The 72,089-nt window shown below is 41.1% G+C and overlaps 1 protein-coding gene across 1 annotated transcript; it reads left to right on the top strand.

Moving 5' to 3' along the window:
• Positions 1–45,596: 45,596 nt before the first annotated feature.
• LOC126259970 (DDRGK domain-containing protein 1) lies at positions 45,597–70,625 on the top strand. Its single transcript, XM_049957097.1, has 6 exons — positions 45,597–45,833; positions 45,906–46,007; positions 52,196–52,332; positions 63,650–63,913; positions 65,383–65,488; positions 70,415–70,625. The coding sequence occupies exons 1-6, from the start codon at positions 45,740–45,742 to the stop codon at positions 70,591–70,593; spliced, it is 882 nt and encodes a 293-aa protein (XP_049813054.1). The 5' UTR covers positions 45,597–45,739; the 3' UTR covers positions 70,594–70,625.
• Positions 70,626–72,089: the final 1,464 nt, after the last annotated feature.

Genomic DNA, 72,089 nt, shown 5'->3' with positions numbered 1-72,089 from the left:
CACAGCTGTGAGGGTGTTCTGTCGCCTAAAGTCTCGTCGTAAATTATATTGAGGATAGTATCGGCCGGCGGACGAGAGAGGCGTTCGATAAGTAATGCGCGAGCAGAGGCATATTTGTTGCTCTTAGGAGGGTTCAGCAATAAGTCACTGATGAGATCAGGGTGGTCGTGCAGGTGGTTCACTAAACACACGAAACGGGTGCTGTCGTCCGCAATACCGTGTATGTCCAACATGTTGTCCACCAAGGTAAACCACGTCACTGGGTTGTCCGGTTGTAACGGCGGCAGCTTCGGAAAACGGCCGGGGGCTGCAGGAGGGGCACGAAACGCACGGGGATCCTGCACGGTGTTCACTGGTGCAAAATGTGCCTCAGTGGCAGGCGATGTGTTGCGTTGAACGTCCGTTAGCTGTGTTGGCGAGACGTGGTATCCGGTCCATGTAGGCACGGAATCTGTGCGGCCACATGAAAAGCACGGCGCGGCAGGCGCGGGCGGGTCAACTGCCGGCGCGGCCGGAATCTCGAGCAGAGGCGCGAGATCGCGATTGAGCGCCGAGTGACGGGGCGGAACCACGGCAGGTGCGTCGCCCGAGATGTGCGCGGGGCGGCAGGACGGGTAGGCGTATAAATGGTCCGGCGCGGTTGGCGCGAGTGTGCCGTTAAACGGCAGCCATGCATGTGGACCCAGAAACTGGCCAGCCGCGTGGTCCATGCTGTGCGGTAGAAACTCGGGGTTTCCGGGGTCCTGTGCTGAAGGAGCATTCTGTTGAGCGTAGAATGCCGTAGAAGGTGTCTGCGACGATGTGTACAGCGCCCGGTGTGGTATGCCGGCAGAGGTTAGAGTCGTCCGGCCAGGCGAGGCAAACACGGGAGATACGAACATTCCCGGTGTATTAGTGGCACACGGGGTGAAGCGTTGCGCTTCACAGTCGAATGTCCATTCTGCGGTCGCGGCGTCGTGCACTGCCGTAAAAACTGGAGGCTGCGACATTGTCTATTGGCGCGAAACCGGTGATACACAGCGAGCGACTGCAACGTATTTTCGCGACTCGGGGTCACCAATGTGGGTATTATGGTTATAGTGACGGTCACCGCACCAAAAATCCCAACTTATTACGGTAAGGCACTTTTATTACGGTTTGTATAATTACATGAGCACCAGAAAAACAACGCACAATTTCCAGACACGTGTATCACTCCTCAAGACGCAGCCGAGACTGCCAAAGAAGCTCGAGTCCCCAAAGACCTCTTACTCTGCGCTTCGCCAGTGAAGTTACTGGCAGTCGACTGTCGCCACATATTATTAGGCTAGTCATCTTGATCACTAGATTAAATGTCTTACATTTTAGGAATCTCTCATGTCACTTACACAATATTGTATGTACTTACAAGCAGCTAAAGGCTACATGTAATAACAACTATTTCTGGATAATAATTTGTATATCATTTGTATCAGTTAATGAAATTTTGAATGGCCAACGAGTGCCAACACTTCTCCAGCTAAGAATATACAAGATTGCTGCTGATGATTTATATGTTACACTTATTTAATATTTTAATTTTACTCTTTGCCCTTTGAATGCTGCAACATTTTGTAAAACTGTCATGTAAAGCTTCCTAGAAGCCACATAAATGAGTAACATAAAAATTTTTTCTTCATCTACTAATTACGTAAAATTGAGTACATATCTATGTAAAACTGACAATGAAACGCTCATGTGTGCTTAACTTACATATGCTATGGGACAGAAACTCAGATTATATTTGATAACTATGGATTGTGTCAATAACGTAATTTTCACAAAATGTTATAAGACTAAATGCATCCTTCAACCTCTGACCCAGTTATCACCAATTAATGAGACTTTCCTATATCCTGCCCACCTTCATGGTCATGGAGCACTCTATTTGGATTTTTTGCACTGATTCTGCGTTGATGCACAAATAATGGATTCTACAAGAATGTGGTGTTGACATATCAAGCTGTCCACCACACTGACCAACGGAGATATTGTTATGAACCTACTGCTTGGTGTACCTAATGTTCTACCAAAAGGGCAATATACAATATTAATACTGCATTTAGGTGTCTTGGCTACACTGATTAATACTTCAGAAAAGAGAACTTCAGATTGTCGCACCTGGTGTTGTGCTTCTGTAAAAAGATGCAGACTTTTCAATGTAGCTATGTGCTATGGCTTTCTACAGATCGGAGCGTGGAATATCAGTTCCCTTAATTGGGCAGGTAGGTTAGAAAATTTAAAAAGGGGAATGGATAGGATGAAGTTAGATATAGTGGGAATTAGTGAAGTTCGGTGGCAGGAGGATCAAGACTTTTGGTCAGATGAATACAGTGTTATAAATACAAAATCAAATAGGGGTAATGCAGAAGTAGGTTTAATAATGAATAAAAAATAGGAGTGCGGGTAAGCTACTACAAACAGCATAGTGAACGCATTATTGTGGCCAAGATAGACATGAAGCCCACACCTACAACAGTAATACAAGTTTATATGCTGAGTAGATCCACACATGACGAAGAAATTGATGAAATGTCTGATGAGATAAAAGAAATTATTCAGGTAGTGAAGGGAGACAAAAATTTAATAGTCATGGGTGACTGGAATTCAATAGTAGGAAAAGGGAGAGAAGGAAATATAGTAGGTGAATATGGATTGGGGCTAAGAAATGAAGGAGGAAGCCGCCTGGTAGAATTTTGCGCAGAGCATAACTTAATCATAGCTGACACTTGGTACAAGAATCATGAAAGAAGGTTGTATACATGGAAGAACCCTGGAGATACTAAAAGGTATCAGATAGATTATATAATGGTAAGACAGAGATTTAGGAACCAGGTTTTAAATTGTAAGACATTTCCAGGGGCAGATGTGGACTCTGACCACAATCTATTGGTTATGAACTGTAGATTAAAACTGAACAAACTGCAAAACGGTGGGAATTTAAGGAGATGGGACCTGGATAAACTGACAGAACTAGAGGTTGTACAGAGTTTCAGAGACAGCATAAGGGAACAATTGACAGGAATGGGGGGAAATAAATACAGTAGAAGAAGAATGGGTAGCTTTGAGGAATGAAATAGTGAAGGCAGCAGAGGATCAAATAGCTAAAAAGACGAGGGCTAGTAGAAACCCTCGGGTAACAGAAGAAATATTGAATTTAATTGATGAAAGGAGAAAATATAAAAATGCAGTAAATGAAGCAGGTAAAAAGGAATACAGACGTCTCAAAAAGGATATCGACAGGAAGTGCAAAACGGCTAAGCAGGGGTGGCTAGAGGACAAATGTAAGGATATAGAGGCTTATCTCACCAGGGGTAAGATAGATACTGCCTACAGGAAAATTAAAGAGACCTTTGGAGAAAAGAGAACCACTTGCATGAATATCAAGAGCTCAAATGGAAACCCAGTTCTAAGCAAAGAAGGGAAAGCAGAAAGGTGGAAGGAGTATATAGAGGGTCTATACAAGGGCGATGTACTTGAGGACAATATTATGGGAATGGAAGAGGATGTAGATGAAGATGAAATGGGAGATATGATACTGCGTGAAGAGTTTGACAGGGCACTGAAAGACCTGAGTCAAAACAAGGCCCCTGGAGTAGACAAAATTCCATTGGAACTACTGAGAGCCTTAGGAGAGCTGTCCTGACAAAACTCTACCATTTGGTGAGCAAGATGTATGAGACAGGCGAAATACCCTCTGACTTCAAGAAGAATATAATAATTCCAATCCCAAAGAAAGCAGGTGTTGACAGATGTGAAAAGTACCGAACTATCAGTTTAATAAGTCACAGATGCGAAATGCTAACTCGAATTCTTTACAGACAAATGGAAAAACTGATAGAAGCCGAGCTCGGGGAAGATCAGTTTGGATTCTGTAGAAATGTTGGAACACGTGAGGCAATACTGTCCCTACGACTTACCTTAGAATAAAGATTAAGGAAAGGCATACCTACGTTTCTAGCATTTGTAGACTTAGAGAAAGCTTTTGACAATTTTGATTGGAATTCTCTCTTTTAAATTCTGAAGGTGGCAGGGGTAAAATACAGGGAGCGAAAAGCTATTTACAATTTGTATAGAAACCAGGTGGAAGTTATAAGAGTCGAGGGACACGACAGAGAATCAGTGGTTGGGAAGGGAGTGAGACGGGGTTGTAGTCTATCCCCGCTGTTATTCAATCAGTATATTGAGTAAGCAGTAAAGGAAACAAAAGAAAAGTTCGGAGTAGGTATTAAAATCCATGTAGAAGAAATAAAAACTTTGAGGTTCGCCGATGATACTGTAATTCTGTCAGAGACAGCAAAGGACTTGGAAGAGCAGTTGAACAGAATGGACAGTGTCTTGAATGGAGGATATAAGATGAACATCAACAAAAGCAAAACGAGGATAATGGAATGTAGTCGAATTAAGTCGGGTGATGCTGAGGGAATTAGATTAGGAAATGAGACACTTAAAGTAGTAAAGGAGTTTTGCTATTTAGAGGATATAAAATGTAGACTGGCAATGGCAAGGAAAACGTTTCTGGAGAAGAAAAATTTGTTAACATCGAGTACAGATTTAAATGTCAGTAAATCATTTCTGAAAGTATTTGTATGGAGTGTAGCCATGTATGGAAGTGAAACGTGGATGATAAATAATTTAGACAAGAAGAGAATAGAAGCTTTCGAAATGTGGTGCTACAGAAGAATGCTGAAGATTAGATGGGTAGATCACATAACTAATGAGGCGGTACAAATAGAATTGCGGAGAAGAGGAGGTTGTGGCACAACTTGACAAGAAGAAGGGTTCGGTTGGTAGGACATATTCTGAGACATCGAGGGAGCACCAGTTTAGTATTGGAGGGCAGCGTGGAGGGTAAAAATCGTAGAGGGAGACCAAGAGATGAATACACTAAGCAGACTCAGAAGGATGTAGGCTGCAGTAGGTACTGGGAGATGAAGAAGCTTGCGCAGGATAGAGTAACATGGAGAGCTGCATCAAACCAGTCTCAGGACTGAAGACCACTACAACAACATTTGCAACCCACTGTGCTACAACCATGATGCTATTCTTTCCATTCCTCACCTTCTTCTTATAAAAGGTACTAAAGAGTTATACTAAACAATAATTTGAATTGACAGTGATTGTCCACTTTATATGATTCTTAATATTTATAACTACCTTTGTATGTTCAGTACTTATATAATTTGTCAATGATTTCATATATACTCTGTAATTATGTAAAACAAATGTATATTAATTACCAAAACTCATTTTGTTGACTTAGTAAACTAAATATTTCATATCAATTTGCAATAGAAAAATTTGTTGCTCATGGTAAGTCCAATTGACTCACTATTGATTCCAAATTCACCACTCTGCTGGAGCAAATGTAATCTTGATGTATTGCTCACTTGCTAGAACGACAATTCACAGGCGCTGCCTGAGACATAAAATATCTTTGACCCTGTCAAAAGAGAGCTGCAATAGAGTCGCAGGTCAGAGCTGTCTCTGCCACAGTTGCAGTCGCTCGCTGCTACAGGGTAGTTGTAGTCTGTCGCTGGTACAGTACTGTTTATAGTTAGTAGTTCTTAAAGTCACAGTACAGAACAAATTCTAAAATTTTATTATATGGAACTGAATAATATTTGTGTTCAGCCACAGAGCTAAATGATACCATGGAATGAGATGATGATGAACAGATGAATAATTGTTAATATAATGAAAAAACAAGTCTAATTAAGTCAACCATCTATTGTAAGGTAAATTTTATTATTTTTATCGGCATGCACATAGTTAAGTCATTTGTCTGAGATGTTAATGTTAATGTTAATGTTAATATATTCAATTTTCCCGTGTAATGGATTGTAGATCTTTATCAATAATGAAAAAAGGTTTAAGAAAATAATTGTTTTTACCAGTCAACTATAAAAGTATATTTTCCCCTTGAGTTATTGCATCTGATGCAGTCATTTATCTAAATTAAAATATTCCAGAATTTTTGTCACATCATAGTAATGTGCTCTTTAGTAATCAGATGACCAGATGTGTAGCTGTGTCACTAAGTAAAGTCAGTTTTTTTTAGTAATTCATATCTCAGACAAATATTATCCAGTATTAGTAGACAGTCCAGCATTGCACAAAGCTTTACCATTTACGAGCAGATATATAGACAGTGTTATCCGGTGACACCGTCATGAGGTGAGAATTTTTCATTTTGTTTCTCATGGTCAGATTCAGATTGATTTCACAGGGCCATAGCGTAGCGCTGCTTACATCAAAATTTATCAGCTTTTCATGAGTTAAGATTTATCAGTTTTCATACATCAGAATTTAATTATTTTTATTTTCTGTTCAGCAAGGTTACACATCATTATTTTATATTTTTTTATTTATACAGGAAGGTTACAACCTTTTATCACCGCCCTGAATGTGTCTTGCTCTAATGTTGGATAAGTGTGATTGGGAATGTTGTTCCTCTGGAAGTAATCTTTTATTGTCCTGTAATCCGGAGGTGAAGACGCCTGAAATTTTACCGATGAACTCTTACATGAGGCGTTGAGGCCACCTTTTAACATCAGCACAATCTCTTTGATTATTTTCGTAGTACCATTTTGAATTGTGGCAATGATGGAGGGTATCTTTTTCCTCTACTGTTTAGGCTGGGTGCCCAGTGTGGAGGGTTGATGCTTATTCGCCACAGTTTCATTTGCTTTTGGGGATGGAACTGGGGCAACGCTGTTGGAGGTGGGGATGTTGGTGGCTACAGTGTCCTCACTAGCTCTATGTCATCTCCGGTAGTGGAACACACCGAAACGAGCTGGCTTGGGGCCGAACGCTCAAAACGAAAACAGCACGACGCCAGCGGCCTCCGCGCCGCCAGTAGACCGGCAGCAGCTGCGTCACAGAGGGACCATGCCTGTCTTACCACACAAGGAAGTTCTGCTGCGTTGCGTACACACAACGCACAGGATGACTTTTACTTCGCTACGGCAAGTGTAGCGCACTCGAACAGCGACAGGCAGCACAGCGTCCGACCACCACGAGTCCTCCCACTCGAATGCCGTTTCTGTTTTGGATAGAATGAATGCATAATTTTGTAATCTGCAAACTTATTCTTGATAAAGATTAATTTTCATTGAATTATGAAACAAAATGATATCCAGTTCTATAAAACAAAAAAAAAACAACTATGAAACTCATTGAGACTGCACCAATAATGGAAGTAAATCTCGAAAATTTTAATTTCGAATATTCTTGTGACAGTTCACAGAAACTTGGGGAAATGACACATATTTCCCTTGTTTAGTTGTAATTTGATCAACTTAAGTTTACACCAGAATCCGTAAACAAATCACAAACACCGGTAAAAATTTTAGAGCATTTTTTAAAACCACCAATTTTGTGAATGCAATTTTAAATTGCATTAAACTATACAAATCTGTTATCTTGAGCATTGAAACTAAAGCGAGTAACTCTTCACGTACGGAAAAGCCGTCCTTTATCACGCGAGAAAGATTAATAATTGACGAAGATCTGTTCTACTAGTACTCTCTTCCACACACTCAGAAATAGTACATATAATTTGGAATTAAATTGTTGTTTCTTTTTCATGTTATGTATAATATCATGAATTAACAGTATTACGTGACAAAGCAGCTGTATTAAAATGTACGGCTATTGCCATTTCTATTGCAGATTATTTTACGAGTAAGTCGTCGCTGGCGCATTTCTGAACTTTATCTAATTTTAACCGTACACTATAGGATGCTGTGAAATTCTATTTTTTAAACTCGACGGTTCAAGCAACACTTGTACCTCTTTTCTTTATCGACAAAAGAGCATAGTTCATCGTGAGTGTAGCGCCTGTAATTTTTGACATATTAAACATTGAGATTTTTCCTCTGAATTGTGTACAAAAAGTAATTGTAGAAAAGTACTGGCACTGTCATAAGTGATCCAAAGTCTCCAATATGTTTGAAATGGGGTATGCGTCCGTTATTGTCTTATTTTTGAGGTATCGGTAGTCACAACAGAACCTGTATTTCTTAGTTCCATCCATAGATTTTTTAGGCACAATGACAATGCCCGATCCCCTGCAACTATTACTATGCTCTATAACACTGTCCGCAAGCTGTTGATCCATGCAATCCTCCACAGTCGGCTGCAAATACCTCAGTATTCTGTATGGTTTACGGTAAACAGATGCTTCATTCCCTGTTGGTATGCTTTGTTGAAGTAATGGAGTTGCTGTTAACGCCCCTCGCGAAAAAAACAAATCCTTAAATTCCCACAACAATTTTTCCATATGCCCTTTTTCTCCTCCTTTCAAATGCTTAACTTTGTTACGCAATGCAGTTCTATCGGCAGTTAGTGGCTGATCGCCACCCATACCTCTCGAACACCAGTCATCGTCATCTGGTACATTCAAATTCCCTACTAAAACTCCTTTTCCCAAATTCACGTCTACAGCGCTAAAATTATCCAAGTTCACCGGGACTAATAGCCCGTCGTTCCCCTCTTGGACGCGTACAATACTGCGTTTCACAAAACAGCCTAATGGATCCAAAAATTCATTATCCTCCAATGGTTTAAGAACACATACCATACCCACAGGTACATCTGACTCTACACTTACCCAAAGCGACTTCCCCGTGCCACACTCATGCGAATTAAGTTCAATATGGTTCAAATGGCTCCGAGCACTATGGGACTTAACATCTTAGGTCATCAGTCCCCTAGAAATTAGAACTACTTAAATCTAACTAACCTAAGGACATCACACACATCCATGCCCGAGGCAGGATTCGAACCTGCGACCGTAGCGGTCGCGCGGTTCCAGACTGAAGCGCCTAGAACCGCTCGGCTACCAACGGCCGGCTGTGAATTAAGCCTTAACGCTAATGTACGCGCTTCAATTGGTTTGTTCATTCTTTGAACGCCCCTCGCGACAGCTCTGCATCGACAACTGTTTCCCCTAGCTGAAATAACATTCCACCAAGTTCCACAGTTCATTGTCCGAGGTCAGTTTTGGCCTGATGTTGAAGTAAGAAATCTACTCCCAGGATCATGTCGTAGCCCTCTCTCACCCATGGTACTACCTCGATGCATGCATTAAATCGAACTTTCCCTGTTCGAAAGTCAACTGTCACTGACCCCAAAGGTGTGACCTCCTTATCCCTCACTCCACGCAACCTGTAACGTGGTGGGTCTAACTTCCTTCGTCCCATAAAACTCTTAGTAGCCACTGACACTTGCGTCCCTATGTCCAACAAAATCTTAAACATTTTGGTTCCTATGGATCCTACCTCTGAACATTCCACCTCTGCATACGTATTTGTAGCATTGAAATTAAATGGATGCTCCGTTAAGTGAGTCTATGGCTCCCTCTGCCGTTTAACAATTGTCCACCTCTATTAACTCTACTTCTCCATCCTCCACGCTGCTGATTTCCACCCCTTCCTCTATTACTCGGTGACTGGGTACATTGCCTCTGCACATGTCCCATACGATCACACTCATAACATTTGATACCTGCTGTAAACACTGTTTGTCTATCACATACCCTCGTTGCCACGTCTACTTCCTCACACTGCATTGCCAGCTGAATGGCCGAATACAAATCTTTCGGAGTCCCTTCACGCACTTCCCGCGCCATATGCGCTGGTAACCCCCTCAAAAATACATCACGTGCCCTTTGCTCAGCGTCCTGCAACAGAACACCATTCGCTTCAACGCTCTGACCCAACACGTAAGTATACTCTTTAATTTCTCTTATTCTGTCCGCAAATTTCTCTGCCGTCTCCCCCTGCCTCTTCGTCATTTTACTCAACCTCTTCCTGAAGTACAGAGAGCTATTCTGTTTCTTGTACCTCTGTAAAAGCCCCTCCTCCAACTGCTTAAACTGCCCTGCCTTCCTTAAGGCCTGAGAACACCTTACATATGTCTTCGCTTCACCTGTTAATCTAATCTTGGCTACATGTAACAGCTGTACACGAGACCAACCGTTCATCACAGCTAAAGTTTCCAAGTCCTCCACAAATGAACGCACATCCTCAGATACCTTGCCAGAAAACGGAATAATCAAATTCGTGGTCGCTGGATCAATCTCCTGCTGCGGCACCCTAGGCTACAGCGACTGATGAGATGTGGTTTCCCGCTCACTCCTAGATGTTAATTCACTTCTCAACTGCGCATTGTATACTGTCAAATGTGCTACCTTTTGCAACAAAATCCCTACTGCTTCTGGTTCCGACACACCTTGCGTCCCTGACCAGTCTCTGCCATTGTGTTGCTTTCACTCCCAGTTAGTCCCACAGAAACAAAACATTTAACTACAAAAATAAACTGACTTCCTGCAGCTCAGTATCTCGCCTTACATTTTATGTGATGATGTAATAGGAGGAGATAAATAAAACATCATACTCAACCCAATACAAAAGTAATTAAATGCCACAAAAAATATTACTGCCCCGAACAGACTAACACTAACTCTGACAATGCAAATAGAGGAAATGTCCAACACTCAAAAAGAAAAATTGTACAAAACTCACCATATTTTGTGACTGGAATGCAGGCGGTGGGCTCGAATGTTGTACTGTAAAGACGACGCCCGCTGTTCTGACACCAAATGTAGGCATCACTGCCAAATGTAGATGTTGGCATGTGGGGGAGGAATGTTGGACATGGATGGAAACTGTCAGGATGCGCCGTATTAAAACTCAGCCGTGATCTACAAGTATTTTATTATTCCCATTCCCAGCTGCAAGGCCGCATTCCCCTCTATCTGTGTCACAGGGTCCCGTGATGCCAGGGACACCACTTTGCTGTCTGCAAAACAGCTTGGCGCAGAAGGTTACCTCAGCGACCCATACAATGAGCTGCGGCAAGCTGGCCATGTACAGCCACGGTGTTTTCACGATGTCAGGATGTGCTGGCAGCCAACTCAGCGGCCTTCGTCACCGTTGCGTCAGCGCCGCTCGCTGGGAGTCGCAGGGCCGCCCGCTGCATGCTCCTTCGCCATCGTGGTTAAGATCATGGCGACAACAAATGCCTGTGATCCAACAGCCAAATCTGCGGCCCTTGCCTCCAGATGCCTCTGGTGTGTGTTGGGAGCCAATGAGACTGCCCGTGGTAGCGAGCCACCGAGTGGCCCGCCCCTGGCTGGCTACGGACCCTGCATTGGCCTCAGAGGGTCGAACCAGCGACCCTCCGTGGACTGGAATGCTGGTGCAAATCTGCTGCTGCATGTAGCCGGTGATGTGACATGCCCTGCTGTCCAGGAGAGCTGACACCCTTGACCCCTCTCATCAAATTTAAATGTCGTGTGGCTAGAGTCTCCTGCTTGGTAGACCGATCGTCTGGTGCAAATCTTTGGAGTTGACGCCACTTCGGCGACTTGCGTATTGATGGGGATGAAATGATGATGATAAGGACAACACAACACCCAGCCCCTGAGCGGAGAAAATCTCCAACCCAGCCGGGAATCGAACTAGAGCCGTTAGGTATAACATTCCGTCACGCTGACCACTTAGCTACCAGGGGCGAACATCCCCCTCATTAGAAACCCAGCACCTATTCATATGCTGCTGTGCACCTCTGTTTTGCTAACGCAACGCTCAGAGTCATGTAGTCCTAACACCTAGGTCTGCCTGTAACTTGCCCCATGCAAACTGCAGTGTTTACTCATTTCATCTGTTCTATGGCCCTGTGGCCTCCTTACTGTCAACAGGCCCGCACCTGGCTGTAGCTTGTGCACTCAGAAATATTGCACCGAATCTAATTTTTCCCTATCGTAAATGGTGGTGCCACTACACCTGGAAGAAAACACTTAATACTAACTTAAAACTAAATCTTCTTAGATAAGTGTATGATTTCTCGATTGATGCTCATGATGATGATGATTGGGGAGCGCTCAAGTGCGTGGTCATCAGTGCCCGTACGAAGTCCCAATTTTTACACAGTCCATTTTTTTGACAGTCCAATCTAGCCTCTTTCACAAATGATGATGATGATGAAATGATGAGGACAACACAAACACCCATCCCCACGCAGATGAAATCCCCAACCTGGCCAGGAATCGAACCTGGGACTTCGTGATCCAGAGGCAGCAACGCTAAGCAGGACCACGAGCTGCAGACGGCTACTCACATTTTATTCATACACTCCTGGAAATTGAAATAAGAACACCGTGAATTCATTGTCCCAGGAAGGGGAAACTTTATTGACACATTCCTGGGGTCAGATACATCACATGATCACACTGACAGAACCACAGGCACATAGACACAGGCAACAGAGCATGCACAATTTCGGCACTAGTACAGTGTATATCCACCTTTCGCAGCAATGCAGGCTGCTATTCTCCCATGGAGACGATCGTAGAGATGCTGGATGTAGTCCTGTGGAACGGCTTGCCATGCCATTTCCACCTGGCGCCTCAGTTGGACCAGCGTTCGTGCTGGACGTGCAGACCGCGTGAGACGACGCTTCATCCAGTCCCAAACATGCTCAATGGGGGACAGATCCGGAGATCTTGCTGGCCAGGGTAGTTGACTTACACCTTCTAGAGCACGTTGGGTGGCACGGGATACATGCGGACGTGCATTGTCCTGTTGGAACAGCAAGTTCCCTTGCCGGTCTAGGAATGGTAGAACGATGGGTTCGATGACGGTTTGGATGTGCCGTGCACTATTCAGTGTCCCCTCGACGATCACCAGTGGTGTACGGCCAGTGTAGGAGATCGCTGCCCACACCATGATGCCGGGTGTTGGCCCTGTGTGCCTCGGTCGTATGCAGTCCTGATTGTAGCGCTCATCTGCACGGCGCCAAACACGCATACGACCATCATTGGCACCAAGGCAGAAGCGACTCTCATCGCTGAAGACGACACGTCTCCATTCGTCCCTCCATTCACGCCTGTCGCGACACCACTGGAGGCGGGCTGCACGATGTTGGGGCGTGAGCGGAAGACGGCCTAACGGTGTGCGGGACCGTAGCCCAGCTTCATGGAGACGGTTGCGAATGGTCCTCGCCGATACCCCAGGAGCAACAGTGTCGCTAATTTGCTGGGAAGTGGCGGTGCAGTCCCCTACGGCACTGCGTAGGATCCTACGGTCTTGGCGTGCATCCGTGCGTCGCTGCGGTCCGGTCCCAGGTCGACGGGCACGTGCACCTTCCGCCGACCACTGGCGACAACATCGATGTACTGTGGAGACCTCACGCCCCACGTGTTGAGCAATTCGGCGGTACGTCCACCCGGCCTCCCGCATGCCCACTATACGCCCTCGCTCAAAGTCCGTCAACTGCACATACGGTTCACGTCCACGCTGTCGCGGCATGCTACCAGTGTTAAAGACTGCGATGGAGCTCCGTATGCCACGGCAAACTGGCCGACACTGACGGCGGCGGTGCACAAATGCTGCGCAGCTAGCGCCATTCGACGGCCAACACCGCGGTTCCTGGTGTGTCCGCTGTGCCGTGCGTGTGATCATTGCTTGTACAGCCCTCTCGCAGTGTCAGGAGCAAGTATGGTGGGTCTGACACACCGGTGTCAATGTGTTCTTTTTTCCATTTCCAGGAGTGTATATTCAACCATGTATTCATACGCTTCACTTTGCAGTCGTGTTATCACAAAGCTTATATCATACGATGTGTGCGTCTCTACTTACCTTATAAATCCGAAAGATAAAGTTCATTAGAAGTATGGTGCGACTTCTTATTCAGTTTGCCACTTATACTGTACGCGCTTATTTACTTCCAGCAAGACGTTTCTCGTCTACCAAGTATGACTAGTGTGTGCACTTTCAGTACTTAAATTTGTAAATATTGTCCATGTATAGATACAATCTAGATAGTAGCGTAGCTTAAGTAAGTATCTAGTAGTTTATATCCCTTTCCTGCGTTATGATCTCTTAGCTGATCTTTGTATGTGTGTATTGTGTAGATAGTCACAGTTGTAGTATAAACTCTCCATTAATTTTCTATGTCTCTGTTTATTCGATAAACTTTACAAATGCTAGTGCGGGCTGTAGCTCATCAGGTTGATTTGTTTTGAGCACTCTAACATTTCCAGCTGTGCCTGTCTGGCGTGCATATGCTTGTGGTTTGTTGCCCAGCTTGCTTCCCAACATGCATGTGCTGCGTTGCTCTGATACCACTTGTGTCGCGGCGAGTTGTGGATTGCATTGCATGTTATCATGCATTTTACAGGTTCATTTATTTGTTTAGAACTGGGCTACGTGCAAGACGAAGCATTGTATTTAGAGTATCGTCGTCTATAGACACATAAAATTAAAATTCTTCCTTGTTACAACCACTCATCTTATCGTTTACACATTTAATATAAAGAAAAAAAAACACAAACAAAAATTTTCCTTAACTAACAACATACATTCTGAAATGTGACTTCTCAGCATCCTAAATGTAATATCATTTTACGTATATACAGCTTAGAGGGTATACTGCCCTTCTTTCAATATATAAAAGTTTTCAAGTCTTTGTTTGGGTAAAGGCCCTTGTCTTAACCTGTGTTTGTGTGTACTAATCTATTTGCTCCTGGGTAGGGAATTTTAGTAATTATTTATGGTCTGTGGTACAATAGTTATCACCTACAGCTAAGTTTTCCAATTTTTGTCGATTTGGGATGTGTTCTATGTAACACCTTTTGTCCTATATAAAATTGTGTTGTACGCTTCAACTTTCTGTCATAACTTCCTTTCCTGTATTTATCCCAGGTTGATTACTGCTTCTCGTATTTTATTCTTCAAGGCATAATTTCTGTATCAATATCTTGGGCAAATGTCTCTCCCACCGGTCTACTTGTTTGCAATTGAACACCAGATCATTTGGTGCAAATCCAGTTGATGTATGGAGAAGGCTGTTAACAACTGTTAAGAAGGGAGTGACATATTCAATCCACTTTGAATGTTTACGAGGTATATAGGTCCTCACAAATCTGTTGAATTCCTTAAACATCCTTTCTATGGGGATGCTTCAGGATGAAATTTGGATGCTAAAATGTGTCTGATTTGGTTGGAATCTACATAGTCTTTCTATTCACATCCAATAAAATATGAGGTATTATCTGTTAACATGTCTGCTCTTGCAAAATAATCCTCTTAGATTCGTCTTATAATTGAAATGGCTGTAGTGTTCTGGACAGCATACAATTTTATGTATTTGGTGAAAATATCATACAGTCCTACTATATACTACATGCCACCCTTACCTCTGGTATAGGAACCAGCCACATCCAAAGATACCTTTTCTAAAGGTTTTTAGCCACAATGGGATGTAGTTCAATCTATTGGAGATGTTAGAATGTTTTGTTTTCTGGCAGACAATTCACTTTCTTACCACCTGTAATGCTCTTCGTCTAAGGTTGGAGAAATAACAATATTTACCTATAATGTCAGCATACTTTGCAGTGGCTTAATGACCCCAAGGATTGTGTGTGTGCAAGATAAAATCATCCACATATTTCTCTGGCAAACACACATGCCATTTTTCTTGTTCAAGACGGTCCCTATGGAACAGAACACCTTTGTGAACAGTGAAAAACCTTTTTAACTGTTCATCACCGTTTTGCGTAAGTTTCGCTCTTACCTTACTCCAGCATGTGTCCTTCCACTGTAACTGCTGCATGTGTTTACACATGTGCACATAGTATGGTCGGAATGTTTTGGCTTCCATCAACATAGCTCTCATTTCACATCCCTGCTCTAAAATATCGTTAAATTCCTCTAAGATTTGTGGTAATCGAGGAAGAACATCAGCTATTATGTTCTGGTTTTCTTTTATGTACACTATTTCAAAATCGAATTCTTGAAGATGCATAGTTCACCTGGCTATTCGTTGGTGTACCAATTTACAAGTAAACAAAAACGATAGGGACTGATGGTTACAGTATACTTTTGTGTGTTTGCCCCAAAGGAAATATCAAAACTTTTTAAAGGACCAAATTACAGCCAAACCCTTCAACTCCATAACTGAATATGAACATTCAGCTTTGGATAAGGTGCAGCTTGCGAAGTTTATTTCTTTAGGAATGAGTTTTATCTCTTCTTCTACCATTTGAAAAAGGCATGCACCAGACCTTGAAAATATGAGTCGGTGCATAAGTAAAAGTCCTTCTTCATGTCTGGATGAGGTAGAATATCAGCATTTAATAAGGCTTGCTTGATGTTCTCGAAATCCGTTTGACATTACTTGTCCCATAACCAAGGTCTGTTTTTGTGGAAAAGATTGAGTAGCGCATCATTGTTCATAAGTTGGTTACGGATGAATTTCCTGAAAAATGAGACTAAGCCTAAGTATGCATTCAACTGCCTCTTGTTTTGAGGAACTGGACAGTTCCTAATAGCATCAAGTTTCTTGGAATCTGGCAGTAAGCCTTCTGAAGAGATCATGTGTCCTAAAAATTTTACCTTTTCTTGTTCAAAATTAGATTTCTTCAGATTTGCTGTTACTCCATGTTCAGGAAAGTGGTTCAATATGTGTACAATTACTCTTAAGTGTTCTACCCAAGTGAGTGTGGTGACTAAAAGGTTGTCAACATATACTGTAACCTTACTCAAAAGTTTGAGTCGAAGCACTTTGTCCAGAGCACAGTTAAATACACCTGCACTTACTGTTCAATTCAAATGGTAATACTTCAGATTCGAAGCTCCTGCCCTCACATTTGTAGGCGGTATACTTCTGACTTTCTTCATGTAGTTTTATTTGCCAACAAGAGTCCCACATATCGATTATAGTAAGAAATTTAGCATCATGGAATTTCATAATCTGTTCCTCTAAATTGTCTGGACATGTTCATACTGGTACAATGATCTTATTAATGTTAAGAGCGTCGAGGACCAAGCGCACTTTGCCATCTGGCTTACTCACAGCCAAAATAGGACTACAATAAGGAGAAAATGATGGTTGTATTGTGCCCCATTCAAGCTTCCTGTTAATCTCTTTTCTTATTGCTTCCCTCTTTGTCCATGGGATAAGGTATGAAGTAGAACAAAAAGTTTCGTGAGGATATGCTTCTATTTTGTACACAAAATCCTTAATGGTAACTGATGTTTTTTCAAATTCAGGTAATAAGCAAGTATCAGTTTCCTAAGTTCCGCTTTTGAGACAAGGACTTTGATTTACTTACCTTCGTGTTTATTGTGTTGACGTTTACCTCTTCTGCTGCCGACTGTTGGATGTGTTGATAAACACGACTATGGAATTTCTAATTGTACCTCAAAGTCATGAGTAACTTCAATTTTACGTCTATCAGTACTTCCCCTGATAAGGTTATTGCAAATAATTGTTTATTTACTGTGATATAACATTGGCCCTTGCCTACATCAGTTTGTACTCGGTATGTCCTAAATGTACTCATACTGATTAAACAGTCAACTATTAATTTCTCTACTATCAAAAAATTGGATCATGCAGAAAACTGTCCTAATTAGACGGGAATTAAAGCTTGTATTTTGACTCCTTTCGATTTCTGACCAGCTGCAGTTTGTACCTTGCAATTTTGCACTGGCAGTGTGGGTGTACGCCCACTTTTCTTCAGTTCTTGAAAGAATCCCTTTGACATCAAATTAGTCGTAGGACCTGTGACAACCACAATGGGTACATCAAGGTCAAATATTTTGGCTGTAATAGTAGCTTGTACTTTGCCCTCTGACAAATTTTCCTATGTATCCTCATTGCTTTGATACTGTAGAGGACAAGGGGTTATTTTTAGGAAATATGGTGCGAAATTGTGATTTAGTGTGTTTCAGGACGCGATGCGCCAGCCTCATGGCAAACGGCGAACGAAGGCCGGCCGGAGCGTTATGCAGAAGACACAGTTTTGCAACGAGCATCGGTATGTGTGTACGTGCGCGGCAGCCATCAGAACACAGCATTAGCAGAGTTACACAGGCGCAGGCGCGGGCCGCGCTCTGGTCATCCTATTACAAGTGGTGTCCATTGGGCAACCTGCGCATCACCTACTCCTGTTACAATTGGTGACATTAGTGGTCTTCTCCCTGGATTTGGAGGAAATTGTGGCTGGTAATCGATGAGGATATGTGGCACCTGAGAAGGAGCAGTCTGTGTCATCCGAGGTGGCTATTCAGCAGCTACTTGAGCGAGTGTCGGAATTAAAGACAGAGCTTGCTCGGTCTAAAGAAGCGAGCAAAGAACGGTTTCCTGTTAAATGCAGTAACTCTTGACACTAATGCTGCGTATTTGGTCACCCCTTTCTCGGGAAAAGCTGGGGAGGATGTCATGATTTTTTTTTTTTTTTTTTTTTTTTGAGAACCTCAGCGCGGCCGCTAAATTGGGAAATTGGGGTGCAGAAACACTTTTGCATGTGGCTAAGTTGAAAGTAACTGGGGATGCTAGAGTGTACGTTACATGCCATGAAGAATTATGGGATGCTCGGACATTTGAAGTATTCAAAAAAGGGTTGCTGGAAAGATATCGGAGGAAAAATACGTCTAGATATTATCGGGAACAATTGACTAGAACGTATGAAAGGAATGGGGAATCAATAGAAGCTCTTGTGGATCGAATTCGAAAAATTAATGTTAATACCTATGAGCTAACGGATTCTGATAGGGTTAATGAAGCCATTCTGCAGGAAGCTGAGCAGACGGCACTAGACGCATTTTTGCGGGGAACGCAACCCGAAACCACCCACAAGAACCGAGCGAGGTGGCGCAGTGGTTAGACACTGGACTCGCATTCGGGAGGACGACGGTTCAATCCCGCGTCCGGCCATCCTGATTTAGGTTTTCCGTGATTTCCCTAAATCGCTCCAGGCAAATGCCGGGATGGTTCCTTTCAAAGGGCACGGCCGACTTCCTTCCCCATCCTTCCCTAATCCGATGAGACCGATGACCTCGCTGTCTGGTCTCCTTCCCCAAACCAACCAACCAACCACCCACAAGATTAGGATGGAATTCCCTAAGACTCTCAATAAGGCAGTTGGAATCGCTGTGGCGTTAGAGGAAGTTGAAGCAGTAACAAAAGCGCGGGACAGGAAAGCAGTGTTTAATGCAGAAATAAAATGTTTCAGATGTGGTCAGATGGGACACATTAGACGGGATTGCAAGGAAGTGCAGTGCAGGAAATGCAAACGTTGGGGTCATATGGAGCGTAATTGCAATGGGTCCTGGCAGAAACATGATAGGAAACCGCAAGGTGGGCCTCACTCCTCAGTTAAACGGGGCAGGGGGAGGTGTGTCCACTGTGCAACACCCCCGGTAAGGATTAGTGCAGAATAAGTGACGGACTTTTTTCTGGCCGGCTCGGTGAGGGGCAGACCTTGCAAGTTTTTACTGGATACCGGGTCTCAGGTATCCGTGGCGAGTAGAAGTGTACTCGGTAAAGTAGAATTAAAACCACCACGCTGGGCGTTAAGTGGCGTGGGTGGGGGACAGGTGATGTCACTCGGATCAGCGGTGTTAAACTTCCGAGTGTAAATGAGGAACTTCCAGGTGAAGGTACAAGTTCTTCCAGTTGTTGGCAGCAGCTATGATGTCATACTCGGATTGGATTTCCTGGTTGCGCATCACGCAAAAGTTAACCTGGAACGGCGTGCAGTAGAACTGGACAGAATACAATTTCACCTAAGCTCCGCGGCCGGGAAACCATTACTGTCGCAAGGAGCCGCCCAGACGTCGGGTGGGCCACCTAAACTGCATACAAGGTCCCTTAGGGTTAACTCACGGTATACTATACCGAAGGATACAGGGAAAATAATCTGGGCAGATGTTGGAGCTAGCGTGCCGGTAAATTCGTTGTGGGTCGTTGAACCTTTGTCTGAGAATGAGCCGCTGGATAAAATGAGGTGTTTTACGCGCCGTAGCGTGTCTTACATGCGGGAGATAGCAGGAAAAAAGATTGTGCCTGTCAGTATTGATAATTTTGGCCTTGAAGAGGTGCAGTTAGCACGGGGTACCGTAATAGCGAATTTGGAGATAATAGGGGAAGTTGAACTGGATAAAAATTTCGCAGCAGATTACACAATGCGAGGAGAGTCTGTCAGCTGGACTGCACTGAGGGGTAAAGTAGCACATTTAGAAGGGCAAGACAGAGAAGTCACGGAGAACCTTTTGACGGAATTTAAAGAGTTATTTAATTCTCATGGTCCACTGCCTGCCACACCGTAAGTTCAGCGTAACATCCCCACAGGGAATGAAGCACCGGTGTATAAACGTCCGTATCGTGTTCCAAAAAGTTTACAGCCTGTCATGGAAGAATTTATTAATCAACAGCTTAGTGATGGGATAATAGAAACCAGTAGTAGTCCCTGGTCCGTTCCTGTTGTAATAGTGGGTAAAAAATCACCTGATGGGGGCAAGGCGTATCGTTTTTGTTGTGATTATCGTTTTCTGAATCAAAAAACTGTATTGGATGCATACCCAATGCCTAATATCACTGAAACTCTGGATAATTTGGGTCAGTGTCGGTACTTCACGACCTCGGATCTTCGAAGCGGGTACCACCAGTTGGAGGTCGCCACGGAAGACCGACCATAGACAGCTTTTTCAACACCTACAGGTAATTTTTAGTATCGGCGAATGCCTTTTGGACTAAAAAATGCTCCGGCAACCTTCCAACGGTTACTAGATAACGTGTTACGAGGGCTGAAACCTAATCAGTGTATGGTATATTTGGACGACATATTCGTTTTCTCAAAGGACGTGTAAGAACATGTGCGCCGTTTGCGCGAAGTTTTCGATCGTCTGAAAGCAGCGTGATTAACTCTTCATATGGAAAAATATCATTTTTTGTCACAAGACGTCCGTTATTTAGGTCGTATTATAGGGCAGGAGGGTGTCCGCACGGATTCAAAACTTGTAGAGGCGGTAATGGATTTTCCGAGACCTACAAAAGTAAAAGAGTTGCAATCTATTTAGGTCTCGCCAATTTTTACAGGAGGTATATTCCAAAATCTGCGGAAATTGCAAGGTCCCTCACGCAGTTGTTGAAGAAGGGAGCAAAATTTCACTAGTCAGCAGAATGCGAAGAGGCTTTTCAAAAGTTCAAAAATTTGTTAACATCTAGTCCGGTTTTGGTTTTTCCAGATTTTAGTAAACAGTTTATATTATCTTGTGACTCTAGCAATTTTGGTTTGGGTATTGTATTAACTCAGGGAATAGATGGGCAGGAACACCCGATAGCATATGCTTCCAGATAGCTAAACAATGCAAAAAAAAAAATTACTCAACAACCGAGAAGGAGTTATTGGCATTAATTTTCGGAATAACCTATTTCCAGTGTTATTTGTATTGACGACGTTTCAAGGTGATTACTGACCATGCAGCACTTAATTGGTTGTTAGGGCTTAAAGACCCAACGAGTAGATTAACGAAGTGGGCTTTGCATCTTAGTGAGTACGATTTTGAAGTGATTAATCGACCGGGTAAATCGCACGGAAACGCGGATGGTCTGCGTCGTAAAGTGTGCGCCATGGAAAGTACAGGAATAAATGAGAACGATTTACCTCGCAGCGACAGTTAGTCGTGGAAGACGGGATATTGTACCGTAAAACTAGGAACGGTCCACGCATAGTCGTACCAGAAAAACTGAGAAGTGAAATTTTAAGGCAAGCACATGATTCCATGTTTTCTGGTCATTCGGGTCGAAGAGCAACGGAAAGGAGGGTAGCACAGAGTTATTGGTGGTCAACTGGTAGGCAAGATGTCGATAGGTACATAAGGAATTGCATTCCGTTTGCTCAACGGGCGGAATTGAGTCATCAGAAAATTGTGTTGCAACGACTACCAGAAGCAGATAGAGCTCTCCCATTACTGGGCGTAGACGTCTTAGGACCATTTGTGCAGACACCAGCGGGTAATCGCTATGTTTTAACAATAATAGATCATTTTTCGCGCTATGTGTCTATGACAGCTATTCAGAACCAGCGAGGCGAAACAGTGGCTCACGCCATGGTACATCAATGGCTATTGAAATTCGAAACACCTGAAACTATAATTACAGATCAAGGATCAAACTTCATGTCCGATTTGATGAAACAGTTATGCAAGTTGTTGCATGTAAAGAAATTGAGGATGAGCGCGTTACACCCGTAGGCTAATGGTCGGACCAAGAGAGTTCATTGTACAATAGCTAAGATGTTAAGTTATTATGTAAATTCTCAACACAACAATTGGGATACCCTATTGGCGTTCGTAACTGCAGCGTATAACTCAAAAAGTGCATGAAAGTACAGGATTGTCTCCGTATGAAGTACTGTTCGGTCGGAAGATGCCATCTCCGTTTGAATTGCTCCAGACTCCACCAGAAACCGATATTTCGGCTGTTAAGGATTTATTCACAAAGTTGAAAACAATCTGGCGGCAGGTGAAAAAAATGAACACTAAAGCGTTAGAGAGACAGGACAAAGTTCACAATAGGAAGGCGGCATTACCCAAATATCATGTAGGACAATGGGTGATGCTGTCTAATCCGCATGTGCCAAAAGGCAAAACGAAAAAATTTGTATCCCATTGACAAAGTCCTTTCCAGGTGATCGAGATGACATCGCCGGTGAATGTAAAATTACAGCTTTCAACTCGCCTTACTATTGTGCATGTGAGCCGAATTAGAGCTTTCAAGGGGAATTTTGAGGAACTTCCTTCATTGTCTGCAGTAACTTCTAGTGGAGAGAAAGATGAATCTAAGAAAAAGAATAAGAAAGGAGTAGATAAACAGGAGAACCAAGTTAATTGTGGAAGCGATCAGACATGCTATTATGCTCTTAGGCCACGCGTAAAAAGGAAGAGCTAATGTGATTTGTTTTTCGTGTTTCTCAGGAGGCGTGACGTTCTGTTAAGAACAGCAGTTCCAGCGTCATGGGTTGCGCGGAAGAGGGAAGAGGGAAGGTGTGCACTATCTCTCAGCATAGTTATTCTGTTTTGCTGTTGCAACTTAGCTGAAGCCTTGAAGATACGTCCTATATCAAGTGGTGTTTTGTTCTCACGACAAGGGGACATAATTATGTCCGGACATCAATGGACCTTAAGGGTGGACTGTAATATTTGGGCGGTTGACGACGAAATCTGTAAATTAGAGGATACATTTAATGCAGTACATTCCATGGTGGCTAATCAGTCAAGGTTTAATGACACACAGGGGGCATAACAGCTACTACAATCAGCTTTTGCACACAATGTGCGGGCACCTAACCCCGGTACTGTTGCCTTCAAAACAACTTTGGCAAGGATTACAGAAAGTTCAATCGGAATTGCCCACATACCTGAAGCTACTGACGACATTAACAGACAAACACTTGTCTCTGTACTACAAAATGGCCACTGTTACCAGTATGCAGACGGGTGCCCTGCTGAGGATTCATATCATAATACCATTAACATGTAAAGATTGTAAATTTGAATGTTACGCCTTGCATACGTATCCAGTGAAGTGGGAAATTTTGCAGAAATTCGTACAATTAACCGTACGGGAAATACTGTTAGTGGCACGTAACAGAGAAGCTCATGTGTTCCTCACTGCACAAGACTTGCTGCGTTGTCGAACAGGTCCAGTTACCATTTGCCCTGCGAAATTGTTAGACACTGTTCCCAAATCTTGTGAGTATTCTCTATTCCGCTCTCAAGAACCAGTCACGGAGTGCCCTAAGGACATTATAGAAGGAACGGTGCAGTTCTTTCAGCAAGTGGGTCGACACTGGGTATTTTCAGTAATGGACAACACAATCGTTATTTGTGTTTGTTACGAGCAGGGTAAGCAAGGGAGTACGCAAAGAATAGAATTGCATGGGCAGGGACTGTTAATTAACGGCACACAGTGTGACATTTCAGGGCTAACTTTCCGCTTACCAGCCGTGATTACTGGAGCTACAATCATGAGCATAACACGCACATTGATCTATGTACCCGACCAACCGGTACAAGTCGTCACGAAAGAAAATCTCACTCTTTTGAATAGCACATTAGACCCGACTTTGCTCCCCTCTTTGGACCGGATGCTAGCAGCTCAGGATGGACGTATAACTATGGAACATCTTTTTCAACGAGTGCATGAGTACCGTAATGAGCATAAGCAATGCTTACTAGTTATTGGATCATCAACCACCGCCACCTGTATTTTTATCTTTGTCATAGGATTAGTGTACTGTCGGCTGAAGAGGAAGGTAGCCCAAATCCCGCCCCTTTCAACCTTTAACCTAAGGGTCCAGACAAAATCACTGAACAGTTGTGAGGCACTGCAGCAGAACACTGAGTAATGTTTATGGACAAAGATTAGACTGAGGATAGAAGTGACTGAACACAGTGTAAATAGTGAATCAATCGCATTTTGTGGTGTTTGTGAAGTGAACTGTAGTTGTTTTGACTTTTTGGTTGAATTTGGGGACGAATACTTTTCGTACGATGGAGGAATTGTAGAGGACAAGGGGTTATTTTTCGGAAATATGATGCGAAATTGTGATTTAGTGTGTTTCAGTGCTCGATGCGTCAGCCTCATGGCAAACGGCGGACGAAGGCCGGCCGACGCGTTATGCAGGTGAGACAGTTGTGCAACGGGCATCGGTACGTGTGTACGTGTGCGGCAGCCATCAGAACGCAGCATTAGCAGAACTACGCAGGCACGGGCCGCTTGCGGCGTGGTTGCATTAGACAACTCATCGAGAACCTTCTAATAAACACGGCGCCGCGTAACCGGCGGAGTCAGCAGCGTCCTGCACTATTTAAAGGCATCAGAGGTGGGCGTCGGCATTCGGTTCGACCGACTGGCGTTCGGTCGTTGTCACGTCGTCGTCATCAGTGACGCTGTCCCCCGAGGACCGGTCGGCGTGGGGCGTTGCCCGCTGCAGCACCGGCGACTCAAGCTGCAGCGTCTGCAGGAGGCGAGCTTGGCTGGTTCTCGTGCTGCTAACCTTCTACCGTCTGCGCAGCCGCTGACTGAGCACGGCGTCGCGTTCCCCGGGCTGCGTGCATCAGCAAGTCTCCACCACGACACGAGCGGTAGGGCTGAGCTACCGGAAAATGTATTGGAAGAACCAACAATAAAGAGGAAGATTGCTAAAAACAGCCACCTTCTTCTACCCAGCCCCGCCCTACAATCCCGACCACGTCACCCGCTCTGGTCATCCTATTACAATACAAATCATTTTTCATCGTATCTGATGAATCAAGTGCCGTTCAAGCTCGTCCCCCCTCTCTCCTCCCATATCACAGAACGGTGACCGGTTCAAGTTTTCCAGCGTCGTCGTGGCATCTGTCTCTGGGTTAGGCATAACTTCTACTTTAGGGACTGTTGGCGTTTGATTACGCCAGTTAGTAGGCCTATCCTATGAGGTCACGACTGAAATTCTCTTTGCCTTTGCGTGTTATTCGGCATATGTGCTTTACTTTGCTCCCCGAATCCCGCTGTCTGTGGATTATTCGGTTGTCTGGTATTGGTTTGTGTTTACCAAGCGATCATCTGATTATTGCTGGTAACTTGTGTTTGTACATACTGTACAGGCTGGCCATTCGCTATTAGCCCGTTGCAGTTGTTTTTGTTAAATTTTTGCCCATTTCTTCTATATCCGCCCTTGAATTTACGGCTTTTGCCTATGCCGCTGTGATTTCCGTTATGGTTACCATAGGTCTGTGTGGGTAAGGTTGCCATCAATGTTGTACTACGAATCCGTTGCTCCTTGTTGGTTCATAAATCTCTGTGGCGCTATTTGTGTATTAACAGGCTTGGGTTGTACTGGTCTCTCTTTGTATATCAAATCTATTGACTCCAGTACAGACAAAAAGTATTCATTGTCGTGTTCCAGAATGGTAATGAGTTTTTCCCTAATCGGGGAATGTAGACAAATCTTTAAAATTTTCAGCACGTCTACTTGAAATACCGAGTTCGTCCAGTATCTGCTTTTAGTCAAATATTTTCCAGAATAGCCCCTTAAGCTTCCATGTTTGCTATTGAATGGAACTAGGTTGAATACTTCACGTCTGAGCATCTCTTGTTAGGCCCAGACCAACGTTTATCCAGAGAGGCTCTCTCTAACTGTTCATAGTATGGCAACGTTCCGCCTATGTCCGTAGCCCATAGCAGAAGGTCGCCCTGTGTGTATCCAACAACAAATCTAATTTTCTGAGCTTCGGTCCAGGTACGAGGTAAAACATTTCGACATGCTCGATAAAGACCAAGGGTTTTTTTTTTTCCTTCAGAGCTAAATACCGCCAATTGTCGATGCCTAAGTAATCCTTCGCCTGAAAGTAATGTTGACAAACATGCCACGCTCTCAGTGACAGGCGTGTTCATGTTTGCTTGTGGCATAGCGCATGGCAACTGTGCTTGCTTGACAGGTATAGCTGCCGGCAAGTGTTGTTGCATTCTGCAACCTTTGCTATTTTCTTTCAACGGGCTAGCCACGTATTGTGGGTAACCAGTGAAAGTATCTAACTTCTCTAAAAGCATGGGTTTGTTTTCTGTCGAATGTTTTGGAATATCAATAGTTTTACCAATGTTGCCTCATAACCTTTCCTCTGCTTCCTTTAAACTTGAATCTATTTTAGCTAGAAATTGACTTTCTTTCTCTTTTAGAGCTTCTTCTACTGTATCTACATAAATATTGCACTCTGACACTACGTTTTCACCAAGGGTGCTACCCTTATCCAGCATTCCAGCTTCAGCTTTTTCAGTTATTTCCTTTACATCTGCACATATCTCTGTTTTTGGAAAGTTTTGACTCTAAACTCAACTGGTCCGCTGTTAGACCTAACTTCTATACCTCAGTAGGTTACGTTTTTGCGCACGTCTTGCAGCTCGCTGACTGCGTCTGTCACTTTTTTTTTTCCTCGCGTTCCCTTGGGATTGCGTCTCCTGAAATTGAGAATATGTTTCACTAAGGTTTTGTAGCTCACCTGCAAGTTGTTCCTGTTTATCAAAAATGGTTCAAATGGCTCTGAGCACTATGGGACTCAACTGCTGAGGTCATAAGTCCCCTAGAACTTAGACCTACTTAAACCTAACTAACCTAAGGACAACACACACATCCATGCCCGAGGCAGGATTCGAACCTGCGACCGTAGCGGTCGCGCGGTTCCAGAGTGTAGCGCCAGAACCGCTCGGCCACCAGCGGCCGGCTCCTGTTTATCGTCTATGGATGATACTCTTTCCCATAACGTACTTTTATATGGGATATGTCGGTAATTATTTCTTATTTTAGTTGTTTACCTAGCTCTGTCAGTTTCTCAGATAGTTCGTCAGATAATTCAATGGGCATAGTTTTGCTCACCTCACTGAACTGTTGACTAACGCCAGTTTTGAAATCGTTAAGTACCTGATTTTGCTGTGTAAATTGTTGTTCTATATTTTCCTGATGTTTTGTGAACTACTGTGTCACACCCTTAGGCCTAAGTTGTGTTACACTTTCCTGAAATTCCTGTTGTTTTGGAAACTGTTGTGTTATTCGTTGCACGAGTTGTGTCAAATTATGTGTCTCGCTAGCATTTACATTGTTTTTATGAATTGTGTCCTTTTCTTGCGTTCGCGACGTCGTGAGCAGCCAATCAAAGAAATTTTCGCTGTCGTGCCCTTCAGTTTCATTATTTGAAAAAAATTTTCCCCATGAGAACCGAGAAATTGTTTCATAGAGCTTCATTAAAGTGAAATCATGATTAGTTATATTACCAGTGTCATCATTTATAGACATTGGGACGCCAACCTCGTTATTTAGGTTGCCATCGGCCAGTTAACGAGTTGGTGCGTTACCTTCAACTGTTGCCAAGCTCAGATTTCCGACATCTTGACATATTGCATTTTGTAATGAATTCTTAGCAATGGCCATTTCCTTTCACTCCATTGTGAATAGTTTTCAACAAAATTATGAATAAAATATTTCAAAACTGAAATTTTGTTTGTATCGATACTTTTCAATTAAGGCAGGTTTAGCTGCGTATTCACTAATGAACCTGATTATCATTTGACACAGTCTTATTGAATTTAAGTGACTTACCTTGCACTTTAATGATGACTTTTTACAAATTTTCGTCTTTTATGTAGAAATGCACTTTCTGTGAAGGATATTAATTGGAACGAAAAGAGAGAAGGCGCCAAGCACGACCAAATAAGCATACAGCGTAGCAGCTTCCTACTTATACCATTGAAATCAGCATTCCTGGCGCGTTTTGTTTGTAGGCAGAATTTAATTTTAATTTGTGCCTTCAATGCTTTTATCATTCCCAATCTCTTTAGACATGTAACAAATACAATTAAAGTTTCATTAGTTCCTTGTAACAATGATGTGAATCATTTCTCTCAAAATATTTTATCTCAACTAGAGAAAGGTATGTTCATTTTTCGCTCGGGGCTGTCCTTTAAAGTGTCGCCATTTAATAGGGATGTGGAAATGGATTAATAATTGCTTTAATAATTGGAAAAACTGATTGAAAAGAATAGTCAAAAAAAGTTTGAAGGTAATTTATGAATCTGTGCATGACCTTGGGTGAACTTTAACTGATACCAGTATCAACAGACCTTTAATATCATTACATTCTAGGTCAATAAAAATAATTTACCTTACATACTGCTGCTTCCAGCAGTGTTCGGTACCAAATAATAACCACAACCATTGAAACTCTCGATCTGTTACATGAAGCACAATATTTTTAGTATAGGTAAACTAAGTTCAATAGGTGCCTATCAAGTCTGAGTCATAACTTTTACATTAATTCTATTGTGTTTAGTCTTGAGTGTAACAATGTCGATGCAGGAACACTCCTCCAGATACAATGTGAATTATTCTTGTTTGCACTGAACATCTTGAAGCAGGATCTCGGTGGCGAGTGAAATATTAAACAGATAGGATTTGAACTTATAACCATGCAAATAAATATTCCTTTTCTAATAACTTTTTGTAATACTTATAATGAACAGTTGAAATACACATTTTTAACAATGCTGGTATGACGAATCCAAGTGTAAGCCATATGCCACGACTTCCTGAAACAAAAGGGTGAAAACGCATAAATTAATAAATTGAAGATCATATATCTTACTTTGTTTCATACAGATATTTAACGATGTATAAAAACATTATCCTTGCCACAAAACAAATCGTTAATTTACCTTTGGTGGTGTCTATGGTTTATAGCTCATTCAGTTTACATATAGCCTAAATATAAGAAAAGAAAGAAAAATAATGTGATGCAATACCTACTGAATAAAAGCACTGTTCCATCAACAATGGATTAACATTATATTTAGAGGTATTTTTATGTCGCTGCTGTTTTAAATCACTAGGAGGATTTTGAATGTTTTTAACTGTTATCTGTGAAACACTTTTGTAATATAATAATTTCTAGAGTGAGAGATGAGAATATTAGCGACATTTCTGGTGCTGTGGCTATGGACATATTTATTTTGTCCTAGATCCCTTGTTTTGTTTAAATGATTTTCATTTGCAAACAGGATACACTCATATCACTCATATAAGTAGCGGCTTGGCAGGCTCCCTATTTTCAGCTGAATGAAGTGTGGACAACATGTTTCCACTTTCTTTAAGTCGCAAATTGCCCTGACGCTTTTTTCTGCATCTTAAAAATTTTTATCCATGCTGTGGCGACTTACGGTCGACTCACAGTAAACACCAACAGTATGGAACAGAATGCCAGGTGACATCAAATGGTTGAGTGTTCACACTATAGTCTGTTTACAATGTGCTGAACAAGAGCTCCATAGTTATGAGTTGTGAATTTGGGCCACTTTGTGCCGTGGGGGTTTTATGTTCTGCCACTACCAACATTGGCGATCTAACAGTAAAGTATTAGCATGTGCTGTAGCCCTTATAAGGCGATTGCCCTGTTGTGCAATACCAAACCAATATGCACATGTGTAACGCCACAACTGTGTGAGGAAAGCGCAACTTGTTCCCCCCACATTTCCACTCTCATAGTGGTTACAAGAACTTGGGGTCTATCAACCTGAGAAACACTTCATACTAATCTACTAATGCCTGTAAAGGCTTCCTTCACACCTAAGTGAACGTGCAACAGTGAACGAGAATTCTCTCTGCTAAAATGCTGGGTGCACATGTGCAAACGGTATTCGTTCGACTGGGGGTCGAATTGGTAGGTGTTTGCTTGTGACCTGTTGGTTGTAGGTTCCTCAGCAAACCATTAGAGATAGTTCACATCCTGTCCACTTCGAGATAGCAGTACACAAAGTTTTCATCTGCTACTTTGTCTGCTTTTGTTGTTGTTGACATGAATTGCATGAGTGATGGAATGGCCTGATGAGAACATAGATCGAAGAGATCCACCACACAGATGCTGAAGTAAAAGAAATATGATCAGTAGAAAATTGCTGAAGCAGTAATACGTCCAACAGAGAATTCATTACATGCTTCAATCAGGCTGGAATGGACTGAATAACCACAAGCTTCATAATTATTTTTGTTCAGAAGTTTCTTGAAAATAAAGAAGTCCAAATACATTTGTATTATGTTGATTAAAAATACAGTGAAATGGGGTGTATAGGAACACGGGACAAATAGGAACATTTTATAAGGAAAAGTTTTAAATTTTTTAGGGCCTTTTTAATTTGAAAGTGTCCTGTAATGTTTCCTGACCTGATATGCTGCCAAAATCATTGTTTTCTGAGGTTACAGAGATTGTTTGAATGTTGAAGTAATGAAGTGTTGAAAAATTATGCTGTTTTAAGCAGAAATCAAATAAGCAAAACTTCTTTCAGATCCAGGAAGTTGGAAGATAAGTGAATAAATGCGTTAGAGAAAACATTTATAATGCTTAACAAAACATTATGTACATGTGATGACGAAAACAGTGGTCAACATAAACTTTATAGTTTGCAGAAAATGAAATAAATAGGGCGAATAAGAACACTCAAAAAATATACTTAAGAAGGCACAGAAACGTACAAAAGCAGGTTAAAAATTTACTTTATGTAAATTTTGAAGTTGTTTATATTCGTTTAAATTTTTTCCTCAGATTCATACTATGCCAAGAATCTACCAACCTGATGGAATGGGGAAAATTCATAGAAAATATCCTGGCGATCTTATTTCCAAGGTCATAAATGAAACTGGGAATGGTTTATCGTATAGAAAGATGCTCAAAGAAATATACACCAACAACTGTGCTGTAGAGGCACTTTAAATGTACTAGCATACTAAGTCCTGCTAAAAAAAATGGTTTCTAAAGGTGGACAAACTATTTTGAGCGCCAAGGTAGAAAAGCATTTAGTGGACAGCCTTAAAACATGCTCTGCTTGGGGTTATCCCTTAGATACTTACCACCTTAAGTGCGTTATTGAAGCTTATCTGGACAGCAAAGGTATCACTATCAAGAAATTCAAAGACAATATGCCAGGTTATGAATTTGCCCTAGGCTTTCTCAAATGTCACAGAAGTGATTAGTTGTGACGAATGTGCCAGAACATCAAGTGAACTCAGGCTGCTGTGTCTCAGGAAAATGTAGGAAGCTATTTTGCTAAGTTAGTAGAGGCTTAATAAATGTGTCTGGCTCACAAGTTGACATAGAACAGATTTTAAATGGCCAGACAATGAAGCCTTGTGTGGTATTAGAAAATTTGGTGAAATAGGTGTGGTGAAACATCCTAAAATATTAAGAATGAGACTTATCAAATTTCATGTTGCTTTTCTTGACTGGTAACTGTTAAAACTAGAGGAAGTTGGTATTTAATTAAAGCTTAAGCCTTTGTTTGACCATATTTCTTTAAATTCACCATTGTAAATTAGATTTTTAAAAATGCCTTAAGTGTTCATATTTGTCAGAGTTAAAATAGATTAGAAGTACACAGATAACTAAATGTCTGCTCCTACTGACCCTGGCATTGGGCTGAATGGGAACACTATTTTATAAAATTATATTACATAAACCACTCCATGGAATCACTTTGTTATTGTGGCATAGAAATACCTTAAATACACATATCTTAAAAATTAAAAGGCAACAAAACATAAATGATACAAAATTGCTTCTTCCATGTATTTCTGTAATTCCCAGGTTGAGAGAGCTTCACACTTTTTAATCAGGGGATGGGTAGTATCTATTATTCGTTGTAAAATATAACGATCACATAGCAATGTTCTGCGAACATGCAGAGTTATCTCTGTTAGTGGAGGAAGAAAGTATAGCATAGGATTTCATACTGCTGTATATCCAGCAGTTCTAGGAACTTTTTATCAGTGTTATGGTAGACCATGCATCTGTAATCTATACCAGACTGTATAAAAGTGCAGTATAAAGTAAGCAGAATATTGGGGTGAGCTCCCCACCTTATCTTTGTCACTGATCTCATAATATTTATTCATTTTTCGCATACACTGGAGATTTTTTTATGAGGGCCATAACTCATTCTTGAATGAAATATAATGCCAAGAAATCTAGTCTGGAATGTCTTAAACTGTTCAAACAGATGGGTTGAGTCTGTTTTTTGAAATGCACAATTGCCAATTTTTCAGGAGAAATCTTTAAGCTGAAACCCATCGAGTAAGTCGATTGCCTCTGCTCACACACCATCTTATCCAGACTGTTGGTTTACACGTAAATATAGATACCATTTACATACTAGAGGTTTTTCATTGGCAGAGAAATAATTCTCTCAAGCGCATTAGTATCAGGTGCAAATACTATTGGGCTGAGTGCAGCTCCTTGTCGGAGACCAGTTGTAAGAATATGTGGTGCTTTTAATTTATTCTTAAAGCAATCTCTTATGCTTCTTTTGGAAAGAAAAGTGTTATTTCTCTAAATCAGCTGAGTTGGACTTCAGATGGTTTCCAACTTCTTTAGCAACACAGCTCTGTGAAAATTATCATAGTCTCCAACAACGCCAAGAAATTTAGTTATAACATTCTCTTTTTCTTGTTGCTGTGTCATAGATATCAGAGGTTAAGATATTTAAATTACCAGTTACGCTCTTGAATTTTTAAACTCAAACTGACGTGATGTCAGAAACTTATTTGATTCCAATCACATTCCAAACGATATTTGCAATGCAGGAAGAGTAAGAAATTGGTCTGTATGATGTGGCTTTCTCTTCATCCTTGTATGCTTGCAGTCTAGGTATGACTATCTGAGTTCTCCAACTCTCTATAAGATCATCAGCCATAGATATTTGGTTAAAAATATGTAAACGTTTTTCTGCATGCTATGTTAAGGATATTTTCTGTCATTTGATAGTGTATTCTATTCTTACTGAGTGCCGAATTTGCCGCCTTTTTTATGTTTCATCTGTTAATCGTATGAAAGTAGTAATATGAGAGGGTGTCTTATACCTTTGATATGAGGTTCGAATTGGGTGCTTGGCTTCAGCTGTGAAAGCTGGTGATATTAAGTTCACAAATTCTTCAAGCATTGCGTTATTTAATAGCTGACTACTACTTGAGTTCTTGTTTTAGAAAAACGTTTACTTCCTCCATACTTCAGCTATACTAAAATTATTATTAAAGGATTCTCAAAAATTGTTCCACCTGCTCCTCTGACGTTCTTTTAACATAAAAACTTTTTCCCGAGAAATCATGAGTTTGACACACCGTTCTGTTCCATTCTGTTGAGGGCATTTTTGAATGCTGCCTTCTGAAATTCATTGTGGAATGTTTCAATGTTCCATTATGTCCTGTACTGTTCAGTCAAGTGTTAATCGACGATTAATGGCACAACAGTTGAGGATATTGACATCCAAACAACTGAAAAAGATGGCGCAGATGGAATCCCACAACAAACTATTACAAGTTAAGATGAAAGAGACTGAACATGCAAAAAATACAAAATTGGAAAACACAACATCTTTTGTAGCGATTCTGAGAACTATGACATTCCCAAATTTGTCAGGTCTGAGGATGTTAATCTATAATCTTTTTTGAGAGAAGTTGTGTAAATTATTTTTCTTATAAAATATAAATGACATAATGAAAGCTAATTAACTTTTGCATAACCACTAAGAACATTCCTTACTACACAGTTTAATGAATAACCACCCAGATACTTCATTTTGAAATTCAAAATAATGATCTTGAACTGGTATATGAGTCGCCAGATGCCTGATAATGAAATGGTACAGAAATTGGTACAGAAATTGCATTATTTATAATGGTATCTTACCTAGAGATTCTAGTTCACAGTTTCCCAAGCATAAAATCAAACTCTTGCTGTGAAGTTCTTCTCAAATTTACAAACAAATCGTCGCTGTCACTTTGTATTTCTTGCTTATAGTACCTTTTTTTTATTTAGATACCATTTCAGCAATGGTCAACTTTGTGTTTTCCTTTTCGTCACGTTTTTTACAACATTTGTGGCCCATGACGCCAACAGAATTTGTTCTTCCATTCTGAGTTACTACATACTAACGAAGTCGACAACTTGTTCTATGCCTCTTACACTTGACTGCACCTCATGGATTCCACTGAGTAATTTTTATTGCCAGTGTTACCAGTGCTTTAGCTGACAAACAGTACTAAAATGTGAAATATGTGTGATAATGCATGCTTCCTTGCTTAATGTCGTATCTCTAGACATGCCACAACAACAGCCACCATTGACTGACCTACTCTTAGACTTGATGCAAGATTCAGAGCCATCTACTGCAGTCGTGAATTCAGTGCTCGGTTAGCATTCATTACAACCGACCCTTTGACAATCATGACACCCATACCAGCTGCAACCCAAGCCTCAGTCAACAGCAGGACTATCTTGCACAATACAGGTCACCACCAGCTTCCACACCACATGAATGCCATTATGGGATCTACAGCCATGCTGTGAGTGATTCAGCACATCTCCTCCATCATACTGTTTTCCACTACTCCTGTACTACCACAATGTATGGCCCATTCAGCGCGTTGAGGGCTTGCCTCAAAACGCAGACCACCACCATTTTTGCTGGCCCTGTGGATTGCATAAGCATAATGCACCTTTGCATTTGCGCATAATTTGGACGACACCTCAAAGTTTGTGACGTTGATCTGCCATCTGACTGAGCAGGCTGACATTGTCAGTGAAGTCATATTCATGCTCCTCGTTCACAACAAATATGCCGTGGCCAAACCCGCCTTGCTTCAATACCCATATCGCAAACCAGTGCAACAATTTCTCCAAGCAATCTACAGTGAACAACTAGTAGATAAAATCTCATCTCAGCTGTGGTGCTGGCTATGAACATTATTGGACGTGAATGTCATGTCAGATACCATATTCTGGATGCTTTGGATTGTTAAACTGACTCCACCACTGTAACTTGAAACGATCGCATGTGAAACAGAACTGCTGCGCAGAAAGTTCAGCCTCATGGATAGGTTATGCACCATACTACAGCATAGACAGTGCACTAATTGCAAAGACATCACCCCTGATGAATGTTAGAACGCGGTCGACTGCCTCACATATCAGACCAACACAATCGGAGCCAATGACAACTGACAGTGACTTTACCCCATCTCCAGCCTGGTCACCGACCTGCAGGCTGCAAATGACACCACTTTCACAGTTGAAAACACTACACCAATCACCATCATTGCCTTAAGGTCACAGCTTCCCTGGCAGGGCGCCCATCCATACTTTGCATGGAATGCTAGACCGGAAGTATGGAGTATTTTTAATATTTTGGAAGAACGAATAGCGACTTGTAAGTAGCTGTAAAATAGTTCCAGTTCCAACCCTATCAAAAATCTACTTAACCAGACTTTCAAAGAATTTTTTTTAAGGAGAAACACCAGAGAGCGTTCTGGGAAGCGAGTTGTAGCCCCCTGGCTACCGGATATGGTCGCCATTGTCTGATTATATCATGCCCAGTTCAGCAATGCGCCATGCAATTGCTGGTCTCCTGTGGTTCTCAAACTTCAAAAACGACTCATCATCACAGCATTGGCTCATGCTGAGATATCAAGTTTCCTTCACACGTCATGTGGGATGCACATTCTTTTTGATTGCATAGCTGACAGACCACCGATTGTAAAAGAAATATTGTTTTTGTTCATCAATGGACAAAAATGAGTTTGATATATTTTTGTATTGTTTCTGAATCAATATTTTCTACTGTGAAGTCAGATTGTAACAAATCATATTCACTAACAATGTAACTGCTGAGGACTAGCTGTTGCTTCAAATTGTATTCAGTCCTCTATAGTGTGTGTTCAAATCTTATTGTGTCCAATGTTAACACTACATGAAGTTGATTAGTTACCTTTCTCAGCTTGTTGTACTCACAACAAGCATGCTTTTCTTCACAATGTTATGTGTACAATAATGACTGTTATCTTTTACTTGTGAATGTGTGTGTAAGGGCACAGCTTTTTCGTTTCCACAGTAAGAAATTGCTATAGCTGATAATTCAAGAAGAAGCCGAAAGAAAGTAAAGAAAACAAAACATGCTGATCAACTTAAATCACCATACAGTAGAGGGAGAGAAGCAAAGATGAATGATGTGAGTAACTTGCTGTGTAAACGTTTTGGAGGTGCAATAGGACAATTAGGTTGCTATGCTAATATCATCAGTTCATTTGCCATGCTATCTGGCAGTGTGGAAAAAGTCAGTATAATAGCCTGTGGTTTCTTGGAAGAAGGTAGAAGATAAACCAAATTTGAAGAGAAACTAATAGAACGACCATCCTGAATATTCTGTCAATCAAGACGTTTAACCAGAAGATTTAGATTTTGCATTAACAGTGTTGATTAATAATATCTAAAATAAGCATTTATATAATACACTATCTTGTTAAATGATTATAGCAGGGAGACATTGTGAACTGCACACTTAAATTGGAAGGCACACAGAGAAAATGTTGTGGGGAAGGCTAACCAAAGGCTGTATTTTATTTGCAGGACACTTAGAAAATGTAACAGATCTACTAAGGAGACTGCATACACTACACTTGTCCATCCCCTTTTAGAATACTGCTACACAGTGTGAAATCCTTACCAGATAGGATTGACAGAGTACATCGAAAAAGTTCAAAGAAGGGCAGCACATTTTGTATTATCGCGAAATAGGAGACAGAGTGTCACTGAAATGGTACAGGATTTGGGATGGACATCATTAAAATAAAGGCGTTTTTCGTTGAGGAGCAATATTCTCAAGAAATTCCAATCACCAACTTTCTCCTCTGAATGCGAAAATATTTTTTTTATGCCGATCTACATAGGGAGAAACGATCACCATGATAAAATAAGGGAAATCAGAGCTTGTACAGAAAGATATAGGTGTTACTTCTGTCCATGCTCTATACAAGATTGGAATAATAGAGAATTTTGAAGATGGTTCGATGAACCCTGTGCCAGACACATAAATGTGATTTGCAGAGTATCCATTAGGATGAAGATGCATGTCTAAATGGTTAATGGGTATATTTTTGTTGTATAACAGCATGGTTTTCAATAATAACATGTTAGTTTGATATAAATTTTATTTAAGTCCAATTGGCAGCAATAAGGACGTTATGAACTCTCTATATATTAGAATGTTTGATTTTTGTTAAATGGTAATGTTACTCTATGGAAATGAGCGTTTGGTGTCATTGGGCGTGAGGCCCCTTATGGGGCAGATCCGACCGCCTTGGTACAGGTCTTATTACATTCGACACCACATTGGGCGACCTGCGCGCCTGATGGGGTTGAAATGATGATGAAGACAACACAACACCCAGTTCCTGAGCAGAGAAAATCCCCAACACAGCCAGGAATCGAACCCGGGCCCATAGGATGGCAATCAGTCACGCTGACCACTCAGCTATTGGGGTGGACATGTTATTCTACAGTAATATCAAAATAATTGATTGGTTATGTATTTACCTTATTAATGGTTTTAATAGTCCAGTAGTGTCCCGTATCCCAGCTGGGCACTACATAACTGGTCACTCACATCTGACCACAGTCTCCATGATTGGGGACACCAATGTAATTTGGTTTTATTGTATGGTGCTCTGTGTTAATAAAGAAGTGTTACTCTGTATTATTCCAGTTATGTTTAAGCTACATCTCCCTACACCAATTAGGGAAATGCACCACAAACGCATAAAAAAATTGCAAGGTAGAAAAGTGCATGCACAACCGACTGCTCGGACAATGAGCCAACCTATAGTGTCGAGAGAATGACCACTAATGTACACTAATTTTTGCATAAATGCTTTTATTTCCATGCATCTGTATTTGCGCACTGAGAAACTGACATCATGTGGTCATACCTTTAGATGTCTCTTTTATTTCATAGACACATATAGGTTTTGTTATATTTATTTTATTATAGTGTTTTTAAAAACAAAAAACTTATCATCATTTGTTGTACTTGTGTTGATGTTTGTAGTTCGAACATTCTTCTCTTGTGGACATTTCATTCTATTAAAGTCATCTAATGTATTTCCCATAAAGATTTATTTAAAATATTCTTTTCTTGATGCAGGTGAGCACTTGTAATTTCTCTACATCTACATCTATACTCTGGAAACCACTGTGAGGTGCATGGCACAGTTAAGTCCCATTATACCAGTTATTAGGCTTTCGTCCTCTTCCATTCACATATGGAGCACAGGAAGAATGATTGTTTGAATGCCTCTCTGCATACAGTAATTATTCTAATCTTATCCTCACAACCCCTATACAAGTGATAAGCAGGAGGTTGTAACATATCCCTAGAGTAATCATTTAAGGCCAATTCTGGAAACTTTGTTGGTAGACTTTCTTGTGATAGTTTATGTCTATATTCAAGAATCTGTCAGTTAACTTTCTTTAGTATCTCTGCGAGGCTCTCCCATGGATTAAACAAACCTGTGAGCATTTGTGCTGCCCTTCTCTGAATACATTCAATATCTCTGGTATAAATCCAACACACTTGAGCAACATTTTAGAACTGGTCACAGGAGTGATTTGTAAGCAATTTCTTTACTAGACTTATTAGACTTCCCAATATTCTACCAATAAACCAAATTCTACCACTTGCTTCACCCACGACTGAACATTTGTGATCATTCCACTTCATATCCCTCCAAAAAGTTACACCCAGGCCGATTCCAATAGTGAATCATTGATATTATAGTCATAGGTTAATACGTTTTTCGTTTTGTGAAGTGCAATTTCTGAACCTTTTGAACAAGTTTCCAATTTTTGCACCACATTGAAATCTTGTCAAGATCTGACTGAATACTTATGTAGCTTCTCTCAGATAGTCTTTCATTACAGATAACTGCATGATCTGCAAAAAGCGTGATTTTACCATTAATATTGTTTGTAAGGTCATTAATACACAATATGGACAGCAAGGGTCCCAAGATACTTCCCTGGGGCACACATGAAGTTACTTCTACATCTGACACTGACTCTCTATCCATTGAGTGAGGTGGTGCAGAGGTTAGCACACTGGACTCGCATTTGGGAGGAATACGGTTCAAACCAACATCTGGCCATCCTGGTTAAGGTTTTCCGGGATTTCCCTGAATCGCTTCATTCAACTGTCAGGGTGATTCCTTTGAAAGGGCACATCCGACTTCGCTTCCCATCATTCCCTAATTCGACGGGACCAACGACCTTGCTGTTTGGTTCCCTCCCCGAAATCAACCAACTAATCAACCAACCTCTCCATCCAAGATAACATTCTATGTCCTGCCTACCAAATAGTCTTCAGTCCAGTCACAAATGTCACTTGATACCCCACATGATCGTACCTTTGGCAATAAGTGTAGGTGTTGTACGAATTCAAACACTTTTCGGAAATCAGGATATACAGCATCTACATCGTTGCCTTGATTCAAAGTTTTCAGTATGTCATGTGAGAAAAGTGCGAGTTGGGTTTCACATGATCGGTGTTTTCTAAATCTATGCTTGTGGGCATTGAGGAGGTCATTCTGTTCAAGATATCTCACTGTGTTCGAGCTCAGAATATGTTCTAAGATTCTACAACAAATCGATGACAAGGGTAATGGACGGTAATTTGTGGATCACTTCAACTACCCTTCTTGTAAATGGGTGTGACCTGTGCCTTTTTCAAGAACTGAGCACATTTTTTTGTTTGTTTGAGGGATCTACGGTAGATTATAGCTAGAAGAGGGGCTTATTCATTTATGTACAGGATCTGACAGCTATTGCATCAGTGCCTGGAGCTGTGTTCAATTTTAACGGATTCAACTGTTTCTCTACACCACTGGAACTAATACTTGTTTCATTGATCTTTTCAGCGGTACAAGGATTAAACTGGGGCACAACTTCTGGGTTTTCGTTTGTAAAGGAACATTTGAAAATGGAGTTAAGCATTTCAGTTTTTGCTTTACTACCCTCAGTTTGAGTTCCTGTCTCATTCGCTAGCTACTGGACACTTACTTTGGTGTCACAAACAGCCTTTACATGTGACCAGGATTTCTTTGGGTTCTATTTAAGATCTCTTGACAATATCCTGCTACAGCAGTCATTGAAGGTATCACACATTGCTCTCTTCACTGACAGATGCGTTTCATTCAGCATCTCTCTTTCTTTAGCATACGCTTTGTTTCACACCTATTATGCAGTAATCTTTGTTTTCTTAGAAGTTTCTTTACAGTGACTGTATACCATAGTAGTTCCCTCCCGTTATGAACTGCTGTACTGGCTACATATCTATGAAGTGCATGGTCAACTATTGTTTTAAACTTGAGCCAGAGTTCCTCTATATGCTCCTGATCTGTGCTGAGACATGATGCTACAGTTTTTTTTATCTAGTCTACTGAACATATATATCTTTCTGCTTGTTTTAGTTGTCCTTTGTACTTTAGTAATCATTGTTACAAGAACTGTGTCATGGTCACTGATACCAGTTTCCATATGGACATCCTCAAAGAGGTCAGGTCTATTTGTTGCCATTAGATCGAAACTATCTGTTCTATGTAGTTTTCAGAAAAGGCATTTAGTATTGTTTCAGAGGATATTTTATCATGCCCACCATTGACAAAACTGTAACTTTCCCAGTTCATTGTTGGATGATTAAAGTCTCCACCAATCATTACAGTATGATTGGGGAACTTATGGACTCAGGAGATGAGTCTGGTGGCTGACAGGAGGACCCAATTACTGAGACTGGGTCTTGCCCAAACAATCTGCATGCAGCTTCAACTTCTGTCTCGGTAGATCTGAGTTTCTTGTCTACTGCGATGAATACATCACCTCCATTTCCCATTTGCCTGTCCTTTGGATATACACTTAAATTTTCCCCAAAAATCTCATTGCTATAAATTTCAGGTGTCAGCCAGCTTTCAGTACCTAGCGTTTTGTGAGCTACATTGCTTTTCATGAGCACTTCAAACTCTGCCTCTTTTTTGCTAACGCTTCAGCAGTTTACCATTAGGATTTTAATACTATCACCTGTTGAAGGCATTTCTTTCTATCTTACAGTGATACTTCTGGGTGTCTTACAGCTATCATTACCTGAACTGGATGGAGTGTTACCTAATCTAAAAAAACCCTTGTATGCATCCCACTCACAGTCAGGTACCTGAGTAGCAGCACCATATGTGTACTGCACATCTGACCTATTTAGGAGAAATTTACAGTTCTCAAACCTGTGGCATAAGTCCAGGAAGTTACAGCCTAGCTTGTCACAAAACCTTCAAAGTGTCTGGTTCAGTCCTTCTCAATCCCTGTTAGTTAATATTAATGTATGTCTATTGTTACTTTAACTCTTATTGAATTACACATGTTTAAAATATTTATACTTGTGGAAATATGTTCATGTCACATGTAAAGCTGCAGCATCCTACCATCATCAGCTTTGGAGGCCATGTGCTTACAATCCAAAATTGTACAGGCACTGTATTCAAGATGGTGCACATTGAAATAGGTCACATAGCTCTAAATAAAATTGTGCAGATTTTAGCTCAAGAGCTCACAAACGTTAGTGAACAGAGTATGATTCATAATATCCTTAAAACGAAAATGAATTTCTTCTAGGAAATATTTAGGAGCGTCAAATATACTAATAATAGTATTGTTGAAAGTGGACAAATTGTCGTTCTAAAAGTAAATGAGCGAGTAAACTACTTTTGAATACTTTAGCAGCTCTATTCTTGTTTCAAGTAGAAGTCAGATATATTCATGCAATGTGATATGGTAGTGTGCTATAAGTTACAAATAATACTCAGATACCTCTTTATTTTCACTGTAATATGCTTACTGTTTTCCTAAAAGTACTATTTCTAAGTTTTTATGTAAAATTCTGGCTGATTTTTGTCATACCCTGAAACTACATCACAAAGTAAGGCTTTTATTTCAACAGTTGCCCTTTGTTTCTATTTTTAAAGTAAGACAATTTTGTGAAGGGTCACAGATGCTGTGAATATAATGCTTCCATTACTTAATTTTGCTACCAATCTTCTTGCTGCTGTGCAGAACAGTCCTCATTCAGTAATCGCTGCAATAGGAACACTATTATGTACTTATATGGGAATTAAATCAGGTGAAGACTAACTTTAAACCTCTAAAGGTACTATTACATTTTCTGTTTGCTATTTCTCATAACATTTACGCTTGCTGACTAAAGAAAAAACTTATTATCAATATACTGAAATTAAAATACCTTTACAGCATTGAGTGCTTGGAAAGACATGATGAAAATTTTTCTGCTGCACTAGGAAGCTAGAACATGCCTTACGTGGAGATATTGAGGAGTTTGGAATCTTGAACAGACAAAGAATTGAGGTGTAGTGCCATGCAGTGAACAAATCCTGCAAAGGAAAGATCTTAGTTCGAATCCCAGGCCAAAATCAATATACTCAACAGCTCAAACGCAAATAAAAGACGGAATAAGTGTCCTGTGACGTTACACAGTGTTTCTATATTAACTAAAAGAAAATTACAAGTGTAATAAAGTTCACTGATGACAAAGTTTCTACATGCAGATAATTCTGTCTCTGTTGTAGACCAGCTTAACCTCTAGTTGATAATGAAGGGACCTCAAGTTTTTCATGAATTTGGGACTGCAGTGCACACACACTTGTCGTTACCAAAGGTGGATAGAATTTCTTTGTCTCTTTTAAAACCGTCACCTCTAGTGAGAATCAAACCCAGATGCTAAGTAATGAGACCTACTATCGACCCAACAGATCACTGAACTCCACATATGACTTGGTAATGATTTTGACATAATGCAAATGTGCCACTCTGAATGAGCATTCTGACTCCCTGTTTCCCTGGAGCGGATTACAGTCATTTTCTTGTCTGGTCTAATCGCCTTTAAATAGCTGCCTCTACTACCCAATATGTTCATTCAGTCTTATTTCATAATCACTGAAATAAAACCACATAACAGACATCGATATAGTTGCCTTCTAGTTGTGGTAACCTGCTCAATTAAAATGTTCTGCAGAGCAAAAGAAAACCTGTGTTACTGAACCGATTCTTCGGTAATTTTGTAAACCACACCTCATCTGCCTGCTTACAGTATCAACCTGTTAGAAGCTCAGAGATAAATTACTTCATTTTCTTATCCGCCAGTAGTAGCAAAACCACTGAAATAAACATTGCCGAGAAAGAGCTCCTAGCTGCCTGTCCTGATCAGAACATTTTCTGTTGCATTGGCTTATGGTCGCCTGACACAAACTGGCATCAGCCCAAGTTATCATGTTGCATTGAAGCTTGACCCTGTGATAGACAGCGGACGTTTCTTCTCTCACATTGGCTAGCACAAGATCATTTAATATTGTAGCTTAGTTTTCAGACCCAAATATTTTCGACAAACTGAATATACGCAACGCTGTAAGAACGTTATAGCCTCACACAGCATATAAGTATGGAACCTACAATTGAGGCCAAAATTTATGGAGAAAACAGTTTTGTGCATAAGTTCATGGCTATTTTGTTTGATGCATTGTTATGCGAGTTGCATAAGTGTATTTATGAATCATCATTCTTCATTTGAGGTTCTAACATTGTTCTTCCATCGACATCTTGAAGATAGCATATTTGTAGGTTATGGGTAGCATTGTTTATGAGTTAGAAATAGGAGTATTACATAGAAGCGTTGTTCGCCACATTTAGAAAGCCCAACAGCTGTAACTCTGTTGCTTAAGACATGAAGTGCTGTTCCCCATAAGACTTGAACCTATAATCAATGCAGCCTGTACTTTAAAGCGCAAGAACGTTTCCACAGACATAGCGACCAACTGCATCATTCAGTGCTCCATCATTGTCTTAGTGATGAATAAGATATATAATTTGCAATTAAAATGAAGTTAGAACCGAATATAGCCATGAAAAGAAGCACATTGGAGAGGAGTACAGACACACAATAATGTTGGCTGGTGAGTGTACTGTGTTCAATGATTTCAAGGTGAGTATTCCCATCCAACATTATGTCTCCTCACAACATAACACCTGGACACCAAAACTATCATGTTCGACAATGTTCCTGGTTGTGTTAAGTGTTTGTTCTCACCTACTGTCATATTAAGGTATGTCTAGTAATGTTAAACTTGATATACCTAGATTCTCATGTAATAAATGCTCATATAAGATTATATAATTTTACTTAACTTGTCTTATGTTACTAGTAAACTACATGCACAATATGTAAGTAAAGGATTAAATAATATATCAATTAAAATCAAATCACTGAGGCATATCTGTCACTTTAAAATTCACCATGCAATGTAAAGGCTGATTCACAACTCACAGAACGAAACGGAATATGAAGTCAAAACATTCTACAATGCGGAAACGAAAAGGAAAGATAGTTTTGACATTTACATCGATTGGGAGAGACTGTGTTGTCATCTGATGACATCGGAAGTTAACCTATTTTCGCTGCGCTCACTAAAGTTTTAATAGTTCATTTTATGCTTTTACGTCTACTTAGTCTTTATTTTATTATTTTGCTTTGTTTTCTTGATAGATTGCAAATGCTACATGACGACTTGAATATTATTTCCGTTGTTTGTTGTTTCATAAGAGCGTCCAGATATCAAAAAACGAAAAATGATTTACGTTTTACAATAACTGAAGAGCTCTGATGCTTATATTACGTATAAATAAGAACATAAACTGACGAAGCAATTTTCATCAAGTAACCTTTTATTAAGTCAAAAAATCAGCTCTGCCGGAGAAGAAAAAAATTAATGCATAAGGCTATATATATTCGCTGATAAATATTGTTCTATGTGATTGCATTTATACATTTTCACTAGCAAACAAATGTTGATGTGTTGAAATGTTGTTTCATTTCTCGCATTTACCATAAAAAATGTTCTAGAACATCTGTTATGAAGTTTAATTTGGGTATTAATAAATCTTATCGTTGCTATTTCCTTAATTCCGAAATTTTAGTCACTTTTCTGAATGAAGAGTGGTCTCTCAGAATCATATTTTCACTGTTCGATACTGAGGTAAGCGAGGTCATGTCGAGTTGTTTTTCCGCGTAAATGTTTTAATGTTTGCCGATGACATCGCATGACAGTCCGTTCCATTGACAAGTTGTGTGACTCGTCGTGAAATCTAGAAACACGAGACTGATAAGCATGCGTGTCAGACGCTTTTCATGTGACGTATGTGATTTACTGCCGGAGAGAAAATTTATTCACACAAATGAGAGTTTACATGCATGCGCAATTGGTCACTCATCGCGCTACGATTTGCTTGCACAGATATTGTTTGTGGAGTATCTACGTTCTTCAAAGATCATGGTTCCACCTCAAGGAAGAATGTGTATTTTGTAGTAGCATGTTGTGCTGTCGTTGACAGGGAGGGTTATGTTGTTTTGGAAGGAATGCGAAAAAAATATCTTGTTTGCAATTCGTTAGCGTTTACCCCCCGAACGAAAGAAAATGGACGTTGTTATTTTGTTGACAATTGCATCTGGGCTTGTTATACTGCTAATAGCCCTTGCTTTATTAAAGCAGAAGAAAGTTGTACAAGATGGTACGTAAACAATACTGTTAACAGCTTAGTATCACACTTCGAAATCAGTTAAAAAATATTTTGATACAACAGAACCCAGAGTTAGAGCAGCCGGCAACCAGAGAGTTCAAGACAGACGTTTGCCGCGAAGAGCAGTAGCAGCACGAGCGCGCCTGAGAGCCAGGGGAGAAGCAGGTAAGCATTATTAACTTCATTTCGAAAAATTGTTGTTTGGGCATGTCATGAAGTAGTTTTATCAGCATAACGGAATGTGTTTTCCAATAACTGTACGAAAATAACGTACTGACAGGGAACCTACGTCACAGTCCGATATGAGGATATAGGCCGAATTGTATTCTGAATGCGATTTTTTTTTTTTTAAATCGTGGAACCACACTGTCAGTTTTTCTCAATGCGTTCCCAAATGTGGGCTTCACCGCCACAGCACAAATGTAATACCGTAGTTACTTTTTTAAAATCGTGTCGCTTATAAAGGCGAGGATTTATCATCTTATTTCGTGGTTAAAAGGGTATGATTAATGTAAAGGAGAAACTAGAGGCTTTATTCACAGCCAAACGAAAGCACTGACAGATCAGGGTTTACACTGAGGTGATAAGTCATGGGATCCCGCTAATATTGTGTCGGACGACCTTTTGGGGGAGTAGTTAGCAGTTTGATGTGGCAGTACTCATCAAATTATTAGAAGTCCCCTGCAGCAATATTGACCCATAATGCCTGTATATGAGTTCATAATTGCGAAAATGTTGCCGGGGCAGGATTTTGTTCACAAACCGACCTCTCGATTATGTACCATAAATATTAATGTACCATAAATATTAAGTGGAATTAAAGTCAGGCAGTCTGGGTGGCCAAATCATTCTATCAAATTGTACTGAATATTCTTCAAACCAGTTGTGAACAAATGTGGGCCAGTGACACGTAGTCAGCCATTAAAATTCCATCGTTTGGAATCATGAAGTCCATGAATAGCTGCAAATGGTCTCAAAGTAGCCAAACATAACCATTTCCAGTCAATGATCAGTTCAATTGGCGAGAGGACCCAGTCCATTCCATGTAAATACAACCCACACCATTATGGAGTCATCTCCATTTGCACAGTGCCTTGTTGACAGCTTGGCTCCATGACTTCGTGGGGTCTGCAGTACATTCGAACCCTACTATGAGCTATTAGCAAATGAAGGCCATGGTTTTCCAGTCGTCTAGGGTCCAACTGATATGGTCATGAGCCTAGGAGACTCGCTGCAAGCGATGTTGTGCTGTTAGCAAAGGCACTCGCGTTGGTCATCTGTTGCCATGGCCCACATTTATCTAACATATAGGTTAATTGTACAACCCACAGTGATTTCTATAGTTATTTCATGCAGCGTTGCATGTCTTTTAGTGCTGACAACTCTACGCAAATGCTGCTGCTCTTATTAAGTGAATGTCTGTGGTGAGAGGTAACGCCTGAGATTTGGTGTTCTCTGCACACTCTTGACACATTCTGCAGTGGAATGTCCCATGTGTCTAGCTCCATCTACTATACCGCATTCAAAGTCTGTTAATGTCATGCAGTCATAATCACATTGGACTCCTTTTCAAATGAATCCTCCCAGAACAAGTGACAATTCCATTAATGCACTGCCATTTTAAGGGCAATACCATTGTCATCTATATTACAGAAGCGGCCGATTCCACACATCTGCTTTGCCCCATGACATCGTCATTATGGCAGAAACGACTACTTCCAGCGATACAAAATGACAGTGGCATCACTACATACACATGCCAACAAACATGAACAAAAATAAAAATGGTACGAATATGTCTCACTCCAAAAATAAAATGAAACCAGTGAACAGTTGTGTAATCTTGGGGCTTTGGGGTAGGGACAAGCTAAATATACAGCAATACAAAAACACAGCACCATCCCAAAATAACAAATATCTAAAAAAATGTAAAATACAGGTTCTGCTATGTAGCTCAACCGCAGCTATCAGTACCAAAAAACCAACACCTACCACCCCAAAAAGTGGCATTTGACATTTTCCGTGACCTACATATATCTCAGCTGCAGCTATCAATACAAAAAAATCAATACCCACATCTCGGAAAAGTGGAACCAAAACCTCAAGTACTCAAAGGCCCAGATACCCCATATGTACTACGTCAATTAAAACACAACCGACCTACCGTAAATATACAATAAACATCACAATCACTATAGAATAAAACCAAAACAATAATTACTTACCAGTAAAAGCCCCAGCTTCTGGCGCCCCCCCCCCCCCACTCACTCACTCACACTCTCTCTCTCTCTCTCTCTCTCTCTCTCTCTCTCTCTCTCTCTCTCTCTCTCTGTGTGTGTGTGTGTGTGTGTGTGTGTGTGTGTGTGTGTGTCAACACCACATATATGAGCCAGAACTCTTCTCAACCTTCATGGTGTTGTCACAAATGTGACACCTAACACATTCAGCAATAAGACCGGACATCTGCAGGAACTGTATGACAGACATCATATCATCCCTCATCTTAGAACATAATGATACACTTGTGATGTAACTATGATATCCATATCTAACAAATAAGCAATAAGAAAAATTTGGACTTATTTTGCACTTCAAACACCAAACTAATCAGAGCCAACAAAAATGTCAAACACACAAACAAAACAAAAAACCCTTAATAGCTCAATGAAAACACTACCACAACCCACATTACCAAACCAACTACCTAAACTCAAAACCACATTAGCACGATGGCAACAAAAACTCAAATTAACCAAATACCGCGTGTTAAACTCGGCACATTCACCACTAGTAGTTACATGACACACACCACCACCATTACCCAGATGGGTGGAATCGGTCACTTCTGTTGACCCTATATATGTGCATACCAGTATCGCTATCCCAAGACTTTTGTTACCTCAGTGTATGTAGCTTCAACCAAAACTTTTACTGAATATTGCTGCAAACATAAATAAATAAAATTATTAATAAAAACAGACCAATCATTTCTACTGATTATGGACATATAATTATTAATCTGTTTAACTATTTGTGTGTTTTGACTAGCACTTCTGATTAGATTTGCACTTCTCTTCTTTACAGTCAGGAGATATGACCAGCCAGTGTTCATTTAGTGGAAGGGTGTAGTATCTACTTATGTCCATTTTTTTCTATAAATAACTTTCCTTTGACACATCACTTAGTTTCCAGCTCACTGCACACTTATACCGGATGAATTGGTATGACTACCTGCCAATTCTTCAAATGTAACTCTTTCAAGATCTTTTTCTGTTATCTGGCCATGTCTTCATGCCATTATTTTACTAGCACAAGAAACATTCCTGATAAGAACCTGTATCGTTAACCGCACTAGGGGGTTGTACACGACTCAGTGCTAATGGTACTCATGAAGGACGCACCAAGACTTGGTAAGTAACTTTTCGACCAAACAGCTTTCACAGCAGTGAAGACACACAGAGTGACAACTGTCTCCACTGAAATTGCACATTCTCTCTCTCTCTCTCTCTCTCTCTCACACACACACATAGAGAGAGAGAGAGAGAGAGAGAGAGAGTGTAGTGTGGTTCCAAGGATAACCACCTTTTGCGAGGTTTTGTTAATAAACCCGAATTTGTCACAGGTGACATTGTGATGAAAGTGCATTGTCTCTGCAAGAAATTTTGGTGTGTTTTGACGTAGATGATGCAAATTGCCTGTTATGTGAATCCTAGAACAGACATGGTGCCTTGCACAAAAAGTTATTCATATATTCTACCATTATTGTAAAAAAATTTGGTTATCAGTATGCTACCATGCATTTAATTTTTCCTGCAAAGTAACTTCTGGGAATCTTTAATCTAGCATTTTTCACATAATCACCGTCGACGATTTGACATCCACTGTTGGGTAAATGCCTCCTCCAGACTTTCCCATGCTTGAAAATTTGCAACTGTGTGCCTCCATGTTTTTCCTGCCTCATCCTTCTCAGCAGCAGCAGCAGATTTAGTGGTTAGGGATGTTCCATTTCCTTATAAATAGCCAAATCAAAATTGGGTAACAGATGCACAAGTGAAACATATATAATGGCAGTCACCCTTAATTTATCTAATTTTTGAACAATGTTGTATTAAAATTGGCATTATGGAAGCGTCCAATTCCACTCATCTGATTTGACCCATGACTTCATAGAGATCATGGACACTTCCAGCATATGCAATATAGGGGCCACAACGTCACTGCATACACGGGGGGGAGACACATGTCACTCCTGCAATAAAATGAAACTAACAGGACAACCACAGGAAGTAGGGGGTGTAGGATGGGGTCAAGCTAAATACATGACAACGTGAAAATATGAACACCACCACCATCCCAAAAAAAAAATATTATCCACAAAATCAAACACAAAAAAAATTGTCAAAATATGTCATAATGCTACGAACCACAAAAACCACAGGAATATTACATTTCACTTGACTTATATAGCCCAAAGGAAGCACTCAATACCAAACAGCCAAGACAGAAAGCTCCAAAATGTGTTGCAAATTTCACTTGACCTTATAGCTCAAATTAAATCATTGTACCTAGAACTCGAACACAATTCAAAAATCCCTGTATTATAAATTTCACATAACTTACATAGCTCAAACGAAGCCAACAGTACCAAAACCCACATGCAAATCAAAAACCTAAAACTTCCAGACTCACTGGCCGAAGTAAATAAAAAAAAAAGCGCCAAAGCAAACAAACCATAAATAACAGCACACACACAAATACCAACAAAATCCTGCAAACAATCCCAACTCCCTCTCCCTTTTTAACCAACCACAACCCACCTAATACCACTCAAGAAAAGAAATCTCAGAAACCGCACCAATAATCCCCCCAACCCACTCAACTAAACTCTCAACCCTTGGCCTATACATGCTCCCCACCTCTTCCACTTCCCTATAACAGATTCGATGCCCCCCTCCCCCAAGTCCCCTCTATTGTATTTGTACAAGCCCAAGTGCCGTAATTCTTAAACTCTATACTGTGGTTCACTACCAAATGATCAAAACCTTGCCTCAACTTATTCATCTGTCAACCACACCAGCAACCTCTTAGTTTGACTTTGCAATACCTGAAAAACACAATTTGAAAACCCACCGTCATAAACCAGCACAAAAACCACCCCTCCCATTCTTCCTTTTTGCAGACTGCAACTTTTCGATTTCCATTACCACCCCAGTCACCCCTCCCCTCCAGCATTCCCCAACAATTCACATACTGAGTAAAAAAAACAAAAACCAATCTGCCACACTTCTCACGCTCACTCCTGTGTCATGTGCACAAAGATGTGAAGATGAACAATAACCGAAATAATTTGCACGTAAAACAATCTCCCTGATGGCCAATCTAGATCTGTTGAACCAGGTAAAATATTGTCATGGTGTCGCTGCCACATATGCGGCCTCCGGGTCAGAGAGGCTGGGTCTCTTGTCAACTTCATAAGCTCATTACAAACACGGCATCTCATGTAGTCTGCAATCAAGCCAAACCCCTGCAAAAACCTTATTGCCATCATCATATCACTGCCCAGCACAGCCTGGAGTGAGTGACTACTATGTTTTTCTATCATGTCCATTGCTTACAAAAAACAAGAAAACACTCTTAAACTTTGGTCCATAAGAAACGCACAACACAAATCATACCTAACACGCTCATATGCATAAACTTCCGAAACAGTAAATCAAAGTAATCACTGGCAACAGAGTACACTCCTCCAACTACTATGTCACAGAATTATTACACAAAGTCAAATGACTGAATACCACACATAACACAAACAACTTCTGTTGTTAGCATCCACCACAAGAGCACGCTACCAGCTACTACTACACGCCATCTACAAACATGACCCAACTCAAAAACACTGTGCCACAGTGATGTAACACAACACGAGTCACTTAAGTCACAGGCCAAAGCTGAAGTGTGGAGTTGGGCACCTCCGTTGACGCAAAAAATTCTACTTTTACATTCCACAAACTGTCATATGGTATGTGATGGGTATACTTCTGGTACTTCTCTCATTTAGATTAATGTTAGCAGTTAATGGATAAGGTTGTTTTTTTTTTTTAATGAAATGCTGTTTTTTTCAGTTAAGTGATCTATGCTCTTCTAGTTGTTATTGTTTTGTATTATTGGCTTCTAAGGCCAAAATAATAAATTTGCAGAGACTTAAATTTTATTTCTTTTTTCATGAAAGTGTTCGATAATAGTATTACGAAGCATCTCATTGCCCATTAACAATTTATGCATCTACTTAATTCACTTATTTTATGATGATAACTTCAATTTCTTGTGTGACATTTTGGCATTATTTCTTTCAGCTGTACATGATGATTCTGAAGCTGAAGATGAGCCTGTACAAGATACAGCTGAAAGTTTGGACTTGGGTGATGCAAAAGTTGGTGCAAAAAAGAGGGCAAAACTGGAAGCAAAAGCTGAACGCAAGGCTCAGAGGGAGGTTTGTGTTGTTCATGCTGTTCTTAGCACTTGAAAAGTCAGGCATTCCCAAAACCTAACTGTAAACATTCAAGTGAGAAATAGGGAAATACACTATAGCCCTGCACATGTTGCTACCATAGCAGCTGTGAAAACAAGAAGAGAATAATTATAGTGTCACAGGTACATTTAAACTGCCATTCTCCCTGGCTTTCATATATGAAGTTAGAATGGGAGGAAATTGTAACATATGGTTTAATGGGATGTACCCTTCTCCTTGCACTTCAGAGTTTTGCAGAGGTCAGAGGAGAATGGAGTCTTCTCTATACACATCCTTGTTTTTTATCCCATAGTGCACAATTGAGTAGTTTCAAGGTTCAACATGTGATTGCTAGTTGGTTCTAGACTTAACACAAGCGTAAAAAGAGGGCTCTAAAAATTAGTTATCAGTGAAACTTTGCCTTTCATGGGCAAGTGCTCTACTGAATGAGCTACCCAAGCACGACTCAAAAATGGTTCAAATGGCTCTGAGCACTATGGGACTTAACTTCTGAGGTCATCAGTCCCCGAGAGCTTAGAACTACTTAAACCTAACTAACCTAAGGACATCACACACATCCATGCCCGAGGCAGGATTCGAACCTGTGACCGTAGCGGTCACAACCTGTCTTCACAGCTTCAATTCTGCCAGTATCTCGTCTCCTATCTTCCAAACTTCACAGAAGCTCTCCTGCGAGCCTTGCAGAACAAGCACTCCTGGAAAAAAGGATATTGCGGAAACATGGCTTAGCCACAGCCTGGTTGTTTCCAGAATGAAATTTTTACTCTGCAGTGGAATGTGTGCTGATATGAAACTTCCTGGCAGATTAAAACTGTGTGCCGGAATTAGAATCAAACTCGGGACCCCTGTCATGAGTCATGCTTGGATAGCTCAGTTGGTAGAGCACTTGCTCATGAAAGGCCAAGATCCCAAGTTCAAGTCTTGATCTGGCACATAGTTTTAATCTGCCAGGATATTTAATATCGGTGCACACTCTGCTGCAGAGTGAAAATTTCATTCTATCATTGACTGGCTGATTATGTCTTCAATAGCCTTGTTGGGGATGTCATTTTAATCCTGTAAGTGACAAAATGTTTTGCATAACAATGAAACACATATCAGCATGTATTTGTTGGGAATAGTAATGAATAAAACTGCTCAATTTATTATTTATTTCTAAGTCCACCATGAGGTATAGGGTGGCAAACATTCATAGCAAAGAACTGGGTGAAAAAAATATGCATGATACACTCCTGGAAATGGAAAAAAGAACACATTGACACCGGTGTGTCAGACCCACCATACTTGCTCCGGACACTGCGAAGAGGGCTGTACAAGCAATGATCACACGCACGGCACAGCGGACACACCAGGAACCGCGGTGTTGGCCGTCGAATGGCGCTAGCTGCGCAGCATTTGTGCACCGCCGCCGTCAGTGTCAGCCAGTTTGCCGTGGCATACGGAGCTCCATCGCAGTCTTTAACACTGGTAGCATGCCGTGACAGCGTGGACGTGAACCGTATGTGCAGTTGACGGACTTTGAGCGAGGGCGTATAGTGGGCATGCGGGAGGCCGGGTGGACGTACCGCCGAATTGCTCAACACGTGGGGCGTGAGGTCTCCACAGTACATCGATGTTGTCGCCAGTGGTCGGCGGAAGGTGCACGTGCCCGTTGACCTGGGACCAGACCGCAGCGACGCACGCCAAGACCGTAGGATCCTACGCAGTGCTGTAGGGGACCGCACCGCCACTTCCCAGCAAATTAGGGACACTGTTGCTCCTGGGGTATCGGCGAGGACCATTCGCAACCGTCTCCATGAAGCTGGGCTACGGTCCCACACACCGTTAGGCCGTCTTCCGCTCACGCCCCAACATCGTGCAGCCCGCCTCCAGTGGTGTCGCGACAGGCGTGCCTGGAGGGACGAATGGAGACGTGTCGTCTTCAGCGATGAGAGTCGCTTCTGCCTTGGTGCCAATGATGGTCGTATGCGTGTTTGGCGCCGTGCAGGTGAGCGCCACAATCAGGACTGCATACGACCGAGGCACACAGGGCCAACACCCAGCATCATGGTGTGGGGAGCGATCTCCTACACTGGCCGTACACCACTGGTGATCGTCGAGGGGACACTGAATAGTGCACGGTACATCCAAACCGTCATCGAACCCATCGTTCTACCATTCCTAGACCGGCAAGGGAACTTGCTGTTCCAACAGGACAATGCACGTCCGCATGTATCCCGTGCCACCCAACGTGCTCTAGAAGGTGTAAGTCAACTACCCTGGCCAGCAAGATCTCCGGATCTGTCCCCCATTGAGCATGTTTGGGACTGGATGAAGCGTCGTCTCACGCGGTCTGCACGTCCAGCACGAACGCTGGTCCAACTGAGGCGCCAGGTGGAAATGGCATGGCAAGCCGTTCCACAGGACTACATCCAGCATCTCTACGATCGTCTCCATGGGAGAATAGCAGCCTGCATTGCTGCGAAAGGTGGATATACACTGTACTAGTGCCGACATTGTGCATGCTCTGTTGCCTGTGTCAATTGTGCCTGTGGTTCTGTCAGTGTGATCATGTGATGTATCTGACCCCAGGAATGTGTCAATAAAGTTTCCCCTTCCTGGGACAATGAATTCACGGTGTTCTTATTTCAATTTCCAGGAGTGTAGTTCCAGTGGCACATACATTTATCAGTGTCGCTTGAAGGGTTGAGTGCACTAAGAACTTCGCTGTGTTGATTGACTTCATAAGAAATCCTAATGTAATAGGATTCCTTAGTTTTGAATGGAATCTTTTAACCCAGTTTCTGTTGGAGGATGGTGATGTAATCAGAAATTTCAGTAGCAGTGTTTATTGTGCTTGCTGTTAGGTGTGACAGGACTTGGGTTCCATCACCTTTAGTCTGTTCAGTTACTTAAGGATTGATACTTTGGCAGGAGTAGGTGGAGGTGCAGAACAGTTGCCAGGTCTCGTGCAGAACACATGCCTAATCTTTCTTTACATTCAACTCTCTCAAACTTGTAAATTATTCAGAAGTACAGATATGGAACTGGCAATTTTATTTATGGTAAAAAATTATTAAGATGATATACAGACAGTTACAAAAATGTTTTCTGGCATTGTTACTGAAATTCTGACATGTTTGGAAACTTATTTGTTCTTGAAGTTAGGTAGGGTCAAGAGCAATATTCAGTACTAAACTTTGGCTTTAATCTGTGACATAATGTTAATGGATGCTGTGGCAGCACCTTTTGGTGCATATTTTCAGTTTGGTGTCAGTTGGCAAAGCTGACAAATGTGAAATAAAAAGCCTGGTTGTGGTAACAGACTGATCTCTAGCATAGCCCTTTTGAAACAGTCGCCACAGATATCATGTTAAGTACAATGTTTGTTGCATGTTTCCTATGTCACCGATTCAAGCCAACAACTTTAATTAACTATTCATTTTTCCATTAGTTGAATGCTTTATGCAAACATGATGCTAAATAGTTTTTATCTACTCAAAACAGGAACTAAAATGACAATTCCAGTTAAATGTGGTGCACACTGGTCTACTCACAAATCAAGTACTAAGTGATCACCTATGTTGTTTTATTATTAGAAACAGACTCTCATGTTTATTGTGGTGATGTAATGTATTTACAGTTAGTTTCTGATAATAGCCTCCTTATTAAACTGCCAGAACAGGCCAAGAGAATGATATTGAACTTTTCCACTCATAACTTTCAACAAACTTGCATGTGGCAGTGTTCATTGCCACACAACAAATAAAATAATTCATGAACTGTAAAAATTGAAACAAACGAAATATTGCCTATAATGAATGATTCCTTATGACAAAAATATTAGGCAGACTATGTGCTTGTGCTGATGAATTGTACCTAATCAATTACATACTGATCGTAATATTATCTTCTGATGTGCTATGTACTAAAAACAACATTGACACTTTGGAGACATTGTAAAGGAAAATTCTCATGTGGAAACGTAATCACAACCTCGGACTGGAGTATATATTACAAGAAATGGCGGAGAGCAAGAAACAAATTCTGAACAGTTTGGAAAGCTTTCACTGATAAGAGCACATCACTTGTTTTTTTGCTTCTTATTGGTTACAAATAAAACTTTCCTTCCATTATTTTCTAGAAACTGACTAGTTGCCAGCATATGGGCAGTAGAGGAACAGAATTCTTATCAGCACTTCCAGTATTCTTGACTTAAACACAATTTTTATTTGCTAAATCAAATCTCTTTCTTGTACATCAAATTGTTGCATTGCAATAAGGTTTAACTTGCATCTCAAAGGTGGTGTTGCTCTGTATCATATAGTGCTTGCATTACGTTGAGGAACTGAATGTTGTCAAGCAGAGTTTGCTTTATAAGTGGAAGTTATGCCACGCAATTACGCATTAAGAGAGCTTACAGAGAAACATAGGGAAGAAGTGAACAATCTTGAAACTGCGAATTAGAAGTTTAATTTCCTCTTAAATAAGTATTTTGACAGAACATCTGGTAATTTTCAGACGGTGTTAACTTGGTTGTAGGCTCCAACTGAACCATTATTGCCTGTAAAAAGCTGCATTTACTTGCTGTTGTAAGAGATTTTGATTAGTAGCCCACAACCAGAAAAATTTGAGGCAGCAGTGATGTGGGCACTGAGTGCTGAGTAGGCTGCTGCTTAGCGCTTGGCAGATGCCATTTGATATTATGGTCATGGTCTAGTGTTTAGCGTTGCTGCTTTCAGAACACGGGGTCATCGGTTTGATTTCTGGCTAGGTCGGAAATTTTCTTTGCTTGGGGACTGGATATTTGTCTTGTCCTAATCATCTCATCATTGATGTGTGAGCCACCACAGTGATGTGAGATAGAAAAACTTGCACTATATCGTTGAACAACAGCATATGGGGTCTCCTGGTCAGTAATGCCATGCAGTCATTTCATTTTCATTTACCTTGATGCCCACATTGTTGCTGCCTCAAATTTTTCTGATGATGTCTACTGATTGAAATGTCTCACGAAGTAAGTAAATGTGATTGAGACTTTTTTTAGAACACTATATAGCAATCTCTGCAGTTCCGTGGGCAAAATGTCTAAACTATTGAACTATTACTGTCCTTTGTTGAAGGCTGATGGAAATAAGTTGAAATCAATTTCTACATTATTTTTATACCATTTTTTATAGGTACAGAAAGCTGGCTGAAGCCAGAGATAAATTCTGCCGAAATTTTTACAAAGGTACAGACGGTGTTTAGAAAGGATAGATTGCATGCAACCGGTGGTGGAGTGTTTGTCGCTGTTAGTAGTAGTTCATCCTGTAGTGAAGTAGAAGTGGATAGTTCCTGTGAATTATTATGGGTGGAGGTTACACTCAACAACCGAGCTAGGTTAATAATTGGCTCCTTTTACCGACCTCCCGACTCAGCAGTATTAGTGGCAGAACAACTGAGAGAAAATTTGGAATACATTTCACATAAATTTTCTCGGCATGTTATAGTCTTAGGTGGAGATTTCAATTTACCAGATATAGACTGGGACACTCAGATGTTTAGGACGGGTGGTAGGGACAGAGCATCGAGTGACATTATACTGAGTGCACTATCTGAAAATTACCTCGAGCAATTAAACAGAGAACCGACTCGTGGAGATAACATCTTGGACCTACTGATAACAAACAGACCCGAACTTTTCGACTCTGTATGTGCAGAACAGGGAATCAGTGATCATAAGGCCGTTGCAGCATCCCTGAATATGGAAGTTAATAGGAATATAAAAAAGGGAGGAAGGTTTATCTGTTTAGCAAGAGTAATAGAAGGCAGATTTCAGACTACCTAACAGATCAAAATGAAAACTTCTGTTCCGACACTGACAATGTTGAGTGTTTATGGAAAAAGTTCAAGGCAATCGTAAAATGCATTTTAGACAGGTACGTGGCGAGTAAATCTGTGAGGGACGGGAAAAACACACCGTGGTACAACAACAAAGTTAGGAAACTACTGCGAAAGCAAAGAGAGCTTTTCACTCCAAGTTTAAATGCAGCCAAAACCTCTCAGACAAACCGAAGCTAAACAATGTCAAAGTTAGCATAAGGAGGGCTATGCGTGAAGCGTTCAGTGAATTCGAAAGTAAAACTCTATGTACCGACTTGACAGAAAATCCTAGGAAGTTCTGGTCTTACGTTAAATCAGTAAGTGGCTCGAAACAGCATATCCAGACACTCCGGGATGATTATGGCATTGAAACAGAGGATGACACGCGTAAAGCTGAAATACTAAACACCTTTTTCCAAAGCTGTTTCACAGAGGAAGACCGCACTGCAGTTCCTTCTCTAAATCCTCGCACAAACGAAAAAATGGCTGACATCGAAATAAGTGTCCAAGGAATAGAAAAGCAACTGGAATCACTCAACAGAGGAAAGTCCACTGGACCTGACGGGATACCAATTCGATTCTACACAGAGTACGTGAAAGAACATGCCCCCCTTCTAACAGCCGTGTACCGCAAGTCTCTAGAGGAACAGAGGGTTCCAAATGATTGGAAAAGAGCACAGGTAGTCCCAGTCGTCAAGAAGGGTCGTAGAGCAGATGCGCAAAACTATAGACCTATATCTCTGACGTCGATCTGTTGTAGAATTTTAGAACATGTTTTTTGCTCGAGTATCATGTCGTTATTGGAAACCCAGAATCTACTATGTAGGAATCAACATGGATTCTGGAAACAGCGATTGTGTGAGACCCCAACTCGCTTTATTTGTTCATGAGACCCAGAAAATATTAGATACAGGCTCCCAGGTAGATGCTATTTTTCTTGACTTCCAGAAGGCGTTCGATACAGTTCCGCACTGTCGCCTGATAAACAAAGTAAGAGCCTACGGAATATCAGACCAGCTGTGTGGCTGGATTGAAGAGTTTTTAGCGAACAGAATACAGACGTTAAAGTAACCTCTGGCATGCCACAGGGGAGTGTTATTGGACCATTGCTTTTCACAATATATATAAATGACCTAGTAGATAGTGTCGGAAGTTCCATGCGGCTTTTCGCGGATGATGCTGTAGTATACAGAGAAGTTGCAGCATTAGAAAATTGTAGCGAAATGCAGGAAGATCTGCAGCGGATAGGCACTTGGTGCCGGGAGTGGCAACTGTCCCTTAACATAGACAAATGTAATGTATTGCGAATACATAGAAAGAAGGATCCATTATTGTATGATTATATGATAGCGGAACAAACACTGGTAGCAGTTACTTCTGTAAAATATCTGGGAGTATGCGTGCGGAACGATTTGAAGTGGAATGATCATATAAAATTAATTGTTGGTAAGGGGGATACCAGGCTGAGATTCATTGGGAGAGTGCTTAGAAAATGTAGTCCATCAAAAAAGGAGGTGGCTTACGAAACACTCGTTCGACCTATACTTGAGTATTGCTCATCAGTGTGGGATCCATACCAGATCGGGTTGACGGAGGAGATAGAGAAGATCCAAAGAAGAGCGGCGCGTTTCGTCACAGGGTTATTTGGTAACCGTGATAGCGTTACGGAGATGTTTAATAAACTCAAGTGGCAGACTCTGCAAGAGAGGCACTCTGCGTCGCGGTGTAGCTTGCTCGCCAGGTTTCGAGAGGGTGCGTTTCTGGATGAGGTATCAAATATATTGCTTCCCCCTACTTATACCTCCCGAGGAGATCACGAATGTAAAATTAGAGAGATTAGAGCGTGGACGGAGGCTTTCAGACAGTCGTTCTTCCCGCGAACCATACGCGACTGGAACAGGAAAGGGAGGTAATGACAGTGGCACGTAAAGTGCCCTCTGCCACACACCGTTGGGTGGCTTGCGGAGTATAAATGTAGATGTAGATGTAAAAAGCATTTAAACTGCTTCGTTACCATGAGTCATAAATCACATGGCACTCAAAAGAGGTTGTGCACAAAATTTTTTGAGTCTTCACATTTATTAATCTTGAAATGAGTAGCATAATAACTGGAAAACACTAGGCAATATTTCTAGAAAATTGGAAAAAAAGTGAAATGAAGCCTGGGACAGAACTGCCCCAAGACATGCTTTGGCAGTGTAAAAACAGAGTGAGTCCGAAATGAATTCACGGAACAACTACGCTATTCACCAGATTTGTGGCTAGATAGTATTTTGATTCCACTGAAGAGGTTATGAGCATAATAGATGGGTATTTTCTAGTTCTTCTGGAATCACCCATGAAGGATAGAATCAGTAGATAAACATTGGCCAATTTTCATTAAAAGGCCAGCAGTGGGAGACTAGTAAGGAAAAAGATCAAAGTTTTCAAAATGTGCTCCTTTCTAGTAAGCTGAAAAATAGCTAAAGTCAACAAGGACATTGGGGAAATGTAGAATTAGTTCTGGAACACCCTCCGAGGGTTGCAGTAGGAGTGGATTTAATATCTACTAACATATAACAGCTTGCTGAGAGCTGTACCAATGGAAGGTGCTGTGGAGGAACACGAACAACAGCATAGGAATGCCTGGACAAAAGTACATTGACCATATTATAAGGACAAGGGATGCAGCAGCTGCTACCAGCAAGACACATTGGTTGCAGAAAGGGACCACTGGCAAAGATGTATAGCAAGTAAACACAAGTATTAAATACTCAAGTAGCTTGAGAAGTAAGACTAGATACACAAACTGATAGTTTCCTGGCATATTTGTAACTTGTTGAATTCTTGGATGTAGGTATCCATCCAGGTCACGTCACAAGTTTTGCACAACATTTCGACAGACTTGTTGCCATCTTCAGGAGGTTTCAGATGTTCAGATGACTGCTGCGCTGCTAGGGTCAGTGTCCTATGTATCACTCTGCTCCTCCTGCTATCTGTGCAATTACTGCAGTGGATGGTGGGAGTGTTAACAACCCCTTGCAACTGCAAACCCTTGTCTCCATGCTACTGCTACCAGGTGCTTACCTCACTATACGAGAACGCTTCCCTTTTTGTCAACTCAATGCAGGTTCCCACACCTGACATAGTTTTAGTCCATTATCTTCATTAATTAGATGATCTTTGAGACTGAAGGGTGATTGAAATTAATCATACAATCCAAAATTTAGGAAGATCACCTATGTTTCTTGGTTTCGTTGCAGACTGTAACGTGGCAAATTTTTGTTATGTTGGCCACAGTGATTGAGTGGTCTGGTATAATTCAGTGTGGCATCTAAGTCAATGGCACTTCTCTTCTACCATGTGCATACAGTTTCCCAATGTATTCCTTGCCTCATTGCCGGGGAATTGGGAGGCCCTCTGGTTTGGGAAGTGGAAACCAGAAGGCAAGATGGGGGGAAGCGTGGGGGGGGGGGGCATTGTGTGCAGAAAGCCTACACAAACTGATCTGTATCTACAGGTTTCCATTAGCTACATTTACTCCCAGTGTGAAGGCATTTATGATCACTTGTTCAAAGGGCTTGATCCATCTGCAAGGAAGACAGCTGTCCAATTGAGCTGAAGCACATCGAGACAACTTTCCAAAGAAATGGGGATACCAACCAGCAGATAAGAGCAGCAGGAAGAAAAAGAGAAGCACAAATTATTTGCATGCGTCCTGTTTGTCAGCAGTACCTCTAGTAAAATCAGCAGAATTTTGGTGCGACACAATGCTAAATGTGTATTTTCCCACCCCTGAAACCGTGATACCACAGTGTTCAGTAAAGGATGATCTCACCGTGAAATTGGTGGTGCCAAAATTTTGTAGGGGGAGGGGGGATACATGTATTAAACATTGTATCGTTTCAAGATACTGCTGATTTCTAGAGGTATTGCCAACGGACAGGATGCACACTAATGATTTGTGGTTGTGCATGTGTTCAGACAGAGTGTACCTACACAGCAGCAAGAAGAAAAGGGTAGCACAAATCGCTGGAATGCATTCCATTTCTCAGCAATACCTCCAGAAAACCAGCAGAATGTTGGACTGACACAATTTCAGATGCAGTTTTTACTCACCTCTTGAAAGCCTTGACACAACTAGATTCAGTAAAGAATGGCCCAGGCCTTTGCAAACCAGGGGTGTGCCAAATTCCATACCAAAATAGCAAGGCATTCATTTGAAAACTTGACACGGTAGAAGAGATGTGCCACAAACATAAGACCACACTGAATTATAGCAGACCAACCATAGTATAAACATTGGCCATGCTACAGATTACATCAAAATCAAGGTACTTGCTCAATCTTCCCCTCATAGGATTGTGTGGTTTGAGCCCATTGACATTATGGTCAAAGATGTTCTAATTAACAAAGATAACAGCCTATAACTGAGTTAGGCATGGAACTCTGCACTGAGCCGACACAAAGCATAGTATTATGATACAGTGATTTGGCAGTGGCGGGGGGGGGGGGGGGGGGGGGCACATCCACTCCCCTATAGCCCAATGTGGCAGCTGCACAGACAGCAACAGGTGTGGAGTGATCAAGCAGTAACAGCCAATGTATATAGCATGCTGACCTGAGTGGGGTGGTGTTCATCAGGTACCACCTGAAGATGGCGTCAAGTCAGTTTGCTGAAATACCGTGGAGAAGTTATGATGTGACTCAGGACGACTCCATGGAATTCTACAAATAAGACTGACATGTCCATTTAAATAACTGACCTGCAGAGGAAAAATAGTCATCTATAAAGACTTGTGGTCTGCTCAGTTTTAAATTATAGTGATGGTAATAACTGCAGCAGGAAGCTTGTAAACGGATCCTCATGTTGATCTTGTGAGTAATTGATAACTGCCCCTTTCCAAGTTCACTCTATGTACGCAGGACATTCAGTAACTAATGCAACACATTTTTTCCCCTGAAAGCAGGTGGTTTTATTCAGGATTCCAATATACCATATTATTCAACACTCTTTTGGTCACAAAGACCCTGTTTTTCAACATAATCTCCATTCAGTATGATGGCCTTATGCCACCTTACTTGGGGAGCCTGTATGCCCACTTGATACCACTCACTGGTCGATATTGGACTCAGTACCTTGCTGCATCAATAATCTCCCCATCTCTATGTATAGTGCGCCACATATTGGAACTTCATGAAACTACAGGCTGTAGCAGAATATTCCACGATGTTCCACAATAAATTCTGCATTTTTTCAATCAAAATTGGCTGAGGAAAATGTGTTGCATTACTTATTGAACATCCCTTGTATGTTGCTGCACTTCTGTTTTTAAGCTGAATTCGAAAACTTAATTTCAAATCATTTAGGTGTAGCTGAAATAACGAGGGTAATTAATATTTGTAGTGAGCAGTTTATCTATGATTCCTAACATGAATTTTATTTGACTCCCAGGCAGAAGAACGAGAACGTGAGGAACGAAAGCGCCGCCAGGAACAGAGTGAAGCTGAAAGACAAAAAGAAGAAGAACGTGCTGCCCTAGAACAGAAACAAAAAGAAGAAGCTGAGAGACGTGCTCGTGAGGAAAAGGAGCGTCAGGAGCATGAGGAATATCTAAAAATGAAAGCAGCATTCAGTGTTGAGGAGGAGGGCTTTGATGAAAATGCTGAAACTCAGGGCGAATCAAATCTGCTTCAGGAATTTGTTGAGCATATTAAAGTATGTTAAAAAAATAAGTGTTATGTTATTTAAGTTTGTTGCATATAATGTAGGCTTTTAGTGTTACCTGTCATGTTCATACAAGGATTGTGTGTCTTGTCCATTCAAAGTGAGGTGGCACAGTGTTCATACTTATGTTCATGTGGAGCCTGGTTTAAAACAATGAAGACAAATGATATCAACCAGAAGAGATACAGCTGATTTCCTTCCCCCATTTTTGTCCTGTCTGAGCTTGTATTCCAGCTCTAATGACATCATTGGTGATGGAATTTTCCTTTCTTTATGTCATATTGGAATATTTTTCCCTTGTGAATGGGAAGGCAATTTAGATTCTTTCTTTCCATACTACAGTCTTCTTTCCTCAAATACTCACCCTCTTGAATATTTTTGCACTTGTTCATTATCCTTAAATGCAATATAAATTCTTTGAGAACAATAAAATGAAGTACTTGCAGCTAACTCGCAGTTCAGGTTTTTTACATTTATTGTTTTATGGAGCTTTAGTTCTTGGTTTCACTGTGCCGTTTGATGAAAATAGCAGCAGTACTTTCAGGGGCTACTGCTGATTTGTGTGACTGACATATCCTCAACAACTGTTCTGTTCCCAGTTATTTTTTGGTTCTCTCTGTGACATTACTCAGCATTGGGTCCCTCGTACAGTTTGGCATGTGATCGTCATCCACCAATTTATAAGCTTCTTTCTCACTTTGTGTGCAATGGTGACAACTGTCATAACAACTTCCACCAAACGGTGAAACATTCTCATCTCAGCTGCATTTTATCATCATTCTCCTTAGCAGTGTAACATTCAGAGTTATGTATCACGCTCAAAGAAAACCATTTCAACTGAAATCTTATGTTACCAAGATGCTTGAATTTTGCCCAACTTGCGTACACAAAGCAAGGTTGCACAGTCGCTAGTAGACAGCCATCAAGATTTTTTTTTTTTTTTTTTTTTTTTTTTTGTGATTTCCCCAAATTTCTCCAGGAAAAGGCCAGGATGGCTGCTTTGAAAGGGCCTAGCCAATTTGCTTCTCCATATGTGTCTCTAATTACCTCAACGTTCTGGGGTCATTAAACCCTAATCTTCTTTCCTTCTTGTTTACCACACTCCAAATCCTATTTTGCTTGGGATTCTAGGATCTCAGTGCACCCCACTGAATTGTAAACAGGAGATGGGCTGCAGGCCCCCCCCCCCTCTCTCTCTCTCTCTCTCTCTCTCTCTCTCTCTCTCTCTCTCTCTCTCTCTCTCTCTCTCTCTGCACCCCCTTCCCTCTCCAGGAATTGCAGAATGGTTAGGTTTAGTTAGACTATATTTTCGTCTATGTACATACCACTGCTAATAACTCTTTTCTTGGTGCCTCTGTGCACCTCAGTGTCAGTTACTCGTCACCTGGGGAATGATTTATGCTCTTATAGGTCACTATGTTTAACTAATTGCTCAATTTTTCTCACTGTTTTATTTACAGAACATGAAGGTGGTGGTTCTGGAAGATTTGGCTGCAACATTTAAACTCAAGACACAAAATGTTATTGACAGGATACAAGAACTTCAAGCTGAAGGAACTCTTACAGGTAAGAATGCAGGACAGTTGACTATCATGTTTGTGTATGTATTTCAAAGTATATATCTAAAAACAAATATGATGTAACTTACCAAACGAAAGCGTTGGTATGTTGATAGACACACAAACACACATACAAAATTCAAGCTTTCGCATCCCACGGTTGCTTCATCAGGAAAGAGGGAAGGAGAGGGAAAGACGAAAGGATGTGCGTTTTAAGGGAGAGGGTAAGGAGTCATTCCAATCCCGGGAGTGGAAAGACATACCTTAGGGGGGGAAAAAAGGACAGGTATACACTCGCACGCGCGCACTGGAGATCCATCCTTCATGAAATCCTCCCCACTCCACCAAGAGTGTCTTTCCGCTGTCCACCTAACCTTCGTAACCTCTTGGTTCATCCCTATGAAATCCCCAAACCACCTTCCCTACCCTCTGGCTCCTACCCTTGTAACCGCCCCCGGTGTAAAACCTGTCCCATGCACCCTCCCACCACCACCTACTCCAGTCCTGTAACCCGGAAGGTGTACACGATCAAAGGCAGAGCCACGTGTGAAAGCACCCATGTGATTTACCAACTGACCTGCCTACACTGTGAAGCTTTCTATGTGGGAATGACCAGCAAAAAACTGTCCATTTGCATGAATGGACACAGGCAGACAGTGTTTGTTGGTAATGAGGATCACCCTGTGGCTAAACATGCCTTGGTGCACGGCCAGCACATATTGGCACAGTGTTACACCATCTGGGTGATCTGGATACTTCCCACTAACACCAACCTATCTGAACTCCGGAGACGGGAACTTGCCCTTCAATATATATCCTTTTACATATGTCTGCTTGTGTCTGTATATGTGCGGATGGATATGTGTGTGTGTGTGTGTGTGTGTGTGTGTGTGTGTGTGTGTGTGTGTGTGTGTGCGTGTGTGCGCGCGAGTGTATACCTGTCCTTTTTTCCCCCCTAAGGTAAGTCTTTCCGCTCCCGGGATTGGAATGACTCCTTACCCTCTCCCTTAAAACTCACATCCTTTCGTCTTTCCCTCTCCTTCCCTCTTTCCTGATGAAGCAACTGTGGGTTGCGAAAGCTTGAATTTTGTATGTATGTTTGTGTTTGTTTGTCTATCAACATACCAACGCTTTCATTTGGTAAGTTACATCATCTTTGTTTTTAGATATATTTTTGCCATGTGGAATGTTTCCCTCTAAGTATAAATCTATGAGAAAAATAGTTTTTAAGTTAGTGATTAAATATTGTGAATTTAATGTTATGGCGATGTGAGTTTAGGTGGTCAAAGAAAACATTGAACTTTTCCCTCCCACGGGGCCATACAACAAAGGTGTCATCCATGTACCTAAAAAAGCATTTCATTTGTCTGGGACCAATGTATGTGCCTCCTCTTCAAATCTTTCCTTAAAGAAATTGGCCACCACTAATGAGAGAGGGCTGCCCATTGCCAACCCTTCGGTTTGCTCGTAGAATTGACCCCCATATAGGAAATATGTCACGGTCAATACGTGCCTGAATAAGTCCAGGAGAGCACCGTTGAACTTTTCTCCAATCAGCTCAAGTGAATCATTCAGTGGTATGCGGATAAATTGGGAGACCAAGTTGAAACTGACTATACTTTCACAGTCTGTGATCTGTAGCTGCCAGAGGTGTTGTAGAAAATCCTCAGAAATCCCAGACTTGGGGTCCCACAGACAAGGTGAATAAGACCACCAGGGCTCCTCTATAGGGAACCGGCCTTCTGGAAAAGATTGTTAAGCTGCTAAGGACTAAAGCACCAGTACCACAAAGACTTCATGACGTACCTAAGGTACACGAGGAAGGGGTTCCTCTGTGTCCAGTGGTCAGAAACATTGGCATAGCCACCTACCTCGCTGCTCAACACCTTAAAAAGGTGTTCTTGTGGGGAAGTGTGCCCATCACATTCGCAACTCGCAGGATTTCCTACAGCACCTCAGATATCTACAGATCATGGACTCTGACATTATGGTCAGTTTTTGATGTGGTCTCCCTGTTCACCTGTGTACCACTGAATGATTCACATGAACTGATTAGAGAAAAGTTTGATGGTGCTCTCCTGGACTTATTCAGGTACGTATTGACCTTGACACACTTCCTATATGGGGGTCAATTCTATGAGCAAACGGAAGGAGTGGCAATAGGCAACCCTCTCTCACTGGTGGTGATGGCAGCCAATCACTTTATTATGGAAAGGTTTGAAGAGGAGACACTTACATTGGTCCCTTATCAACCCAAATGCTTTTTTAGGTACATGAATGACATCTTTGTCATGACACCATGGGAGGGAAAAGCTCAATGTTTTCTTGGACCACCTAAACTCACACCACCCTACGTTAAATATACAGTGAACTGGAGAAGGAGGGACTACTCCCTTTCCTGGATGTACTAGGCAGATAGTACCTTCAGTCACAGTGTGTATCACAAACCCACTCACACTGACTTGTACCTGCAAACCAGTATCTGCCACCCTTAGGCACAGAAAAATGGTGGACTCAGAACTGTGCCCTGTTTCCCCATCCGAGGTTCCTGAAGTACAAGAAAAAATACAGAAGGCTGCATGTCAGACCGATATCCGCCAAAATCAGCACAATTCTACTGGAACATAACACCGGAATCACGTTCCTTTCATCCACCAAGATTAAGGCTCTTGCTAGGGAGTCTGAAGGATGAACTGTGTCTACAGAAACTGGGTGCTAATCACCTAACCATGTGAATGTGGTATGGCATACATCTGCCAGACTGTTGACACCAGGTACAATAAGCACCAAAGACACACCAGACTGAGACAGGCAACCAAGTCAGCCATTGCCAAGCATTGTGTAGAATTCAATCATTCTATGGCATATAATAATGCCAAGATTTTAACACAAACATTGAGACACTGGGACAGTGTCATCAAAAAATCTATTGGGATTGAAGTCAGGGAGAATGTCATTAAGCCTGATATGGGTTACCAGCTGAGCTCGGCTGGGAACCCAGCACTTGATCTAGACACAATACCTGAGGACATTCTTCCAAGTCTCGAGCTGCAATTCAAACACCATTGGCCTTAAAATAACACTGCAGCCACTTCTGGTGGGTAAGGACTTCGGACAGAGTGCCTAAAACGGCACACCACAGTAACAGAACGGGCTAGATCACAGGAGAACTTAAAGACAACAATCTGAAGATAAAATGGCTAGCACGGCGTGGACATCATTTAGAACAGATAATACACACAAAGTATGCACAAAGCATTCGGAATAGCCGTGGCTAGAAGAAAACCTACAGATGCTGCTATTGGTCAGCGCGTACCACAGACAGAGCACCTAACACGGTGTGGAGCACCTAGCACAACGTAGGCATAAATATCGTACTTGTTCCACACTGGAACCAGTATGAGACAGCACCTGCAGAAAACTATATGAGTCACGCAGTTGAAATATTGTGGAGGAATGACGAGAATAACTGACAGAAACATGATTATTCAACACGACAGTGCCTCACCGGAAAAGCCTGAAAAAGATGAATCATTTTTAGACACACAGAATTTCATTACAAAAATAGATATTACTACACAGTTAACTTCACTGTTAACAATCCTTCAACACTACTACTGAGTGCTTAATGTGGGAGAGTGTTCAAGTCAGAACTGCCATCAAAAGGTGGGAGAAATGAGCCACAAAACAACTGTCCTATATCACACCTGTTTGGAGCAGAATTCTAGAACATATTCAGAGGTCAGATTGTGTGAAATCAAAAGCTTACTTCTCATGTATGATATTTGAATTACTACAGACAGAGGCGATCCAGTGGATTCAATATTACTAAGACTTTCACTTTAAAATTTATTGCAAAGCAGCACATAGGGCACCCTGAATTAAAATTATTCTACAGACATGAAAGCAATATCTGGTATTCACCAGGGATGGTTCATGTTATATTAGATAACATTTTGGGAAATATAAATGGTATTACACAACTGTACTTCACAAAAAAAGTCAACTATCACTTTAAATAAACATTAAGTTCTCATTACAAAAGTCATTGTTGTAGCCTATGGTACATGGTAAATTTATCATATAGTCAAGACTTATACAAATATCCATGTGAGGTGGCACATTGGACATTCATTTGGGAGGACGGCAGTTCATTTTCCCTTCCACATTTAAGTTTCACATTATTTCCATAAACTGCTTCAGACAAATGCTGGGTGGTTCCTTTTAAGAACTACACGACTGATTTTCTTCCCTCTTCTTACCTTGTTGACATGATATTAAATTCTAACCTTACATTCATAATTATGTTATCAGTACCTTGTAGTAGTGTAAGACCGCAAATCCTGTGATATTGAACTGTTTGGCCCTATTAGTGGCTGGAGCAGTCAGTTCAAAGGTTGGAGGCAAGTACATACTGCCTCAAACAGAACCACACATAGTGAAGTACTTCGGTGTTAAACCAACCTTTAGGCTGAGGATAGGTCTGTTTAGTAACAAGAGTGTGAATTAGTTAGATAGCTCATATCTTTCAAATAAAGTATAAATCAACAGTGTAGAGGCAAGTGAAATGTCTACAAGCATTTGAAATAGTGTAATGTTACTTTCATACTCAAAGAAATTCCAAAACAATTTAGCCAGTTTTAAAACAGTACAATTACTTCAGTGTCAACATGTAATTTAAAAAAGTATCACTGGAAATGTGCCAAATAGAAGAGGAACTGAAATTTCAGGCTGCTATTGTTAAAGTCAAGTCAGAAATGTAAGTGAGAAGAATTACACACACCGCATTCTTCTTGGTGTTGTACCATTTCTGCTTCTTTATTAATGCTGTTGTTCAGATGCAACAGTTAGTTCTTAATTCATACAAAGACTAAGCTGCTAATATTTGTGACCCGTAGGATATGCGGTGTTAACTCTGATTCTAATGTTCCAGGTGTGATTGATGATAGAGGCAAGTTCATCTACATTTCTCAACCAGAGATGGAGGCAGTTGCCAAATTTGTTAAACAACGTGGGCGTGTGACTATTACTGAACTTGCAGAAAACAGTAATCGTCTTATTACCCTAACCCCAAGGAATACCATGCTTGAGAAAGGACTAGCAGGGTCATAAGCTAATAAGTAATTGTTTTAAATAAAAAAAGAGGACAAACTGCCAGGAGTGTATTGTAATTATTTTCCTTTACCAAGATACTATTATTCTGTTTCCACATAGTTTTTTAATAACAGGCATTGACTCAAGGAATTCCTTCAGTAACGGAAGACTAATGAGCGAAGGAATTTTGTGAGATTGTGATGTTCGCCTGCTTTACTTCATCGTTGATTATCCTCATTGTTAACGTACTGTGTTGCTATACTGGCTGAAAAGGGGAGGGGGGTGGAAGTTCAACACTACTACTTAAAATTATGTAGGCGTTGTTGTTGTTCTAACCAACACAGATTTCCTGTCTGAAACTTGGGCTTGGACTGACTGTCTTGGGCCTTTATATATCCTTACAATAATAGGTACTGAAACTATAAAGTGTTTGAAGTTGCAGAAATAACAATTAAAACATAACAAGTTCAATTAATTGAATACATCGAAAAATTCAGTCTTTTTAACAGTTTTTTCTACTACAAGAGTTAGGCTGAATTATTTGTTTAAATCATAAAATTAACAGATATAGTTATGCAAACAATACTTTTGACAAAACTGGTAATTACTTTAGAATTAATTAAGAGCTGGCTTTGCTAACATGTTTTCGAATAGAGCCAAATAGGCCCTTTAAGAATACTATTAGTTGTTCCTCTTGTCCGTCCCCGGTAGCTGAGTGGTTAGCGTGTCAGAATGTCAATCCTAAGGGCCCGGGTTCGATTCCCGGCTGGGTCGGAGATGTTCTCCGCTCAGCGGCTGGGTGTTGTGTTGTCCTAATCAGCATCATTTCATCCTCATTGATGCACAAGTCGCCGAAGTGGCGTCAAATTGAAAAACTTGCACCCAGCGAACGGTCTACCCGACGGGAGGCCCTAGTCACATGACATTTATTTATTTATTTAGTTGTTCCTCCAAAAGTTTATAATTAGTACAGAATTTATACCGTATTTACTCGAATCTAAGCCGCACCTGAAAAATGAGACTCGAATAAAGGAAAAAAAAAAAATTTTCCCGAATCTAAGCCACACCTGAAATTGGAGACTCGAAATTCAAGGGGAGAGAAAAGTTTTAGGCTGCACCTCCAAATCGAAACAAAGTTGGTCCATTGTAATATGAGACACAATTTAGGTCGAACGAATGACGATACAGCTACAGTAGTTTGGTTCGATTTGTAAGCTTAGCAGTTAAGCTTTACCAGGTAGCCATTGCTATGCGTCAGGCGCTCCGTCCGTATTTATATGGGTACCCTTCCTTTTTCACGTGCTTCGTCTGGTTCGAATCGATTGCTTATTTTGCTTCGACCTGATAAGTGCTGTTTTCTTTGTTCTAGGTGCTTACGTCACTAAGCAGAAAATGGATTACTGTACTGTTCGTCGCATTCTGATAGTGCGTGTTTACGGTCTGTCGCCGCTCGCGGCATGGTTTGCTTTTGTGCGTGCTAACACCACTTACAATAAAAAAAAAGAGGAATTGTC

This window comes from Schistocerca nitens, chromosome 1 (assembly GCF_023898315.1).
Source record: "Schistocerca nitens isolate TAMUIC-IGC-003100 chromosome 1, iqSchNite1.1, whole genome shotgun sequence".
Lineage (NCBI taxonomy): Eukaryota > Metazoa > Arthropoda > Insecta > Orthoptera > Acrididae > Schistocerca > Schistocerca nitens.
Note: the sequence above shows the minus strand (reverse complement) of the source record. Positions and strands in the feature narration are given on the sequence as shown.

Coding starts and splice junctions, on each gene's coding strand:
- LOC126259970 (XM_049957097.1), top strand. CDS start 45,740: ATGGACGTTGTTATTTTGTTGACAATTGCATCTGGGCTTGTTATACTG. Junction 45,834..45,905: donor GAAGAAAGTTGTACAAGATG/GTACGTAAACAA, acceptor TTGATACAACAG/AACCCAGAGTTAGAGCAGCC. Junction 65,489..70,414: donor AGCTGAAGGAACTCTTACAG/GTAAGAATGCAG, acceptor CTAATGTTCCAG/GTGTGATTGATGATAGAGGC.